This window comes from Schistocerca gregaria, chromosome 3, assembly GCF_023897955.1.
Source record: "Schistocerca gregaria isolate iqSchGreg1 chromosome 3, iqSchGreg1.2, whole genome shotgun sequence".
NCBI classification, from domain to species: Eukaryota; Metazoa; Arthropoda; class Insecta; order Orthoptera; family Acrididae; genus Schistocerca; species Schistocerca gregaria.
In genome coordinates, this window is record NC_064922.1 from 361,588,698 (window position 1) to 361,660,786 (window position 72,089).

Consider the following 72,089-nt stretch of genomic DNA (forward strand, 5'->3'; position numbering starts at 1 on the left):
TACAGACTGGCCGGCTCACACCAGTCCGCCGGGCGGATTCGTGCCGGGGATCAGGCGCTCCTTCCCACTCCGGAAAGTCGTGCGTTAGACCGTTCAGCTAACCGGGCGATCCAAATTTGACGTTAGTCAGGAGAATGAGAAAATTATGTGTCTCTCTTTGTAGATAAGTGGTTTGTACCAAAAAAAGGTTCAGATTGCTCTGAGCACAATGGGACTCAACATCTGTGGTCATCAGTCCGCTGGAACTTAGAAGTACTTAAACCTAACTAACCAGAGGACGTCACACACATCCATGCCCGAGGCAGGATTAGAACCTGCGACCGTAGTGGTCGCGCGGTTCCAGACTGAAGCACCTAGAGCCGCTCGGCCACACCGGCCGGCATACCCAAAAAACCGGAAGATATTCTTTTGCCACAGAATTATGACGTTAACCGCATCACTGCAAAAAACGATGAAGCATAGATACACTAATAATGAATCTATTAAAACGTCGCGTCCATCTATGCGTCTTTGAACATGTTAATATCCTAAACTACAAACAGATGTTCATGGGGTTTTCGCAGGTAATTTGAGCATAGTTTTGTGGCATCGAATAGGCCTTACTTAGTTGATCAAAATCGCATCACGAAAGAAAAATATATTCACCCATCCATGAAAAGGTACGGCCAAACTTTCAAGAAGCATTCCTCACACTCAAAGAAAGAAAAGATCTTATGTGACATGTGTCCGGAAACGCTTAATTTCCATGTTAGAGCTCATTTTAGTTTCGTCAGTATATACTGTACTTCTTCGATTCACTGCCATGATTTCATGAGGGATACTCTACGTGTGCTGCTAGAACATGTGCCTTTACAAGTACGACACTACATGTGGTTCATGCACGATGGAGCTCCTGCACAATTTCAGTTGAAGTGTTCGTACGCTTCTCAACAACAGATTCGGTGACCGATGGATTGGTAGAGGCGGACCAATTCCATGACCTCCACGCTCTCCTGACTTCAACCCTCTTGACTTTCATTTATGGGGGCATTTGAAAGCTCCTGTCTACGTAACCCCGGTACCAAATGTAGAGACTTTTCCTGCTCGCATTGTGGACGGCTGTGATACAATACGCCATTCTCCAGGGCTGCATCAGCGCATCAGCGATTCCATGCGGCGGAGGGTGGATGCATGTATCCTCGCTAACGGAGGACATTTTGAACATTTCCTGTAACAAAATGTTAGAAGTCACGTTGGTACGTTCTGTTGCTGTGTGTTTCCATTCGATGATTAATGTGATTCGAAGAGAAGCAATAAAATGAGCTCTAACATGGAAAGTAAGCGTTTCCGGACACATGTCCACATAACGTATTTTCTTTCTCTGTTTGTGAGGAATGTTTCCTGAAAGTTTGGCCGTACCTTTTTGTAACACCCTGTATATGAATACAATAGAGGGAAACATTCCACTTGGGAAAAATATATATGAAAAACAAACGAGAAAGCGTTGGTATGTTTGATAGACACAATAAACAACTCACAAACGCACACAAAAATTTCAAGCTGTCACAACCCAAGGTTGCTTCATCAGGAAAGAGGGAAAGACAGGGAGAGACGAAAGGATGTGGGTTTTAAGGGAGAGAGTAAGGAGTCATTCCAATCCCGGGAGCGGGAAGACTTACCTAATGCCGAAAAAAGGGCACAGACACACACACACACACACACACACATATCCATCCGCACATATACATATGTCTGCCTGTGTCTCTATATGTGCGGATGGATATGTGAGTGTTTGTGTACGAGTGTATAGCTGTTCTTTTTTCCCCATAAGGTAAGTCTTTTCGCTCCCAGTATTGGAATAACTCCTTACCTTCTCCCTTAAAAACCACATCCTTTTTTCTTTCCCTCTCCTTCCCTCTTTCCTGATGAAGCAACCTTGGGTTGCGAAAGCTTGAAATTTGTGTGTGTGTGTGTTTGTGTGTTGTTTTTTACGTCCATCTCGTTTGGTAAGTTACAACATTTTTGTGAGTGTGTATGTTCCACATCTCCTTATCTACTTCTAAACCACTGGACCGATGTCAACCAAACTTGGTATGCATATACCTTACTGACAAACTTGGGATAAACATCCACCTAGACACATAATTCAGCAGATATGACGTCATAAACAATGAGACGCGTGTAAAACAGGCGCACCGCTTAAGAAGTTTGAATTTATTACTTCTGTGATTTATTGATTCTGTGGTGCTAACTCCATTCGTAGAACATTTTGCAGCAATATCTACATAAGCTACTGAATGTACCTTCACAAATATCACTGTACGTTATGTAGTTCAGGAGATACAGCTTGATAAACACCGAGATGCTTGAAAAAATGCCACTCAATTCACGAAGTTTGAATACATTTCTTCTTCACTGCTAAGCCGAGTCAATTTAAGGATATCCCTGACACGTGGATGCGGTTTTGAAAGCTTTTAACTACGAGGCGCAAACGGCTGCACGCGAAAACAGTTGGTATTTATACAGCTCTGAAGATGCTTTGACACAGAGTCATTTACAAAATCGCTGCACCCAGCAGAACAGAAACTTATCAGGAGATTACAATACAACACAGTCAATGTTTTTCGTTTTTAATAGGAAAGTGTCAAATGGATACCCGGGTGATGCCGGGTTTGTCAGCTAGAACGTGGTGCAATAATGTACGTATGTATTTATGTCAAACGATCAACCTGAACATTACGGCCACCAACCTACGAACGATATACGCCCGTCCAGGCGATAGCAGCTTCATCTGCCGGGGAATGACTGCTAGTCAGACACACGCACGGTGCATGTAGTATCAGTGAGAGTGTTCGTGTGTAGAATGGGGAAGGCGCGCAATACATCTGAGTTTGACCGAGGACAGGTTGTGATGGCACGAGCATTTCGGAAACGAGTGTTCGACGAGTGCTATGGTGAGTGCCTTCAACATGTGACGAAACCAAAGGGTTTGGGCGGCCAACCCTCATAACACATGTCGGACGTCGTAGGCTGAGCAAACTTGTAAAACAGGACAGGCGGCAGCTGAGGCAGAATTAACATCAGACGCTCATAATGCGCAGAGTACAAGTGTGTCTAACACACAGTGCAGCGGACGCTCCTAATGATGGGCCTCCGCAGCCGACAACCCATGCATGTGTCAACGTTAACACCAGGACATCGGCAGCTAAGACTGAAATGAGACGTGACCATGGGCACTGGACGTTGGCGCAGAGGCATTGCAGTGCATGGCTTTCAGAATCGCGGTACCTTCTTCATTACGCGATGATGGGATGGCGCGAATCCACCGTCTTCCAGCGGAACAGCTCCTTGACACCTGTACTGCTGGGCAGAGACAAGCTGGCGTTGACTCTTTTATGCTCTGGGGAACGTTCACGTAGGCACCCATAGGCGCAGTGGAGCTCTCCTGACGCCAAGGAGAATCGTACACGTACAACCGTTCATGGCGATAATATTTCCCGACGGCAGTGATATTTGTCGGCATGTGCCATGTCGCAAGGCCAGGATTGTGATGGAGTGGTTCAAGGAACACAATTGAGAGTTCTCTGTTGGAAACAGGATTGGTGATATTTGTCGGCATGTGCCATGTCGCAAGGCCAGGATTGTGATGGAGTGGTTCAAGGAACACAATTGAGATTTCTCTGTTGGAAACAGGAGTGGTGATATTTGTCGGCATGTGCCATGTCGCAAGGCCAGGATTGTGATGGAGTGGTTCAAGGAACACAATTGAGAGTTCTCTGTTGGAAACAGGATTGGTGATATTTGTCGGCATGTGCCATGTCGCAAGGCCAGGATTGTGATGGAGTGGTTCAAGGAACACAATTGAGAGTTCTCTGTTGGAAACAGGAGTGGTCTTCGGACTCTGGATGGTATATATCAGTGTGCATTGTACAGGTGCTGAGATTAGATGAAAGAATTCCTCAGTCGCTTTTATTTTAGTGTTTTTGTGTTGTTCCAATGTTATAGTATGAATCGTTAATAATTTATAACGATTTGTATTTTGTCCAGTGCGTGTAGCGTCCAAAATAATAGTCACAATGGGGCATTATTGTAGACTTTAAAAATGTTTCAAATGGTAAATGTGTTTTCTGTATCAGACCATTCCGTCTTATAAGGACATAACTGTCTAAATGTACAATATCGGAATGTACGACATTTCTGTCACCTCAGATGCACCCCCCCCCCCCATTACAACCCGGCTGACTTACCGCTAACCGCTAGGATATCAATCCAGTTATGCATTAGAAGTCTTCATGAGGGGGGGTCAAATCCCGCCTACCTAGACTGGAACTTTCTTCTGACGGAGTAGCAATGTACCTCATCACACTCCCTCCGGCAATGCCGTAGTGAGGTATAATGTTACTACACAGTTTGGCACACTAGACAGTATTTTGTCGTAGCAGTTCGTCAGCAGTCACCGCAAATACGCTGTGAACTCACATACATAACCTGTGGTGGGAGACTTCCTACTCTGCGACATTTAGAGTGTTTGTCTGCAACCCTTGTAGTCTTCTTAACAGAAATCGATACTGTATTCTCAAAGTCTTCTAGTTAAATGCATTTGGTTAAATTGTAAAGTACTTAAAGGACCGAGATGGATCAATGGGAAAAAAATTACGTAACATACACACAATTTTAAGCTGTACACTATTTTCAGGTAATCGTCAGTTACAACAGAAAATAGTTCTCTTTTTTAAGGCACAAAATAATTGAAGTCATTAGCTGCCAGTGGGAACTGCATTCATATCAACGGAGGAAGTTAGAAATTTGTGCCGGACTGGGATTCGAACCTGGGTCTCCTGGTTACTAGGAAGATGATTTTTATAGCTGCTGTTTCATTGAATAAATAATTACACCACTAAACTGCGCTATGTTGGCAAATCCTGAGCATTCAAACTTCTGTGGACACCTAAAGACGCGTAATGTATGCAAGAGTCAAACCCATTACAATTGCGCCCAATCTGACAGTTGATATACTTTACCGTACCAGTCTACGTCACGCTTTATATGTGTCCCGACAACCAAAAGATCCCTGGAGGAAGGTGGTGACCGAGAAAGCCACTGCACTGGACCTCGTCGCGAGCCACAGCGTCAGTAATAATGAATGCAGACCAATGCTTTGATTAACGTAATGGAGTATTTCACTGATGAAGCGATGCCTGCTTTAGACGAAACTGCCGATACTCAGTGGATGATTTTCTTTATTTAACGAAGAATTTGTAGAAGGCGTAGATTTTTAGACATTCAGTTCCATATTTTATAATAAACTTAAAAAATTTCGACTCTAATTAACATCCAGTGTACTATCTTCAGCAACGTCCAGGGACGAAGAGACACAGTTCAAGATCCACGTGACGACATAATTATTGCATATTTTATTTCATGATTTTATATTATAGTTGAAGCTGTCATGGCACAGCTATAATTTTTCATAAATTTGAATTGATCTGTTCGAATGAAATTGTATGAAATTTAAGTTTTTCACTTCTTTCGATAAGCCAGACATTCGTACTCACATGGCTCAAGGAATGTATATCGCCTGATGTAACGCAACTATGACGACCTGTGGAGCGATCCTTGTCAATTCATATTAATGATGCTCATATAAGATCCACCCCTGGTTTCCTAAATCACGATCCTGCCGCGTCAGAAAAGAAAACTGCATGTGGAGTAGATCTTATAAAATTTATTTGGGCTGCAAAGCTGAGACGATATCTGGGAACATAACTGTAAATGGGGTTAATATTGTTTGGAAACCACAATAAAATATTTCTTATACCTTTTGTTTATCGCTTTTCCGATTCTTGCACAAAACTCCTTGTGTATGCGACGTCTCATTTTTATATCAGCAATTTAAGCACTCTTAATTAATGTTAGATCCACTTAATTTTTCATTTTCATACAATGGCCACTACAGACCAACAGCGTGCCCTTGTCACTAACGGCGAAACTCAACCCTTTCCAAAATGAAGTTATGGGTGCTGCATCATGATTGTTCAGGCCAAAGATTATGTAGCTTTGAATTTCTTTTGGATAAGCTAGGTCGTCGATTCTGTATCATATCCGTTCACTCAAATAACCAGAACTGGGTGATTTCGGAATAAAGAAAAAAAAACTCTACCTTCAGTCTTAGAACAGTGAAAAGACTTTCTCGAATACAAACGTTATAATATCATCAAAACCCACTATTAGCAACAGTGCTGGAGTGTTGGGTACAGCATCAGTGGCTGTCCAGAGAGATTCGGTTGCGTACTGTATGCGCGGTGCAGACATTACATACACGAGGGACCTCTAATAAGGGCAAGAGTGCAAAGTCGAGTCATGTTTAGTTACCCATGACAGACTAAAAACAAGTACACCCGGACAGAAATTTTAGTATCAGTTACACTGTTCTGCTTTCGTGTAATACCCGCCATTCTTCATTCCATCGCACAGGACATGCGCACTCAGACGTAACACACGTATGATCTCTACAAAGTATATAGGCTATGTCAACCTTGTAGTTTTCTTGGACCAATGTATCCTGTTACGTACCAGAATGCTATACTCTTCTGCTGTTTTGGTAGAAATCATTTTTCTGCTGCCGACTGGTAACTAAAGGGCAATGAGATAGTTTGAACATTCTTGCAAACATGATGATACTAAGTGGTTCACATATAGCTTATTTTTTGCTGTGATGAGAATCTCCAGATAGTGATAGGTGTTCTATCTTATTATCGAACGCTGAGTACGCTGTTGGAAGCGGCTGTCGTGTATTTTACCTTTGTGCTTGTGTGAAACAAATACATTCTTAGAATATGTACAGCGAGGGTATACGGGACAAAGAATCAACACAACCAAGACAGTTGCCGCAGTCTTCATTCTGCTAAGATAAAACGGTCAAGGAGGTTTATTGCTTAAATTCTCAAAAGGAGCTATTACTTTTGTGACCGGTTGATTAGGTGTACAAAGAAGTTTGTTTTAGACATCGGCTGAAGTTAATGATTTCTTCTTTCGTCTTATTCGATGAAACATTAGCTTAAGAACTTGTAAAAAAAGGAATACTAGGAGTCACTACTTCGTTAAAATAGTGTAGTTCATTTGACGTGAATACCAGCCACTTGTGAGACGCCGCAGAAGGCGCTTTAAAGAGGCAAGGCACGGATTACGTATCGCCTCATCGAAGGATCGGGTCGCACTGGAGAATGACACTGTGAGGACGACAGTCTAATGATATACTTAACTGAAATGTGAAGTGCTCCGCTGATAGTAAATTTACGCCGCTGCTACTTATTTCAAAGATCGTTCACTTATTATCGAAATTAAGGAAGACGCTCGGAAATGTGCCTTATACCCGATGTTATATAGACGTGTTATATGGACGTGGAGTTTCCATAGTGGAATAACTTCCGAAGATGGGCAACACAAATCAGAATTGTGGTTGTTAAAATATTTCGAGAGGGGATTAGGTACCAGATGGCGAGGTGTTCAATTCTTTCGAGGTACAAGGTGAAAACTGCGAAGAATATGCCATTTAAAAAATCTTGACTCGCAGGATCGATGGAGACGCAGATGTGACAATGATTTGAAATTTCAATATTATACTGAAAAATCCATTCTCTTCAGGCCGAAAGTATGTATGCTGTGCCAACAGCTTATTACGTCGGAAAATACTTTCAGTACATCAAGTGTGTCGCAAGTGGAATCTCTCTGTTAAGCCGATGTAATTCATAAAGTTTTATGCCGTCGTCAGGCGTATACGCCATAGAGCGTAATCAGCTGCATTAGTAATTTCTGTACATTGCATTTTGCACAAAACAAACTATTGCTTTAACATATTAACTCTAGTGGTGACAAGAAGATATTCAAGATGTTTGAAATGTCCTACACTCTTACAGAAAAGAACACTGGCCGAAAAAGAGCGGACTTGTGTTAAATACATACGGAAATTAAAACGTCGCCTATTTAATGACAGCCGTTGATAAAGATCTGCCTATACAAGTTCCACGCAGTTACTACGCATAACATTACATCCTTCAGTGGGCCTGCGGAAGGAATCGCATATTTGTCAGGGCACTCTTGCAATTGGTATAAAACATTGCAGAGTTTTTAAAAGGCCCCATAACTTTGAAATCCAAGAAGTAAGCAGATCTGCGTACAGAATCTGCTCGATCAATTCATCATTCTTCTTTTATGAGGTGCTTATAACGTTCGAGCTGAAACATGTTTTAATTTTCACACTCTTGGTAGTTTATCACAGTAATTCCAGTATTAGGATCAGTATCATCGAGATCAAAACTGACTCACCACTTACTGTACGATTGAGGTAAGTGTATCCATACTTGATGCTGACTCTGGGATGGTACACCACCATGCACAAAGAGCATTCATAGCAATTTTGAAACGGTAATGTTCGCATTTGTGTTTTTTGTTTTATTACTATTGTACAGTGGACACCTTTATTTGCTGATCACAGTTAGAGGGAAGCGGTGGGAGATGGGTTTCGGGAATATCAAGAGTCTCGCATGGTACGAAAATAGCTCGGAAATCCGTATCGCTGTCTCAAGCTCTCCAACAGCGATGGCTGCTTGTTAAGCAGAAATTCTTCATAAAGAGCACCTGATAATTGGAATGTAAAATGTAGATCTCTGTGACTATGATTATATAATGGCGGAGACGCTATCATAGTACTTTGCTTCCAAGTTCGATAGGGGATTCGTGGCTGCTCACATCCACTTAGAGTGGTAATTTATTAATCTACTCTATGTGAACCCATCTTCGTCCTTGAATAAAATGTGTGATGTGAACTGCGGATCGTTATCACCCTGTTTTAGAAGCATACGAAAGAACAGTGAACTGTCATGACCGTGTACTGGCCTACAAATTTGTTCAATGTGAAACTGACTACATAAGACCGATTTTAAAATTTTTCTTACACTTGCTTCCACGTCGCAGTTTACTCGTCACTCCACTCGATACGCACCATCAGGCGGTCTTTTTTTTTTTTTTTTTTTTTTTTTTTTACACGAGACTGTCTATTGGCACATTTAACTGAAAAATAGCAGGGTAACATATTAGCCATTGTAAAAAGAGAATTTTATTTGTAATTCTTTACATCACATGCAATAACTAATGTATTCTGATACCACTATTGCATCACTAAGCTACTAACAAAATATGTCATTTAAGAGACGATTGAAGCCACTAAGATCGACACCAGCACCATACCTTGAGGACTGTAGATGCACTCAACAGGAAATGGACAATGATCTCAACAAAGAAGTAGGCTGCAGAATAGAGGTCTGGATACAATTCCTATAAGAAAAGTTGCCCGTATATCACCAGCCCTTCTTTCCAGATATACACTTTTAGAACTTATGTCTTGTTTTCCCAATGTTATCCCTTTTAAAAATATGGAACACATCAATTTAAACCTACTGCAATCACTGTCTAATAGGTATTGGCAGCATGTAAAAGAAAAAGGATATTCTTCCGTCGTCAGACCACTGTTCAAGTACTACAGATTAATTTCAGACTACACACATACACAAACAAAAACACACACACAAACAGAAACACACAAAACTAAACGTTTATATTTCAATGGAATTTTGTTACAATAAGTCCATATTGTTGTTGTTGTTGTCTTCAGTCCTGAGACTGGTTTGATGCAGCTCTCCATGCTACTCTATCCTGTGCAAGCTGCTTCATCTCCCAGTACCTACTGCAACCTACATCCTTCTGAATCTGCTTAGTGTACTCATCTCTCGGTCTCCCTCTACGATTTTTACCCTCCACGCTGCCCTCCAATGCTAAATTTGTGATCCCTTGATGCCTCAAAACATGTCCTACCAACCGATCCCTTCTTCTAATCAAGTTGTGCCACAAACTTCTCTTCTCCCCAATCCTATTCAATACCTCCTCATTAGTTAGTGCTCTATCCACCTTATCTTCAGTATTCTTCTGTAGCAAATAAGTCCATGAGCAGCCTCTAATTGATTACATTCACAGCTGTCAAGAGCATCGCCATGGAATGGAAAGGTTTGCTTCAACTTTGACCAGCTCCTTAAGCAGACAATCTGGCCTGTTACTGTGTCTACATGAGAGAAAGAACATATGGACGACGCTCTGCAACTCCCTGCAGTCGCAGTGAGACTGCAATTTCATAGCGGCTGCTACGACTAGGCCCATACATTTCACGTCATACTCTCACCACGTAAACTTCCATTAGTCCTTTCCGATTATCTTGTTATGTGATTGTTTCTGACGTGTATTAATAGTTAAAGTTCTGCTAGCCAGCATGTGTGTGACTTTTACGCGGTATCTCCACATTCGTCTAGGAGAGTGCTGGTCTCGTTAGTAATGTCAACAAATGATTCCAAATCATATTTCGCGAAAACGTACTTCTGAAAAGTGGTATATATACTTAAAAAGCTAAAGATTAAGTAACCGCACAATCAAAAATTAGTATCTCATATGCTTTATGTCCACTTCACCTGAGCATTTATCGAAATAAAATTATCGATGGTAGGTGACAACTGGCGATAAGATAGAGACAGAGTTTGAAAAAATTTAAATAGGAAAAGTAATTTTTGATTTACCTATACATACATATACAGTGTAGCAGCGATTATTAGACTTTGAGGACCAAACAATAATTCATATTTAACACTGGAATTAGGTGAATAAATACAGAAATCATTAAGATACTTAATTTATAAAAATATACCTTTTGTTTACCTCTCGTTGAAGTATGGTAAGTTACGTATCGAACAAAGTAGGCAACCCTCCACAGTTCATATATAATCGAAAAGGTCTAACAAGTTTTTAAGTCTGAGAGCTCCTAACCGGCGACTAAGTGAAAATATTCTTGTCACTGACGTAACCCTCAGAGAATTCTCATGCGATTGTCTCACACTGAGTGAAACCGCCGAGACCCAGAGAGTGGATTAAAAACATTCATATAGTTCAAGTGGCAGCAGATATTAGTTTCATTGGGTTGTTTGATGTGATCGGAAAAACTGACTAATCCCAAAAAGTATTGACTGGTAGTCGATTCTTAAAACCAGTCGGTTGCGCCATCACTACGTGACTCTAGAATATCCGACACTTACCAGAACAGTAAGACGTCACAGGTTTCAGCTAATATATGGCTCTTATTGTGTCTGGGATATTTTGAATGGGAAAACGTGTAGAATCTTCCTGCAAAGAGTGATACCAATTCTCACTTAAACTCTGCCTTTTTGTTCGTGCTTGTAACTTCGGCTTTGCGTCTCACGGGAAAAAAGATCTTCGGTACATACTGATACATTTCATTTCGTAGATTACGAAAATATAGTAAAATATAGGAATTAACATTCCAGAAACGGGAGTTGCTATCGGTTTCACCAACAACAGCGCCATCTCGGTTAAGATGGATGATTCCATCACGTAGACACTGATAATTTATGTTTCCTCATTGTTTTCTTATATGAATGTCTTCTTATATGATTCACCAAGTGTTCGAAAGTCTAACTCCATCAAAAAGCTGGTTCCAGCAGATCCACATTCGTTATTCTTGATGGGTGCTTCAGTCAGCTGAAAGTATTCATCTTATTAATTTGACTACCTTAGTAAATAAGTTGAGTTGCGAATAACAGCTGATACAAACTAATTTGGGATTGTTCCTTCTAATAAGTACGTTAAATTCCTCATTAAAAATCATTTATCCACATTTAATATTACAGAAAGCAAATAATGTTTTACATTAAGAGTGTATCCTATCTCGGAAACCATTCTAAATAGGGTATATGTCCATACGGAATTGACTGCTTCAAATAATCATTCCTGTTATGTTCATGGATATTGATTGCTGTTCCTGGGACACCCTTTACACTGCCTAACGTACTAAGATTAATTGATCCAAGACCACTTCTCGATTAATAAAATTAGGATTCACAGAAAAAGTATTAACAAGTTGAAAGTGGGCATCGTAATATGCGTATAGTGAATTATAATACTGGGCATAATGTAGACTGCAGTTACAGAAACTGTCGAAACAAATGATTTACTCGAAACACCAACATAGAAACATTTATAAATACAATAATTAACGCCAGACGTTCTTACGAAGCAAAGGAGGTGTAGGATGCAATTAGCTAGTATTTCTGATGAAATGTCTAGCGTAATTAAGCGGTCTATAGAAACAGTTTTACGGCACGAGATTAATTATGTTTAACGCCCTCAGTAAGAGTAATTTACTGAGAACGACAGCATTTGGAATTGAGAGCTCGGTGGAAGGAATGGGCACTTAACACTGAGTTAGTCTAAAGTGATATATAGTGAAATTCATTTTACAGCCACCATGGAGCGAATATGGGTAACACACACTTATTTGATCAACTAGGATAGTTCCAAGTAAGATATGTTGTCGAACAAAGAGGACAATGGAATCACTGTAGTGAAGCAGACGCCGCCGCCTAGTGCAGAGTCGGTGGGATGAACTGGTAATGATAGCTCGTGTTAGCGTCAGAGTCCAGTAGCTGCTAAGTGAAGAGTCTGCTTCGTCTATGGAATTGCGTGTATCGGCACCACGTCTTTGTTGTCACCCATGTAGAAAATCGTCACGTGGTCAGAGCACGATCGAGTACTAGAAGCGCGACAGCGGATCCCTTTGTAGAACAGCGGTTTGTAAGCGAATCTGCCTGAGGTCTGGGGGGAGGGGTGTTTGGTGAAGACGGGAGATACGTTTTACTATGTTGCTTGATCACACTCACCTGCACACGTCCAGTTCACGTTTCCTTCTTCCTCTGCACTACGGAATTCGAATCTCTCTGGAAGTCTGCTATAACAAACAATTATAAGGTGCTAGATTATCGAATGATTCTGACAGATCGTTAACATATAGTTCAAATTTATTTCAGACGGCTGCACTGTTTACACACTAAATTATTTACACTCCTTGAGGTCACAATCACACACAGTCACACCAACAGATTTCTGTTTGTGGGCACGACAGTTAATCCAACTAGTCCGTACATGCTACACGGGGGTTATATGTAGAAATCAGCTCTTATCTCTCACTATACGATTCACCTTTATACAACTATTCCTTGAGGTGTACGTACGAAGGCACATCTCTAAACACATAAAACACAAAATTAAGGTCCTTTCGCCAGAATATTGTTTCCGCAACTCCGTCCCTGAACCAGGCAACCATGCAATCTTAACGACTACTGACCCAGCCCCGTTACTCCTAACGACAATCGTTACCAATTTGCTCGCCAAACAAAAGCGAAACAAAGTGCGTTGATACGACGGTCGATCGCACAGATGATACACTGGAGAGTAAAAATATTATGACCACCTATTTAAATGCATGTTGGTCCTCTTGTTTACGTAATTCAGCAGTGATTCTATATTCCACGGATTCGACAAGTACTTGGTAGGTTTCCAGGTGTTTGTGAGTGCTGATGTCTGTGCACTTCTCGTAATTTACGGGCGGTTGGTTTGTGGACACAGAGCTCGTGGCCGATAACTTCATGGCTGGGTTTCATCGGACCAATAAGACAGATTTGATGGCCAAGATATCAACGTGAGTTCACTATCACGCTCATAAAACCATTGTAGCATGATTCTGGCCTTGCGACACGGATAGTTGTCATGCTGGAAGATGCCACTGCTGTTGAGAAAGACATCACGCATAAGGGGTATCGGGTGGTCCCTAATAGAGTTCACGTAGTGCACACGTCTCATGGTGCTTTCGATTACTACCGCAGGTCCCACGGAAGCCGAAGTGAATGTCCCTCATAACATAACACTGCTCCCACCGGCCTGCGACCGTGGCCCGGAGCATGGTTCGAGCAACCGTTCGCCTGGATGATAGCTTGCTTACTTGGACACGACCATCGACCTGCTTTAACAGCAAACGGGATGCATCCGACGTACATCTGCTCGATACTATTTGATGCGAGACTCGTCCGACAAGGTAATATGTTTCCACACATTAACAGTCCAACCTCAGTGTTGACGGGCCCAGGCGAGGAGTAAAGCTTTGTGTCGTGCAGTCATCAAGAGTACACGAGTGGGCCTTCGGCTGCGGAAGCCCATATCGATTATGTGTAGTTGAATGGTTCACACGCTGACACATGTTGATGGTCCAAATCTGAAATCTGCAGTAATTTGCGGAAATGTAGCACTTCTGTCACGCTAAACGATTCTCTTCACTCGTCGTTGGCTCCGTTCTTGCATCATCTTTTTCCGGCTGCATTGATGTCGGACATTAGATGTTTTAACAGATTCCTGATATTCGCGGCGCTCTCGTGAAATGGTCATCGTTACCTCTCAGATGCTGCGTCCCGTTGCTCGTGAGCCGACTATAATATCATATTCAGACTCACTTAAATCTTGATTACCTGCCTTTGTAGCAGCAGTAAGCGATCTAATAACTGCGCCAGACACTTGTTGTACAGGCATTGTCTGCCTGTTAACATGTCTCTCTATTTGAATATGCATGCATATGCCAGATTCTTTGGCGCTTCAGTGTATATGGTCACGAGCCTAGGAGACACACTGCAGGCGATGTCGTGCTGTTAGCAAAGGCACTTGGGTCCGTCGTCTGTTGCCATAGGCCATTAATGCCAGATGTCGCTGAACTGTGTTAACGGATACGTTCGTCGTACATCCCATATATCTTCTTCAGGTATTTATCACAGTATTGCTTGTTTATTAGCAGTGACGCTGCTACTCTTGGACGTTAAATGGAGGACGTTGCCCACTGCATTATCCGTGGTGACAGTTAACTCCTAAAATTCGGCACCCTTTTCACACTGTTTAAATGAAAATACTGAATTACCGAACGATTTCCGAAATGAAGTGTCCCATGCATTTAGTTCCAACTATCACTACGCCTTCAATTGTCGCCGTACGGTCGTAAACACCTCGGAATCCTCTTCAGGAGAATCACCTGAGTACAATGCACTGTCCTTCAATACCTTGCGTGCCCAACAGTAAAGCAGTCTGTATACAAGCATATTGCTAGACCATGACTTCTGTCACCTCAGTGTACTTAGTGTGGAGTAGGAAATGTCACCTTGTCACGGTCCGAGTGGCTTTCCCCGTCGGAGGTTCGAATCCTCCCGCGGACATGGGTGTGTGTGTTGTTGTCCTCAGCGTGAGTTAGTTTAAGTAAGATTAAGTAGTGCGTAAGCTTAGGAACCGATGACCTCAGCAGTTTGCTCCCATAAGACCATGCCACAAATTTCCTATTTTAGGAATGTCATAGGAAATTTCCGAACGGCTGTTGGATGTTAATAGCAAACGTCTATGATGGATTTATGGCGAATAACTCACATGTGGAATAAATGAAAGTGGAATTTGCACAGCGATTTAGTTACAGACGATGTTGTACAAAAACACAGTCTGATGAAAAAAAGTGCAGAAACCGCCATGGAACTACCTTAGTATCATATAGAAAAATGCCACGTGTGGACGAGCATAGTCCTGCTGAAAAATGGAATCACAATACTTTTGCATTATATGTACCACATGAGGATTCAGGTTGCCCGTGACTTATAATTGTCCCTTCAGATTTTCGTCAGTCCCTGCCACCAATAATCCGAAGTCATACCCCACGGCTCCCCACGTTATAACGACGTGAGTAACACTGCTGCGTCTTTCGAAACCATTGGAAGCATTGGAATTCTCCCCACGTCATTGCCATATTGGCCGACAACGGTCATCCGGGATAGGGCAGAACCACGATACATCGCTAAACACAGTGTCACGTCATGCATTAGAAACACACGCTTCCCGATCACAGTACCATTAGAAACACTGCTGCTCGTATTTTGTTGTTAACGACCACCTACACATAGAATTGCCGGTCCAGCTCATTCTAGTCTCCGACCAGAATGGTGGGATGACACAGAATGTTGCATGCCGTCCATTACTATATCACAGATGGCAGTCACCGACGTGAAATGATTACTATGTTGTTGATGCGCAGTACAGCAGTCATCTCTCGTGGCGGTGAACTTGAAGCTTGACTCTCAATATCCCAGGCAGCCAAATGTAAGGCCTATGTCAAATCCGAATGCCCCATAGCTCTGGATATTGTGCTGTGTGACTCGACCAGCCAGCTAAATGGAGACCCAAAATGAGGCCTTTTTCAAAATCTGTCTGTTACTGCTAACGTAGTCTCACATGAGCATATAGTACGTCCGTGTGCTTCATAGGTATTCTCAAGACCTGATCTGTTCAATTCCCATATATACCTTACATGTCCTGGTAACAACGCTAAACACGAACAATACTAATCTACTCTGATGGCTGTTTCACACGTCACAAATAGTACTGTTGTTGTTTTTGTGATCTTCAGTCCTGAGACTGGTTTGATGCAGCTCTCCATGTTACTCTGTTTTGCGCAAGCTTCTTCATCTCCCAGTACCTACTGCAACCTACATCCTTCTGAATCTACTTAGTGTATTCATTTCTTGGTCTCCCTCTACGAATTTTACCCGCCACGCTACCCTCCAATACTAAATTGGTGATCCCTTGATGCCTCAGAACATGTCCTATCAACCGATCCCTTCTTCCGGTCAAGTTGTGCCACAAACTTCTCTTCTCCCCAACCATATTCAATACTTCCTCATTAGTTATGTGATCTACCCATTTAATCATCATCATTCTTCTGTAGCACCACATTTTGAAAGCTTCTATTCTCTTCTTGTCCAAACTATTAATCGTCCATTTTTCTCTTCCATACATGGCTACACTCCATACAAATACTTTCGGAACTGTCTTCATGACACTTAAATCTATACTCGATGTTAACAAATTTCTCTTCTTCAGAAACGCTTTCCTTGGTATTGTCAGTCGACATTTTATATCCTCTCTACTTCGACCATCATCAGTTATTTTGCTCCCCTAATAGCAAAACTCCTTTAGTACTTTAAGTGTCTCGTTTCCTAATCTAATTCCCTCAGCATCACCCGACTTAATTCGACTACATTCCATTATCCTCGTTTTGCTTTTGTTGATGTTCATCTTATATCCTCCTTTCAAGACACTGTCCATTCCATTCAACTGCTCCTCCAAGTCCTTTGCTGTCTCTGACAGATTTACAATGTCATCGGCAAACCTCAAAGTTTTTATTTCTTCTCCATGGATTTTAATACTTACTCCGAATTTTCTTTTTGTTTCCTTTACTGCTTGCTCAATATACAGATTGAATAACATCGGGGAGAGGCTACAACCCTGTCTTACTCCCTTCCCAACCACTGCTTCCCTTTCATGCCCCTCGACTCTGGTTTCTGTACATAGCTTTTCGCTCAATGTGTTTTACCCCTGCCACCTTTAGAATTTGAAAGAGAGTATTCCAGTAAACATTGTCAAAAGCTTTCTCTAAGTCTACAAATGCTAGAAACGTAGGTTTGCCTTTCCTTAATCTTTCTTCTGAGATAAGCCGTAAGGTCAGTATTGCCTCACGTTTCCCAGTATTTCTACGGAATCCAAACTGATCTTCCCCGAGGTCGGCTTCTACTAGTTTTTCCATTCGTCTGGATAGAATTCGTGTTAGTATTTTGCAGCTGTGGCTGAAATGGGAGATACGATACTGCGTGAAGAGTTTGACAGAGCACTGATAGACCTGAGTCGAAACAAGCCCCAATAGTATACAACATTCCATTGGAACTACTGACGGGATTGGGAGAGCCAGTCCTACCATCTGGTGAGCAAGATGTATGAAACGGGCGAAATACCCTCAGACTTCAAGACGAATATAATAATTCCAATCCCAATGAAACAAGTACTACCTCTAATCATTTGCATACCTGCCAATCGTGTCTATGTGTACAAAGCCACAGCCATACCCAGTCTACTGTTCCAAGTACTTTACTTTATCAAGTAGTGCAATTTAAGCTACTGAAAATAGTAATAAAAACGAAATCAAAACTGTCTGTAATTAAAACTCCAAGGGTTTTAAATAACAAAGGAACATAATGTGGTAGAGTCATCCGAGTTTTTTTGACACAAACACAGGAACTCGAAACTGAACGAAAGGAAAAGAAATCAAAGTTTGTTGAACACAAAAACTGGAAATCGAAACTGAACCAAAGAAATATAAACTACTGCCTCATGTAATGCACGTTAAGCACCAAATGATGGTCACTCAAAATGTATCCGTCAGAAGCCTCAAATAGCCCCCAGACAATATCCCAGCAGTCAACAACTTTTCTCACAGTCGGCCTGGATTTGGTTTAGAAAGGCCCTGAGAATATAAAAACTGACAACTTAAAACAGAGTATCATACCATATAATATACGAGGTATTGTGTTTACATCCACTGACCACTATGTACATGAATTAAGTTGATTATATTGAACTTATTGTCACCATAATCAGTGAGTATGGGCTAAAATTTAACTGATTTCGAAAATGTAATTAACTCATCAGTGCATGAATCCACTGATTTCACAGCTGAAGAAATTCTGTTTGGTGGGAAGTCTAAAACCAACTGGATTAAATTCTTGATTTTCTGCCTATTGCGGAGTGCAGCTTTGACAGAAATAAAGATTAAGAGAAAATGTTAGTAAAAGAACAGATGCTAGAGTTAGATGACATGTTGGAACTTTCAAAGTGGTAAAATTTAAAGTACCAGATTTTGTTTTATTAAAAACTGTTATCAAAAATCTCACTAAGAGATATTGTACACTTACCGCATACTTACCTATAAGTAGCTTAAACGTGCTAAATTCAAGTGATACAGTAAAACTGTGTAATGATCCTTTTAGAATGATAACAGAAGTGACTGAGTTCTGCATTGTTATTGGAACAGTTCGAGTTTTCAGGAATTAGTTAAAGTTAACTGACATATGTAAAAAATATTTAAAACTGACAAAAGATATATTAATATCTCTTACAAGTAGCAGGACATTAGATATAGAAGATGCTACTGAGAAATAAAACATTACAGTGAGAAATCATGTACCTAATTATTAGCAAATTATAAAAAACTTTTTACCTTGTGATATAGAAAACGATAATAGGATTTCAAGAAATTTTAAAGTAATTTATAGCAAAAACAGCAATTTCTTTCAAGAGTAATGAATGTATGTCCCGACATGCCAATTTCTTGTGTTACTGTTGTTTTGCTTTTTAAGATTTTCTGTTTCTTGTATGTCCCATTAGAATAAAGGAGACGTGCATAAGCTCTAAGTAAAATGTAAATTCATAATTTTTGTAATAAAAATTGTTAAAATCTAGATTTCCGAAGACAAACATTTTGTTTTACAACAACTCGCACACAGTCGTATGGCACAGCATTGCATATGGTAGTATGATTTGATTCATAACAGGATACATGACTGAAACGTAGATATGTTAAGTACAGGTACAATGTGCAACATATATACTATACAGGTATGATGAAAGTTTATCGATGCCTTTTTCGTATAATTGGAAGTTGTAGATGACTGAGCCAAGAAATTTCGTAATAAATCCTGAAGGTTATGTGCATATATCGCATGTTTTACTGTTACGAACAGAAACGGATGTTTCCATTACGAGGACAAACGACAGAAAAAAATTAACGCTTCGTGGAGAAATGTCCTTCTGTTACACAGAGACTCAAAGGCGCCAGTAGGAAAGGTTGGTGGTAAGTTATAAGCTTGTCCGACATCTGCGCATACACAGGAGGAGGGAGGAAGAGAAAGGAAAGGAAAGGCAAGGCAAGGAGTTACTGGCGCCGTGTGCATCGAGACTTTATGCAGAATGAGGGCGACGAGTGAAAATAAGTGCCGGACTGCAGCTCGAACTCTGGATCTCCTGCTTGCAAGGCAGTTACGTTAACTGCTGAGCCATCCGGACACAGAATCTGTCGCAACTGTGCGGACTATCTCGGCACGCCACACTCTCATCCCGTCTCCGGCCATCCTGATTTCGGTTTTCCGTGATTTTCATAAATCGCTACAGGCAAATGCCGGGATGGTTCCTTCGAAAGGGCACGGCCGACTTCCTTTCCCGTCCTTCCCTAATCCGATGAGCCCGATGACCTCGACGTCTGGTCTCCTTCCCCAAAACAACCAGCCACACTCCCAGCCAGATGCATCTGTGTCCAGGAGTGTAGTGATCAACACAACTGCCTAGGAAGTAGGAGATCTCGGGTTCGAGACCTGGTCTGGCATACATTTTCAGTCCCCGCCGTTGAAACCGCATAAAGTTCCGATGCAGCTAACATCGGTACATTGATAACTCTTTCATGTTCCTTTCCTCCCACACACCTTAGTCTTTAATTTGTAGTATATAAGCTGCAGATCCTGCGTCGTGTCTGTTCTGTCGGACCTGTCGGAAAGAACAGCTTCCACATATTCATATAAAAGTCTCTTCTCCATTTAACTGAAAATTTGTTCGTAGGTGAAAGAATATGATACTAAATTGCAGAATCAAGAAAAACCATTATACATTCTTTTGTCGTCTGAATGAAATTGCAATGTCCTAAGTGAAGATTCACATTATCGTTAGGTGTGCATTGATTTCAGTCTATTATTTAAATTATTTGAGGCTCAAAAATATTACTAAACAGACAGTGGTGAAGTTAAATAGAACGTACTGTTTCCATTAAGATTGACCTGGAGTCTTAAGCCAGCGAGTGAGGCGCTTAGCCGGTCGAAGTGGCCGAGCGGTTCTAGGCTCTACAGTCTGGAACCGAGCGGCCGCTACGGTCGCAGGTTCGAATCCTGCCTCGGGCATGGCTGTATGTGATGTCCTTAGGTTAGTTAGGTTTAAGTAGTTCTAAGTTCTAGGGGACTGATGACCTCAGAAGGTAAGTCCCATAGTACTCAGAGCCATTTAAACCATTTTCTTGAGGCGCTTATGATCCTCTTTCTACCCCTACTCGTTGCATCACTTTCTGAATCTCAGCACCATCATGCCAACTATAGGAGAACAAAATGAACAAAATCCAAAAGGGCAACTGCGTACAGAACAGAGAGTAAATGAAGCACGAACTAATTAAGATTTGCTGAATGACTAGAAATGTGCTAACCACAGGATCTAAATTCACTCCCATAGCGTCAGGGAAGACCTCACGACCACGTGAATATTTACCAGACAACTACGGCACCTACCGTTAGAAATCGTAGTGAAAAAGTCTGACGCTTAACGAAGGAAAACGAGAGTGTTATTCACTTTAAGTAGCCATTTATTTGCTACTAGTTTAGAGCCGCAGCCTCGCTCGCGCAAAATTTATGCTCTGCATAGAACTTTTTGTTTCACTTTAGTAGACTTCTTTCTTCTAAGCTTTCCACGCTAAGTAAGGCCATAGAAGAACGTACTTATAACTAACAGAGATTCTGGTAGCTGGAGCTGGGAGTCTTTGTAATTCTGCCTTTTTAATTCTTGTTGTGATATTTGCATTAAAACTTTCATCAGCTAACACATGTTTCTTTAGAAGCCAAATACAAAATGTCATTGATTTAGCTTCAACTATGTCTTAGTAAAGCGAAATATATTAAAGAAAAATATCATACCCTATTTTTCCCCCTTAGTTGATGAATTTCCATGAACAATGAATCTCGAACATCAATTTTCGTATATGTAGATTTAAAAATGCTTTAGTAGTTCCTTAAGAGCTATTTATTTCCAACCCAAACTTACACCCACTCTTTCACCCCGTTAGGGGTTAAAATTCAAAAAAATTTAGGAACGAAATACCATTTTTGTAGTTTTAGCTTCAAATTTCCTTTAATAGCGACATACTCTCAGAATACCTTTCGTCCTCTTTGGTGAAATTTAGAAAAATTTCTTTTTTAAGAACGCTACAGTATAAGGCAAACTCTCTCTCCTAATTTCAAGTTTCTATCCTTAGTTGTTTGGGACTGGGGGAGGGGGGGGGGTGAGATGACGAATCAGAGACTTCGACTGCGATCACCGCCTGGGGTGATGTAGTGTTGGTGAGAAGAGACAAGTGTTTGGCAAGAACGGAATTCATTTAAGGGTTGATAAATCCTATTTACATATTGCGAAATTACCTACGGCACTTCAATAACATTTCGGGATGGTTTCTTGGAAACGGTTGGGGCCAGTGGCTTGATCTCACTTTTCTCCAGGTCCACTGACCTTGGTACTAATATATCAGAATGCGGAAGGAGATATATTTGGACAAATTACGAGCGTTTCCGCATAGGTAAATAGGAGTGTAGGATATTCTTACGATTACGATGCAGATGTCTAGACTGTTTGATAATGTTTGAACAACACAACAAAAATATGAAATGACCAGAGTGGAGTTTATAGAAAATCCAGACATGTGACGTATGAGACCCACGTTTTTTTACAGTATCTCACCAACTTTTTGGATGCATTTTGGGATTTCATTTTTCTGTATATTTATTCTCCTAAGAGAATGTTTTAATGCAGCAGAAATATTGGTCGTACATATGACCGTGTTTATAGCACTCCTTCTTCAATGCTTGATATTTACCTGTAACTCATTGGTAAATAAATTAAATGAACAGTTTAGCTGCTCAGATTTCACTGCCTGACACACCATGATCACATATTACGCTATATAACTCGGTCGGCTGAGACGGCAGAAGGATGCATCAATCTCAGATTCTGCGTGTAATTAAACGTACTTTCAGGATATCAAGACAAAAGCAAGAGATGTTCTACGTGCGATCGGTTCGATTCGTGCAATAAATTCGTGCATCACTGAAAAGAGGCAGCCTTAGCGGGAACAGACACAGAAAAATATGGAAAAAACCACAGCTGGTATTGTCGCTTTGTGTGACTGTTATCGGCCGGTGAGCTCAAAGCAAGCGGATGTGATACGTGCGGCTGATTTAATCCGGAAAAAATTGACGGGCAACTAGTACAGCCTTTCGTATGCAATCTCCGTGACGGTCTGAGCGAGGATTCGTCTGTCAAATCTATCGACCACCAGCCATTGGAAACCGATAGCAAACAAACATGTTTTTCATCTTTAAAGGTACACAACTAGCTCTAGAGAAAGGTAAAGCACTGTTCTGCAGCGTGGGTGTCAGCTGAAGTTTTCCATGGGCAGGGGGGATCTTCCGTAAACTGCCAGGGTTGCAACAAATGAAAACTGTAACAACCAAACAAACGTAAGATATACAGCCATACTAGTGTCTCACTGCGACCATCCAAGTAATGATAACTACTGGCCTGTGAATTCTATAGTGAGTAGCAATTTCGGCAGGAAGGGGGAGGGGACATCTATTTTCTGAAGTGGTAAGATCCTGGAACGATCATTAATGCTACTTACTAGCTTTTCGCATTTCTAGCTTTCGTGAATTACTCGAGTGCTATACAGGAAGGCCCAAAAGTTAGCTAAAGTTTGAAAATTCCCTACTTCATGTGATAACGTATATAGAGAGGTAAAAATTAACACACATTGTGGCGGAACCGGTTTATAGTGACTTTAATTACTTAGAAATGATATTTCAGGTAGATCAAAAAAATGTAAAACCAGTTACCTATTGTCAGCGTAACAATTCCTTTGATCTCAAAAACGATTATTTCAGCAAATATTTGTCACTGTGTTAAAGAAGTCGCCTCTTAACGTTGTGTAGAAATGCTGTCTGTAAAGTCGTGTTAGAGGCACTAAATTGCAAATCATTTGTCAGATTTTACACAACTGCTACTTAATATGGAAGCACTTTTCTCTAGCAAAGGGAACATTTAGTTACAAAATACTACCCGCGCACAACTCTGACTATGTCTCCTATTAAAATATTTCATGTAAATCTTCGGAAGTAATTAGGCTTCATACATCAGCAAATAAGAAATTGATATTACTTAACGTGCTATGAGCATTGTTTTTAAAGATACAATCGGAGTTGAATTCTGTCCTTTAAAGTAGATTAGGGACCACCGGTGCACATTTATTTCTATTCACTTATATCTAACAACAATTCTCGATTCAAAACTGCCGCGGAGATATTTTTGCTAAGATGGCGGCAGACAGATGATACTCAAATTGTCTATTGTTATTCTCGACTCCTTTTACATCAAGTTAATGCATTTAGATAAAATTCTTTAAGCCTTTTATCTCTATTCTTCAGCATTTAAAATTATTTTCAATAGACATTACGTCATTTTTTTGTCCAACTACTAGTAAACTCCGCTGAAAGTTACTAGCGCTAATTGCTGCGCTCCTAATTTCGGAGCTGAAAATTAACACTTAGAAACATTTATTAGATTGGACTACAATTTAAATAAATAATAATCCAATTCTAGATAATGTCGACTCTATTTTTCAAATAATAATTAACAAAATAGTTACAGGATTTCTCTTTATAGACCTCATACGTCTAACGTTCGAACAGTTCATCGGTTAGCACAGGAAGAACAACTGAACCACAATTTTCACAGATAACAAAAAAAATGATTGTAATTGTCGTTGTCCACGAGTGTAGTTCTCTTACAATAGTTTTAATGCACACAGAAATTATATTATTACAGAGATAATGTAATAATTATCGTCATTTTTACAGGTTGCAGTCTTTTTTATAAGTAGTATCGATAATATTTATTGAAGTTTGTACACTTAGTTCATTTTAACATCTTGTGGCTAGAACATAGTGTCGTGGATATTACAACATGCTTGAAATGATATGAGGTTTTATTGGAACCAAAAACGAGAGCGAAAACTGGTGAACAGATGGCCCTGGACAGCAACAAAAATACCTTCTGGTATGTACGACTTATGTGCAGAAGGGCGCTCCACCTCATACCGCCATGCGTCTGAAAGATCTAGCACATCGTTTGATGAGGATCAATTGCTTAGTCGCGACGTCCGTCATGCCCGGTTTCCCAGCTTCCCAGGTTTCAGTCCGTGTGATTATTGGTTGTGGGCTTACCTGAAGTCGCAAGTCTACCACGATCGTCTGACAACATCCGACGGCAATTTCTCACCATACAGACAGATATGCAGTACAGTGATGTTCACAACATGGTCCATCGACTACAGGAATTCTTGAAGACTATCAGCCGGCATTTGTTATAAAGAGTATCGTCTTTGCTAAAAATTTATTGTGGCGCTTGTTACTGTTTTGTATTATACGTAGCGGCGTCTGTTGGTCATTTTGTGCACTTTTCTTTGGTTCAAATAAATCCTAAAGTCATTTAAAAGTGTATGTCAATTTTTAGCTCTCCACCTGTCTTACTCAACGAAGATTCGAATTTTAAAATGTTAACGGCCTCTTGGGTCACCGTCTGCGTTACAATACCTGCGCTCCTGACAAGCCACATAAAGTACTGACAGCAATAACTATAATGATAATTTCCTTTGAATAGAGTTACATAGTAATTTTGTAAAAAATGGCCGGTTATTCTTGCCGAAAAGTCATTTAAATAGTGTTCTTAATTTAAGAAACTAAGCAATAATAACAGAAAAATTATACATATAATTTCGACCGAAAGCAAAGGCTTGTGGCAATTCCAAGACTATCCCTTTCGACTAGTGACGATGACTGGTTAGTAAGGTAAAACAAAGTAAAAGATATATAGGTTACCTTGTCTGTCCTTTCCAAACTTCTTTTTGTTATCTTCTTTACTACTTATGTTTTTATTTCCTCAACACTCTCTTTTTTTTTGTTTAATAGTTTTTCAGTTTTGTTTTCCCTTGAATTTTCTATGTGATACTATTATTATTTCTACTTTTATTCACAGCAAACTAAATTTTGCTTCTAATATGGAAAAATGAATGTTATTACACAATGGAAACTGTAAAGCGTATACTCCGTTTTAAAATATGTGCCAGCAGGTCTTTACATGTAAGACAAATGAAATAAAATTGCATTTATCAAGAATGACAGTGTAGAGAAATAAAATAAACTACACTACTTTAATGAATAACTTTCCATTCAGTGGTGCATGGCCTCATACGTGTTACGTTAGCTGAATCTACCTTTCGAACAGAACTACAGACCATCAAACACATCGCTTCCAGTAATGCCAAAAGCTCTGTCGAGACTGGTAATATAGTACAAAAAAATAAAATGCCTAAAATTACACCGCATCTGTACGATAGTCAACAGGAACCTGTGAGAAGTTACAAACATTTGTGGATCACCCCACACACGGTCAAAATTTCAAATAACTTTGCTACAAGTTTGAAGTCTCGCAACCATAGACTTGCATTTCATAATACTAACAGATTATCATCATTTTTATCCAATAGTGGAGACAATCTGCAACCACATAAAATCACGTGCAAGTATTGTGGTGCTTGATGAGTAAGCTAGAACTGTGGCAATTGGTGTATCTGAGAGAAACTGGAGATTAAGAAAGAAAGATTCAAATTTTGGCTTTCATCTTTTTACTGAAAACCACTAATACGCTGTAGAATGTGGTGTCTTACATAAGGATGCCCCTGCTGGAAACACTACAAATCAACAAACATTATGACACCGATTGTCAGTTTAGTATTAAACTATTAAGCTCAACTTCCCATTTCACTACTGTTAAAATAAGTTTTGATTACAGATAATATATGGTTAAATGTAAATGCGAAATGTTTTTCATCAGTTGTTAAATGTAGTTTCACATAGACTTTGTCTACTTTTTCTTTAATGTAACTGTTTCCGTGTAAGCACTCGACATGTCATTATTTTCGTATCTTCCGTACCGTCTGTGTAAATTATATCTGTGTAACTCTCACATCATTTTTATATACTGGGTGATCAGAAAGTCAGCATAAATTTGAAAACTGAATAAATCACGGAATAATGTAGATAGAGAGGTACAAATTGACACACATGCTAGGAGTGACATGGGGTTTTATTAGAACCAGAAAGTTCAAAAAATTACGACAGATGGCGCTTCGTCTGACCAGAATAGCAATAATTAGCATAACAAAGTAAGACAATGCAAAGTTGATGTTCTTCACAGGAAATACTCAGTATGTCCACCATTATTCCTCAACAATAGCTGTAGTCGAGGAATAATGTTGTGAACAGCACTGTAAACCATGTCGGAGTTAGAGTGAAGCACTGGCGTCGGATGTTGTCTTTCAGCATCCCTAGATATGTCGGTCGATCACGATACACTTGCGACTTCAGGTAACCCCAAAGCCAATCATCGCACGGACTGAGGTCTGGGGACCTGGAAGGCCAAGCATGACGAAAGTGGCGGATGAGCACACGATCATTACCAAACGACGGTTGCAAGAGATCTTTCAAGCGTCTAGCAACATGGGGTGGAGCGCCATCCTGCATAAACATCGTGCGTACCAGCAGGTGCTTATCAGCCAGGCTGGGGATGATGCGATTCTCTAACACATCGGCGTACCTCTCATCCGTCACTGTAGCAGTTTTGGTGTCCAGCGTCATCTGTTGAATATATTGTGAACTTTTTTTTTGTTATGATAAAACCCCATGTCATTCCAAGCAGGTGTGTCAATTTTAACCTCTCTATCTACATTATTCCATGGTTTATTAAGTTTTCCAATTTATACTAACTTTTTGATCACCCGGTGTGTTTTCGACGTTGAGCTGTCATCTGAAGATGACCTAAGAAGCCTGGAGCCAGTTCGTGACTAAATATATATTAATTTTCAGTACATTAACATGTGCTTCCTACTTATTATTTTAGAGATATGCTTTCGCAAGTTCAACCGAATTGTTGTTCCCATTTGCATGCACAATATTTTGACAGCCGACCCATTAATCTGGTTCTGTGACGTCGTGTCAAAGTTTGTAGGTGGACACGACCCCCCTACGCCCGCTACACCCTTTGATACGTATTTGTTTTTCTCTCGCTCTCTTTGCATTATCCAATTCTGTTCAAGCAGTTGCTGCGTCAGCTCTCTAAACTTGGGCAGATATTTCTTGAGTACTGTTCTAGTAACTATGTGAGGTACACAGAGCAATTAAGAGAAATTTGTATGGTATGTATTATGGGGCTGTGTTCTTACCCAATGGACGGATAGAATGTCACCAACTGGGCCACAGGGAAGAGACCTCCACCTTTGGGGTATGAAAGCCACGATGTACAACATCTGTCGCTGCAGTTCAATAATCATCCAGATCTAAGTTCTCTCCTTTTCTTGCTATCAGATCTCTGTCAGACACTTACAGTACGCACGTTAACGCTCAGTCATTACCTTTTGTGAAAAACAAGGAATGATATCTACAGTAATGAGCTAAAAAATTATGACCACATGTTTAACAGTGTGATGGTCCACCATTGCACAGCAGATTGTTTTTAGGGTTTAGTGGCCCCTGAATTCTACGCACAGGTTTTGCATTACCGTAAACAGTTGGCGATGGTTTGTTAACAAGGAACTGGTATCTGATTGCACCCTAGCTTCGGTAAATCAGTTTCATATCAAGCGAATTTGGTGTCCAAGACGTCAGCATAAGTTCGCTGTCATGCTTCTCAATCCTCTAGGATGATTCTGTTCTAGTCAGATGTACAGTTATTCTGCTGGAAGATTCCGTCATCTTCCAGGAGCATATCAAGCATGAAGAGATGAAGGATGTGGCCACAGCTGTCAAGGAGTCTTCGATTACAACCACAGCTATCATGGAAAAGTTTATTAGTGTCCCTGACAGATTTCATTGCATGATGTACTTTTCAATCTGCTGTTCACCTAGATTACAGAATATCTTGACATAATCATCGATATAATGTTAAAAAGGTGATTCATACAATCAGGCGATGCAATTCCATTGATTTACGTTACAATCTCGATGATTATGTGCCTGGAGCATAGCTGATTATATTGGTGGCTCAACATGGGAACACGGTGTAGTGTGGAGCCCATTGTCCAACAACATGCACTGAATAGTGTTCTCTAAAACACTGCAGCATCGTTGTACTCCGTCAACTGATCTGCCACAGAGAGATTTCTATCCACATCCATAGAATGAGCAAACTTCCATCCCTCCACGTCCACTTGTCAAGCATGGATACCCAATGCCTTGTCACCTACTCAGGAGATTGAGATACTCCAATCATTTTCCATACATGCTCAGTATGTAGCATACAAACAGCCAAACAGCTCTTCTGTTACGGAGGTGCTCACTTCTAGGGACTGGACCATATGGCAAAGTCAATTATAGTAGTGGTTTGCTTCATTTGCAAATCGTATCATACCATAGAACTATTGTCCTTTTGCCTGTGCACCGATTATATATTTTCCTTTCCGTGTCACATGCCTACCACACCACGAAGCAGCATTCAGTCTCACAGAGAGCAATCAGTTGAGGACAATGACAGTACCTTCCAGCTAAATTACCTTAAAGCATTGTAACTGAAAACAGTAATTATGGATGCCTGCAAAACATGAGGTGACACCAAAATTCATATGATGATCCGAAGTTAGTAAAGTCAAATTTAATGATGCCAACACTGTAATTATAAGACTTAGATAAGCATTCAATTTTTATGAAGTTGTATTATACATAAAGAAAGAGTAAGAACTAGGAACGTAGAGAGTCTGTTAGCCTTACCAGTTTGCTAAGGGAATGGTACATTTCCATTTTGCTTACAGCCACGGTAGTGCCAAAAAGGGTACTAACAAAATTTTAGAATGCATCACATTCGATATGTTAATGAAGAGAGTAGGACAAAGAATTAAATCTTGTGACATTTGTGAAAAAGTAAAGGTGACTAATGCTATTAATGAAGGGTGAATGCAAACCATCAAAGCAGATAACATATTGAATGTTGTGACCTTGGATTTATGTGATCCTGTTCCAAAACCAATTTGTAATTTTACTTGAAGTTCAATAGTAGTAGAACTGTTCTCAAAATTCATTGCAAAAATCAACTAAAATCTAATAGGAGGGCTACGAATTACTTTAAAAATGGGGAAAAAAGTACAAGTGCATTATCTTACAGATGGTCATGTTCATAGCGATAGAAACATGGAACGAGTGCTAATCAAGTAAAAGTTACCCACATAACATCGTATCATACATCCAGTAGTCCTGCTGTAGATACATGTGGGATATAGGCAGGTTTGCAGTATGCTGTATATTGCCATGGTTATCAATGGTCTTGGGGCAAGTACATGAGAGAGTTATAGAAAGTCTTGATTACTGAAAATCAGAAAAGCAGAGGTTCCAGTCCTGAATAAATATTGGTAACCAAGAATCCTAAAAGTTTTGTAGAAGATTTAACAGTTTTCTCTGCATAAGGAGAGTACTATTGATGAGGAGAAGCATTTACTCGAGAATAAGACGAGTAAGCGAGTTAAAGCTAGGATTCGTAATTATGACGAAAATGTGAACTTCGCAAAATTTAAAATTACTGACTTCATTCTCATGAAGACTTACGAAAAGTCAAACAAAATGAACAACGTAATAAGGGAGTCTACATTTGTGTCTAATGGTCCATTTAATATGGTAACCATTCCACGTACCAACGTGCATTACTTGGTGTTTGCTTTTACACAGTCCAGCAGTACAAAACATTATGGATTTAAAAAGATGCAAACTAAGGGTTCAAGATTACAATCCACTTATTTCAGACTGACATACATAAATATGCTCCGAATAGTTAAGGAATTGTGTTATTGGAAGTGGTAAGGAAATTTTACTCCCTTATTGAAACCTGTTAACAAGGAATGTCGAGAATTTGTATGTAGTTCATAAATAACTTTCATCGTTTGATAATTTGAATAAATGATCAGGATGAGTTTTTCCACCGTTTACAGACTCTAGGGTTGATCAATGAGAGGATACGAAACAAAAATGGTACGGAAATGCTTGGTTTCCATGGTAGGGACTATTTATTAATACATTGTTACAGAGACTGCAGTAGAATATGCTCTGAACCATGCACCCACAGTAATAGTATGTGTTGAAAATGGTTTCCATGTACCTCAACGCAGGCGTTTACGCCGTGGCATGTTCCGTTTCCCACGTTCACATCGGCCAGGCTGCATGTGAAAAGTGTCAAAGCAGCGTGAATACGTTGCGACAATGTCTTCATATCTGGAATGGGCTTTGCATACACGATACTTCTGAGATGGCTCCATAGCCAAAAATCGCACAGATTGGGATCCCGTGAAGAAGCAGGCCATGTATCAGGACCACCTCGTTCGATCCATCGACCAGCAAAGACTCGATTGGGACGCGTCCGTACGTTAATGGTGAAGTGCGCTGGAGCACTATCATATAGCAGCCACATAACCCTTCAAATCATCAATGGCACATCTTCCAGCAGGGGAGATAATGTCGCCCGCAAGAAACGCCGATGTTCCGGCCTGTTAGGAGAATTGGAAGGAAGACTGGTCCCAGAATACGGCAGCTATTCATCCCAGTGCATACATTGCGGCTGCACCGATGCTGATGATGCGCTGTCACCATACCATGGAGGTTCTGAATACTATCCGATAGATGACTTTTATGAAAGTTGAAGATACCACTTTGCGTAAAGGTGGACTCACCTCTGAATAGGATGGCTTACACAGATCCTGGAATCATGATTGCCTGGTGAAGAAACCAGTGACAAAACTGTTCCTGATGTGGAAAGATAGTCGCCAGAAAGTTCTGCACGCGCTGTAAGTGATAACGGTTGTAACGAGTCATGGAGAACGTTCCACACGGACGTACGCCTTATTACACTGTACTGGTGGGCCAACTGCCTGGTGCTAACACGGTGGTCGCCTTCTTACAGTGTTAATCACGTTTGCCTCCAAGTCTGGTGTCCGAACATTTTGGGTGCGTCCTTCATTATTTCCTGCTTCCTGAAACGACCCTATCTCAGACAAACGGTGAAAGACCGTTGAAAATACCGTACCGAATGCCATAGTAGTTGTTGGCGGGAATAGGTCTCCTGATACAACCTTTTGCCCGGCACCCGTAGCTGTTTCACTTCCGTAAGTAAATACCATGGCGCAGGCCCTCGATTCGAATACCATTGTGTACAACGCTGTATCACATCCACTACAAAGTGTGTCAGCAAGAAAAGTTAACCGGACAAAACATTACGAATTACTACGACAGGTGAGGGCTCTACGGCATGAGTTATGAGGAAAAGCACGAACCTGTAGGAGGAAACCATGCATACTGTAAATTTGGCTGCATGGAACAGCACGTATCAGACCACAGTCTGTGTAACAAAGTAAGACTGAATAAATTGTCTCTGACATGGAAACCATGCATTTCCGGACGTAAATTCATTAGACCTTTTTGTTGCGTATCTTCTCATCGATCAATCCCTAGAGTTTGTACATAGTGGAAAAAATCGCCCTGTATATCCCATGTTAGACTGCTAGTTATGCAAAAATTACGTTGTGTAATGGAGCACTTCTTTGTAGCAATACTTGTAGAAAAATTCATAGAAATGTGGTGTCAACGTAATGTGACTCCTTTATTTACCATATGAATACTGTCAAAAACACAAAACTTTTTCCAGACATTTATGTAAAGGATTATCGATGTTAACCTACCTTTAAAGTGGCGAATCTTTGGAACCAACTAAATAAAGTTGTGTTAATATGCATTAAATAGTAATTTTATCAGGTTATGTATAATCTAAATATCATCGGATATTACAGTTAAATTTCTAGACAACATATTTTTCAAATTCCATTTTCGTAGATTTATTCATGCAAGATTTCTCTTTCTCACTTGTTTGGATGACATTTCAGTGCTGTTTGAAGGACAGGATGAAAACAGCTGCACACAGGGCAGACTCGGCAGCAGACATAGACACTCTATCTATATGGAAACGAAGTTTTTCGCGACGGCACTTATATATAAAACATTCTCAATATTCTTGCCGCGTCAGTTCTGGATAAAATCTCTAGCTGTCGACGATTACCTCCATCGCCATCGTAAGGAGCTGACTGTCTTCACTGCTGCTGCGGTAACCTCTTTATAGCCCGTGGACGGCTTCTGATTTCTCAGCTTATGACTTGTCGGCGATTACGTACGGCTGTCGCAGACGGCGTCACTGTGTGCGCCGGTGGCGCTACCGCTTCCGTTTGAACGTAAACCTTGGAAGGAACGTCTCTCTTGCTTCTCTGCATCAAGCGCTCGTTTCCATGCACAGCTGAGATGGTATCTATGTATGAAGATATGAATTTGGAAAAGTGGAAACATTATATCATATCAGATAATTGTTTTGTGGCTATCTAGTACACAAATACAAATTGTCACTGAAGTTTAGGGGTCATGGATTTCGAGATTTTTCTGGTCATTATAAAAGTTGGAATATTTGAGCCGTTGCTGTAGAATGACCAATCGCTTCTACAGGTACTGTGTGAATTTTGTTAATCCATATAGTCATGGACTTGAGCCTGCATAAATTTATTTTATACCCCAGTTCTCGACAGTATAGCAACTTCCACAACAAAGATCATCTTGGCAACTGAAAAATCCTTTACGTTGGACAGGTATCCTCGAAATACTTTTCAATAAAAAAGAAATGCCTTAGGAAAGTGAGGATAGTAAGCGAAAGACAACACATATCCAAACCATAATACCTATTGAAGTTTAGGAAATGATTTATTGTCCTCTTAGAACACTGGTGCACGGACTAGTCCATGCAGAATGCTTTGTTTGAAATGATTGTAGAGCTAGTAAATGTAGAAATCATGCCTGTATTGGGTAATAAAGTGTTGATTGTATTTAAGATTCAACAACAAGATTGTAGCTATATGTTATTAGTAATAGAAGAATTAAATCCCAAGACAAAGTCGAGTATATATTGACAGACATATCACCAGTTTATTGTAGACTGTGTTCAAAACAGTCGTGAAAAAAGTTTCAAAAGCATCACATTCAATAACTTAGTAAGCAGAGTAGCACAAAGAAATAAAGTTCGTGATATTTACCAAAAAAAGTAAGTAATGACACTAATGAGGAGCCAAAGCAAATTATCAAGCCAGATGACATAATGAGAGTAGTGAACTTGGATGAATGTGGTCCTTTACCAGAGACATCTGGTACTTTTAATTGCATTGTCGTAGTTTTCAAACTGCTCTCTAAGCTCATAAAGTTGTAATCCATGGAAAAATCAAATGTAAAATCGATATACAATAATATGTTTATCGATTACTTTAGAAATGGGGTAAAACATGATAGTGGTCTCACCTTGTGTTCAATGTGATGGGAAGGTGAAGTAAGTGATAATCAAGTACATGGTATCCACATTTCAGCAAAAGATACATCCAGGAGTCCTGCTGAAAGATGCACGAGGATACAGGGACGTTATGCTATACATATTGCCATGACAACCATTGGTTTTGGGGCAACTACATGACAGAATCTGAGGACACTACTCCTTGAACATGGAATGAGATCGCTATTGATGAGTAGATACATTTACATAAATACCAGATGAGCAAACAAACTTAACCTAGAATCCATGGAAATAATCATATTTAAAATCCCAAAATTTAATGTTGGTGACTTGGTTTTCATGAAGATTTAGGAAAAATGAAGCAAAACTAACCAAGAAATATACGACTTTAAATTTGTATGCAATGGTCTAATATAGTAGACACATCAGATACCAATGCATATTTCTTGGCATTTCTTGTTTTGGGAAAATGACTTACAGTAAGAATCATTATAGGTCCAAAAAGGTACAAACCCAAGGTTCAATATGTCAATCCACAGACATAAAAGAAGCCTTGAAAGAAAATATACAAATAAATTTAAAAAATTATATTTCATTTGTAATTCTTGTATTGTTTCAGTGTATGTGTGAAACTATCGTTTTATAATAATATGAGTTTCAAACATCAGAAAAGAACCTAAATAAAATAATATGTCAGAAATTCAAAGCAACTAGAAGACTGTGTTTTCAAACATAATGAGTTGTAGAAGTAAATAAAAATGGAATTTGTGAAAGTTCCATCGCAGAGCATTGGAGTGCCAAAAGATAACTGTAGTAAGAAAGAACTCATTAAAGAAACAAAAAGAGTGAAAAGGTATAAAAATTTAGTTAAAAGGAAAGACACTTTAGGACACAGGTCCTATATAGAAAGGTTAGTTAATAAAACATCCTAAAACTAATTTTATATGTCTGTGTGTACTTGTAAATATATATACAGGGTCAGTCGCTAACTATTGTCACCAAGAATAATTCCAAAAGTACGATAGGAGCTGAAACGTTTGTGGAACAAAAGTTGCATGGGACAACGGGAGTCCTGATATGACGTTGCTAGGTGGGGTGGCTTCAGAGATATGAAGGTCAGCTTTGTTATTTTAAATAGGATGCTATAGTTTGGTACTTATTTTCTGATAGCTGATGCCGAGACGAATCCATTGATGTGTAACAGTAAAGTCTTTGAAGGTCGGTGAAGCTCAAAAAGGTGGCATGGACGTCCATTTACAGAACGTATTCCAAGTGATAACCGTTCGTATCAATGCAGTACTGCAATCTTATTATCATGGATTGAGTGCTATTCCTTAACACTGCAGCACCTATTGAAGCACAAAGGCCTACCCTGACAATTCTCTCTCGTACATCGTGCAAACAATAAATACTTGCCAAATACGGCGTATCCATCTAATGTGCCATTTATATGTAAATACCATTCGTCGGTTTCGCAATACAACACTAACAGGAACGGTAAGACTAATATCATCGAACACAGCGAATGTGAATGATGTAATCCTTGGAAGAACAAGTCGATATGCTTCTCAGTAATGGAGAATGCCAACAAAATTCAGTGAGAGATAGAGACTTATACGCTGAAAGATATTCTCAACGTACTCATCCAACACGTCGTACATTTAAACATATATATGATAAACTGAAAACAACTGGATCTTCAACTCATCGGAAATATAACCGGCAAGGGAAAGTTACAAACGAGGAAACGGAAATTGGTACTCTTGCCGCTGTGGTTCAAGATCCTCGTGTTAGTTTGCGTAAAATTGCAAGGGAATCTGGCATGAGCCAGAGTAGTGTTGTTCATGTTATGAATCGCCATAAATATCACCCTTACCGTATCAGTCTTCATCAAGAATTAACCGGTACGTATTGTATGTGTAGTATTGAATTCTGTCGATGGGCTGAACTACATGTTCAGAGGGATGACGCATTTATTAATTTGGTTGTATTTACTGACGAGGCTACATTCATGAATCATGTAAATGTTAATTAGCATAACGTGCATTACTGGACAACTTAAAATCTATGTTGGCTGTGGCAAGTTGAACACCAGAAACCGTTGTCGGTGAATGTATGGTGAGGAATTCTGAAGGACAGAATTATAGGACCTTAGTTCATTGAAGGAAATCTTAACGGTAGGAAGTACACAACATTCCAGCACGAAACTTTAGGTTTGTTATTGGAAGAAATAACTTTAAGTACAAGAAACGGAATGGGGTATCAACATGATGGTACGATGGCACATTTTCAACTGATGGCTAGAAATGAGTTGCAGAGACAATTCCCAGATCGTTGGATTTGACGTGGAGGAGATGCGTCGTGGTCGGCTCGTTCGCCAGACCTGATGCCTCTTGTTTTCTTCTTGTGTGGATTTGTAACAGACATTCCCGAATGAGATTTTCACTGTGCAGCGGAGTGTGCGCTGATATCAAACTTCCTGGCAGATTAAAACTGTGTGCCGAACCGAGACTCGAACTCGGGACCTTCGCCTTTGACGGGCAAGTGCTCTACCGTCTGAGCTACCCAAGCACGACTCACGCCCCATCCACACAGCTTTACTTCTTCCAGTACTTCGTCTCCTACTTTCCAAACTTTGTAGAATCTCTTCTGCGAACCTTGCAGAACTAGCACTCCTGAAAGAAAGGATATTGTGGAGACATGGCTTTTCCACAGCCTGGTCAACGAACTGCCTAGTCAAGAGTCCCGAGTTCGAATCTCATTCCGGCACACACTTTTTTATCTGCCAGGAAGTTTCATATCAGCGCACACTCCGCCGCAGAGAGAAAATATTCTGGAAACATCCCTCAGGCTGTGGCTAAGCCATGTCTCCACAATATTCTTTCTTTCAGGAGTATTTGTAAAAGACATTGGTTATAGAGACGTTCCAACGACACCTGAAGATAGGAGAGAGAATTGACAGAGCATCTGCTTCGATAAGTGCCGATGTGGTAAGGAATGCCACTCAATCCATGATAATAAGATTGCAGCACTGCACTGATATCAATGGTAATCACTTCGGAGACCACATGTGAATGGACGTTCAAACCACCTTTGTGACTTTCATTGACCTTCAAAGACCTTACTTTTACATACCATTGGATTCGTCTCAATAGACGCTATCAGAAAATAAGTATCAAACTAAACCATCCCATTAAAAAATAAAGAGATCAGAGTTGACTTTCATATCTCTGAAGCCACCCCACGTAGCAACGTCATATTATGGCCCCCGTTGTCTCATGCAACTTTTGCTCCACCATCTTTTCAGCTCCTATCATACTACCGGAATTATTCTTATTGGCAATATTTAGTGACTCACCCTGTACATAAATTTGTTCAGAACGGTTAAGGGGCCGCTCTAGGTAGTAGTGCAGTCTTAGGCGCCTTGTCACGGTTCGCGCGGCCCCCCTTGTCGGAGATTCGAGTCCTCCCTCTGGCATGGGTATATTTGTGTGTTGTGTTAAGTTAGTTTAAGTTAGATTAAGTAGTGTGTAAGCTTAGGCACCGGTGACCTCAGCAGTTTGGTCCCATAGGACATATCACAAATTTCCAAATTTCCAATAGTTGAGGAATTCTGATACTGAAATCAAGCAAAGAACTTTAACTCAATAACTAAGAAAGAACACAAAATTACAGCATGTAACATGATGTGTTTAAACAAGCCTTATTGAAAACAATTGACAAGAACTCCCCAGAATTTGTATGCGTTATATAAAGGGTATGTGTGTATATCATCACTTGATAATCTTGATGAATCTATAACCAGTGTTGCACTGCTAAAGTCACAAATCTTTCATTATGCTAGGGTACATTTCGTTGAAGCTATACGTGTATGATGACTCAAAGAAATGTGCTTACATGTAACATAAGAGCTTCAATGAAGATATTAACATCTCAAAAAACGTAAGATCTTTTGCCAAATGTTTATGTAACGGATTAGTTGTTAATATACTGTCAATATTGTAAATCCTTAGAGCCGCCTAAATGAAGGCATGTCAATGTGGATTAAATAGTTGTTCTATCAAGATAACAGTGTATATTATTTAAAATTTTTGTAATATTCTTAGAGAACATATTTTCGAAATTAAATTTGCAGATATTTCATCATGCTTGGTGAGGACCCAAAATTGGATTTTCCTTTCCCACTTGTTTGGATAAGACTGCAGCATCACATGGCTGACAGAATGGAAAGAGTCACAGACACGGTAGCGCAGAGCGTTTAGACAGCCATGGTGTTACTATCGGAAAATGCGAATTTGAAAAAGGGCGAAAATAGTATCAAATCAGATACAAGGTGGTGTCGCTACAGGTTATACTTAAAGAAGTATTCACAGAAAATTGCACATGGCTAAAGAAGGTTTTTCTGGTCATAATAACTATTGGAATGTGTCAGCCATAGCTGCAGTATGAACAACGGGCTCTACAGGCGTCATGGTTAGCTTTGTTAATCCAAATAATCGTAGAAGTGAAGAACTGGTGAAATTCACTTGCCACCACAGGTTTTGATAGCACAGAAGCTTTCAAAGCATGATGGTGCAGATGGAATTTACAGTCATATACAACCACATGTTTATCAGAACATCCAGGGGGTGGACTTATTTTACATCCACCTTTTGAAAATATTGTAATCTAATCCGTTAATCTATATTTAAAACTTTGGAAAAATTGAAGTTTGTAGTGAATTCTTGTACTAGTCTCCATAAATGTGTTGAAATGTGCAGTTAAACATAACATAAAAATTTGTCTTAGTTTTTGGTATTACTCTCCATATCTAATGTCATATTGAGCATTTTCAGGCTCAGGACGTTATTTAGACGTCAGTATATCTTGAGAAGATTAAAATTCACATCCGGAACGGAAACTGCATTTTTAACATTTTTCTTGCGGTTGTCGCAAAGTACCCTTCCCTCTTGATAGTACACACTGTTGAAAATTCATGGTATTGTTAAGAGTGCACTAAAAGATATTTTCAAGCCCTGGAATATACTTATACAACAATTCCTCTTTAAAGAGTATGGCGTTAGTAGAAGTCGGTAAATTGAACGTCCTTTAGGACATGCGTAAAATATCCCATGTGTTCCCTACCAACATGCATTATAAAAAATGTGTTGTTATTTCGGGGGCTAACTTCGGTCATGATTTTAAGGCTATAGTGCTATATATTTTCAGTAGCTTCTAATGTTAGTTTATCTAAAGTCTTTTCTTATTCTCAATCATTGGTCATTATACTCATATAGATATCTTTAATGTTTTGTGCCAAATATACGATTCCAAATATCGTATCAGAATATTATCATATTATGTGAAGGTAATAAAATTTCTTAAGCCGTTCACTATCTCAAGAAGCCATAATTTCAAGATTACCAATGGCTGTGGTCGCCTTTTAAAAACATGGTGTTTAAAGTGCTACGAGGGTATGTAAGAACTATACAGCTTGGATTCATTTTGTTTTCAAGTAACTTAATTCCAATAAAATGTATTTAGCTTAATAGTCTGAAAGTAAAATTCAGAATAATTGAGTAAAATTTTACTTTTTTTCAGAATGGTGTCCGCTTTTAGTTACTTTAACCCCGCGGCGGACGCGAGGCGGCATACAGTGCCGGCAATTTTGTTTTCGTTCAATAATTACGTCAGCGCGCCGAGCACACATCAGATGTGCTAGATATGCTTCGATTGTTTAGTCACACGCCAAACTGCATTACTGCTCCGTCATTATAGCCACCATAACAGCTGTGACTCACCTGTGGAGTGGACGACTGCACCGAGACAGCAGTGCGTACCGCACTCGCCCGGTAATGTAAGTACACGTAGCCGTACCACTGTCGAATGTTTTGATGATTAGAAGCTTTGTTTTACAACTCTGTGGGTGAATGATGATTTAGTTATTAACATTGCGTTGGTATTAGAATTACACTCGTGGAAATTGAAATAAGAACACCGTGAATTCATTGTCCCAGGAAGGGGAAACTTTATATTGACACATTCCTGGGGTCAGATACATCACATGATCACACTGACAGAACCACAGGCACATAGACACAGGCAACAGAGCATGCACAATGTCGGCACAGTGTATATCCACCATTCGCAGCAATGCAGGCTGCTATTCTCCCATGGAGACGATCGTAGAGATGCTGGATGTAGTCCTATGGAACGGCTTGCCATGCCATTTCCACCTGGCGCCTCAGTAGGACCAGCGTTCGTGCTGGACGTGCAAACCGCGTGAGACGACGCTTCATCCAGTCCCAAACATGCTCAAAGGGGGACAGATCCGGAGATCTTGCTGGCTAGGGTAGTTGACTTACACCTTCTAGAGCACGTTGGGTGGCACGGGATACAAGCGGACGTGCATTGTCCTGTTGGAACAGCAAGTTCCCTTACCGGTCTAGGAATGGTAGAACGATGGGTTCGATGACGGTTTGGATGTACCGTGCACTATTCAGTGTCCCCTCGACGATCACCAGAGGTGTACGGCCAGTGTAGGAGATCGCTCCCCGCACCATGATGCCGGGTGTTGGCCCTGTGTGCCTCGGTCGTATGCAGTCCTGATTGTGGCGCTCACCTGCACGGCGCCAAACACGCATACGACCATCATTGGCACCAAGGCAGAAGCGACTCTCATCGCTGAAGACGACACGTCTCCATTCGTCCCTCCATTCACGCCTGTCGCGACACCACTGAAGGCGGGCTGCACGATGTTGGGGCGTGAGCGGAAGGCGGTCTAACGGTGTGCGGGGCCGTAGCCCAGCTTCATGCAGACGGTTGCGAATGGTCCTCGCCGATACCCCAGGAGCAACAGTGTCCCTAATTTGCTGGAAAGTGGCGGTGCGGTCCCCTACGGCACTGCGTAGGATCCTACGGTCTTGGCTTACATCTGTGCGTCGCTGCGGTCCGGTCCCAGGTCGACGGGCACGTGCACATTCCGCCGACCACTGGCGACAACATCGATGTACTGTGGAGACCTCACGCCCCACTTGTTGAGCAATTCGGCGGTACGTCCACCCGGCCTCCCGAATGCCCACTATACGCCCTCGCTCAAAGTCCGTCAACTGCACATACGGTTCACGTCCACGCTGTCGCGGCATGCTAGCAGTGTTAAACACTGCGATGGCGCTCCGTATGCCACGGCAAACTGGCTGACACTGACGGCGGCGGTGCACAAATGCTGCGCAGCTAGCGCCATTCGACGGCCAACACCGCGGTTCCTGGTGTGTCCGCTGTGCGGTGCGTGTAATCATTGCTTGTACAGCCCTATCGCAGTGTCCGGAGCAAGTATGGTGGTTTTGACACACCAGTGTCAATGTGTTCATTTGTCCATTTCCAGGAGTGTATTTTACTGTCTCCCAGGTCCGCGCAAATTAAAGGACTAACACCAGAACAAATTGAGCGTGTTCTTGTGCAATCATCTGACGAAGGAGATTACGCAGATTTCTCTGACAGCCATAATGAAGCAGATATAATTTAAACTGCAGATCATTCCAGCGAATCTCAGCAGTGATGCGTTGACGGGAATGAAGTGAAAGGAATGCCACATGATGACTGCCACTTTTATATGGGTAAGGACCAAGAAATTTTGTGGAGAAATAATCCGTTATCCCTACCAGGGAAACTAAAATGTAAGAATATAATCAAAGTCCTACCCGGCCCGAAACGCAATGGTAGAGAAGCTAAAGCTTAAATTCAATGTTTTCTCAAATAGTTTGATCCTGAGATAATTGATTATGTCGTTGCAAACACAAACAAGTACATAAATATCGAGATCATCTGTGAGTTACTCAAGAGCTAGAGATTGCAAAACTACTTGTGCTTCTGAAATAACGGCTCTTTTTGGAGCACTGTTTTTCATTGCTCTACAAAAAGTAGGACGCTGAAATTTATTAGAACTGTGGGCATAAAATGGAACAGGAATGATTTTTCTAAGGGCAGTATTTAGCTACAAGCACTTTGTGTTCTTGCTCTGGACACTCAGGTTTGACTACACTTCTGCAAGAAAAGAACGACTTGCAACTGATAAACTTGCTACCATCCGCAATTCCCACTCAGTATTTCTGAACATCTGCAGAAATAACTACAGTCCAGGGGAGTTCACAACCATAGACGAAGTGCTTGTCTCATTTAGCGGACGTTGTGGTTTTGTTGAGTACATGCCCAGGAATCCCGCTAAGTATGGATTGAAGTTGTATGCATTGTGCGATAGCAAGATATTTTATACTTGTAATTTTAAAGTATATTGCAGCATACAGAATCCTAGACCATATGTTGCACCTAACCAGCCAATGAATATTGTGAAGAGATTGGTTGAGCGAATCAAGGAACTCACAGGTATGTAACTACGGACAACTACTACAGTAGTTACCCCGTAACCCAGCATCTCTTAGAAAATGGGATAACGTTCAATGGAACATTGAAAAAGAACAAGAAGGAAATTCCTCCGGAATTTTTGCCCAACAGATCGCTAAAAACTGAAAAATGTTTTTTCGGATTTCAAGATGACTTCTGTCTTGTTTCGTGCCAAACAAAAACTAACAAGGCTGTGCTTTTCCTGTCGTCAGTGCATGAAACTGCTGAAATCGACACCGCTACAGGCAAGTCTTGTAAATTTGGACTACAGTGCAACAAAAGGTGGAGTCGATACTGTGGATAATGTGTGTACATCCTAGTCTACACAAAGGACCACAAGAAGATGACCCTTAGCATTGTTTTTTCGTTATCTGGATATTGCTGGGATAAATTCCCAGGTATTGCTTTTTTCAAACAAAGATTTCCAACAAAGATTCAGAAGAAGAACATACCTAACAAACCTGGCCTTGGCTCTAATGGACTGCCATTTGAAAGAAAGGGCTCAGCTCTCTATGTGAAACGTCCCCTTAGAAAAATTTATACATGACTGTGCTTAAACTGACTCACAATATTTTTAGCGCAACGCAATCTGACTTCCCAAAATTCCTACGAAAGAATGGCCCTGACTAACATTAACCTATACGTTTCACAAATCACTTACCTCACAAAAATCTTCGTTACTCAAGCTACTGCAATACAGCGAGCGCCACTACTGTCAGCTAAATAAAAGATTCAAACTACTGAAGGCACTAACTACTGATAGGCATAGTTAGCAAATGAAAGATTTTACTAGAGAACAAACAATGTATTTACCTTTATAGTCAAATTATATATATCAGTTCGTGACACTAATTCTTACAAATTTCAAAACTCCGCCATCTCTCTACCCACGTCCACCACTGCTGGCGGCTCACCTCCAACTGCGCAACGCTACGTGCTGTTAGCATCCAGCTGCCGCTGCCTGACACTACAATGGCAGACAACAATGCAAACTAGCCACAGACTGCGCACAGCACAGCCAGTGATTTTTCATACAGAGCGCTATGTGGCGTTACCAATAAGAAAACCTAAACAGCCTACTTCATAGCAAATACATCAGTGTTACAAAAATTATGACATAATTTTGAAACATCAACTTCACACATGAGCATTAGAACAAAACAGAATAAATAATGTGTAAATATCTTTACGAAGTAAATAACATGTTATTAACGCAAATTATATTTGAGCATAACAGTATTCCTCATCATAGTGAATGTAGCTTAGTGTTAGAAGAGAAAAAATTCTATGAAACAGCACACAGAGACAGGAAGAAAACAAATACACAAGGGTACACAAACACATAGCGGAATAATAGAAAGGGAAAGGACAGGGTTTGTTTTCAATGTAACATTTGGTATTGCAGTCCAACCCAAAATGTCATTTTGTAGATCTTTCGTCTTATCTCAACATTTGTTTCCATCAAAAATATCATATTCAAGCATGCTTTCTGTATTTTGTTCACATCTTCTTTCAAAAATAGTTTTCCTCCACTGTACACTACCTTTTTGGCCAAATCATTTTCTTGTAACTTCTCAATGCATTTCTTCCAATTCCTCATAGTTAGTTTCTTATTTAGTCTACCCACTCTTAAGCTAACTTAAACCTACTGAGCTCAGATGCTAAACTAAGGGACGAGGCAATGCAGCAGCACAAAACAATTAATACAAATAGCAAAGATAAAAAAATGGAAATTGGCAAAAACAGGTAGCAATATTACAACTAATATAAGGCAATGCGCAGCAAACAAGAAAAATAAATAAGTAATAAAACTGGCTTAACCTAGTAATACAAAGTGACATTCAGTAGCACTATGAATGGTAAACAGCCGCAGCAAATGCTATAACTTATACCTAAACATGACAAAGCTCAAGCAGAAAAAATAGTACACTAATGACAACAACGCAGATAAGGGAAATGTATATTCACATCTTAATGTCTATGTAATTAAAATGGTGCACCACTACTTATTCAATGAAATAAATTACCAAGTACTTGAAAAGAAAATTATGTATGCAGTTCCTGTGAAGGGCAATGTCTTTTTGTGCTCCCTCATTTTTTTGGAAGTATATAACGAAGTTGTTCTTTACTGGGTCTGTAGGCATAAAATATTTGTGTTACTACATCTATAAAATTTTACTTTAACCAATGCTGCAGGGCAGCTAGAAACTAGATATTAAACAAAATAGGCGAAGCAAGGCGTGAAACGTCGTTCGCTAGCCATATGACGTTTCATAGTGCAGTAAACAATCTTCCAACTAGCAAGACAATAGACATGGAATGTTTCTCATCATTTCATTTCAGTAAATAATCATATGTTTTCAAGTTTGAGCGTGTCGTATTTGCGACGCTTTCTACAAAGAAATGTCAATAACGAGCATAATGGCTTCTTTTTTATTTTATTTTTTTTACCTGTGCCTCTGAAAGGCACACACTAATGGCTTGTTTCGAGGTGGCTGTCGCCCAGCTGGGTGCCCACGACGCATTACGTGCAGGTGGTCACTTAACTGTCTTACCGAAATATTTACGACACCAGTTTCCGCTACAGTGGCAGTCTCATATAAAAAATATCACAGGTCAAGAATTTGCGATACACATCTGTAGAAACAAAATTCTATTAATATAACAGTGTCCAAAAAGTTTTCGTCGGCATTGTAATACATTCAAGCATTTACATACATTTCATAACTCTTAAAGTACGATTCTTGGTTTTCAACAACCTTTTTTACAAACCAGAGTCCCTAACCACTACTCATTATTCCTTACCTTATTCGTCGACACTTCTTCAATATAGCATAATCAAATAACTCATATAGCATCAGCTTATTGATCATAAACATACCGCAACAGCGTAATACACATAGTCATTGTAATAATATCATAACACCTCAGTCAACTCTCAAAATCGTCGTAGCTTCCTCGAATAATTTCAAAACATAAAAGAATTCTCTGCTAATGTCAAACGTGTCATCTACATCAAACGTACTTTAAAAATCGTGATCTCATACCAAATACATCATTCAAAGCTCTCATAGTATCACAATGGTTTTGAAAAAATATGAACATTTCACAAAGTACAGACAAAATAGAATTTAATAAGTGTGAAATTATCCAACTGTGTGATTGCGTAAACATGTGTCACTGACGTAATAAAAAAAATGTTTGTCTCTCAGTTAAATGAACAGATATCTGTGTAATTTATGTGTTAGAGAAATATGGTACCGATGTGTAAAGTTGTATAAGCAAATACCGTATTAGCTAGGGCTTCTTGTGCTTGCCAAACACATGATACACAAAGTAAGCGTGTACCCCCCTGAGGATTAATGCAATTGTATCCTCAGGTGTTGCAGATTACAGCAATGGAATGAAATGTATAACAAAAAACTTTCTTTTTAATTCAACAATATTGATAAATAAATGATTTAAGTACCAAATTAATCACTCAAATGCGTGCCCTGTAGCGCTAAATGTGCGTTTTGCTGTAAGATAATTCTGTGGAACTGTCGTAGTTATCGTCCTCTGTAAGCAAAGTTCTGCTGAAGTCAATGTACTTACCTCATCATAAACGAAGGTGAAATGCTTCCCATATAGATATGGTAGTTATTACGTACCTTACCATAATCTAGAAAGTACTATAATGTAACGTATTGTTGTGCTACGATAAAGGCTGTCTCATTGTAGCTATACCACAAAAGTTACTACTGAAACATGTTTTACTTTCCAGAATAATAGAGAAAAAATGTGCAGATATAAAACAGATACACCGCAAAAGCAACAATGTAAATCGTGTCACATATTAGTAGTGTCGTGATATAATCATGTAGCTATTAGAGAAACCAAATGCTAAGTCATCTTTAATCTCACCGAATGAACTTCAAATAAAGAATGTGTTTTCAAGTAAACCAAAATGTTGCATTAAAATCTCATTAAGAGTATATGTTCTAAGTATGTAAGCCTTATAGTCGTTATGTAATCGTGCAACTAACAATCAAGAATGTACACACACAATAACAGTGTGACGTCTGTTCACTATAACAATGCACTCGTAAATACTGTCTAAATAAGTTCTCTAAGTTCTAGACTGGATAGTTAACTTCAAAACATTGTTGCATTTTAACAGATTCTTAGTGTGACAAAGTATACTAGTGACGTGATGTGAACAGCTTTATGGAAAAGACAAAGTTAAAAAGCAGATTATCTTTCAATAAACGGTTTTACATGTGAAATGTAGTACAATCCTTTATTCTTCCTAGTGCTCAGAGTTAACTTGAACGCAATTATCATGCGGTATACGTCGGCAAAGAATACTGGAATTTTTCTCAAGGTTAGCGTCTATGTTATTTTTCTCTGAGCCAGCCGGCGCACGCCGCTGCCTGCGGTGCGGGTCATTGTCTGTCTCTTTGTTGGCGCGCGCCGTTATTGGGATTAGGAGACCTAACTTCCACAAATTCACCTTGTCGAGAGGGCCCTGCTCTGTTTGAATCCCGCCAGTTCTGCTTCAACTCAGGTCTGTAGTTACGATCGTATCGTGTGTCGTCATGTCGGTAGATTCCATAGTTTCTTTCTTGTCGGTCACGTGGTGGAGAATTTCTCCCTGAATCGTAACTGCGCGCTGGACCGTTGCGTCTTAAGTTATTCCGTCTCCCTTGATAATAATTATTTTGGTTTCCATATTGTCTCTTTCTCTGATTGTCTCTGTGATAGTCATTACCGCGGAGAGGTGATCTTTCCCTGTAATAATTACTACTCTGCCAACGGTTGTTATACGTGTGGTGTCTGTTTTGGTCACGATTTACGTTGTACGAATAGCCTTGTCGTGTATTATTTCTGTCATCGCGGAATTGTGACAGGTGTGACCTGTAATTGTTGTGCTCCTGTTTTCGCGTTCCGCGATTGTCAGTGTCAATTTCCAGTTCTTGTAACAGTCCCTGAAAAGCTTCAATGTCGTCTTTGCAACGCCCTGCCAAAATAATATTCCTTAAATGTTCAGGCAATTTCATTATGCAAATGCGGATGAGTTCTGAAGGGCTATATGGGTTTGAAAGACATTGGTTCTTATGTAACATATCTTCAAAATATTTGACAAGACTGGAAAATTCAGATTGTTCAAAGTGTTTCGTCATCATTATGCTATGTTTTACTCGGTCTTGTGTAGCTTGAGACCAATATGCTGAAAGGAAAGCATGATAAAATTCTCCTTCACTGTGACAATCGTGAATGATCGATCGCATTCTTACAGCTGGTTCATTCTCCAGGTAGCCACACATAAATTCTAATCTGTGTTCTAATGACCAGTTGGGAGGAAAACAATGAGAGAATTGATGAAGCCACGCTTGTGGATGAATGTCGTTGCCAGAATTCTTAAATGTTTTGAATTTACGTGTAGTAATGAACAGCTTATAGTCAAAATCATCATGTCGGCGAGTCGCATGTCGGTCATTGTTACGTCGTTTCGGCGGTTCCATCTCAAAATTCGATGTACCTTGCCAATTTCTTTCATAATTTCCTAAGTGTCCTGTGTTATTATTTTGTGGCAGTTCCGTATTTTTATGTCCCTCTTCCCGTATTGGAGTGCGAGTGTCCTCTGAAGTACGTATTTGTTGTATTACCTGTGTCAGCTGATCTTGTACTTCCCGGATTTCTATTTGGTGTTGCGTACTAATTTGATTCAGACTTTGTTTGAATTTCCTAATTTGTTCGCACTCTTCTGTGTCATTAAAGACTACCGGTTTCGTGTCATTCAGATTATCATCTACCTTCGTAGATAAATTAGTGAACTGATCCGAAAGTTCGACTACTTTCTCCGATAGTGAACACATTTCCTCAGTGAGTTTTTCTCAACCAAGTTTCAGAGTGTCCATTTGTGTTGAAATCGAATCTACTGTGTCCTTTCAGTTTTCCTGAGTTCTTGCAAGTTGCGTAACCGAATCGGTGGATGCAACTGAGTCCATTTTAGCTTGCAAGGTGTCGTGATTTTCACGAACAAGAGTTTGCAATTCTTTTATGGCTGCTTCGTGATTCTGTAATGAGTTTTCATGCCGCAAAAAAATAGGTTGAAAATGCTCACAAATTTGTGTTTTTACATCATTACAGATTTTTTGACATTTCGATTCACTGTTATGTAACTCAGTAGTTAAGTCTTCACGTGTTTGTTCAAGTGTGGTGTCTAACTTCCGAAGATTATGTTCCATTGTGTCCAACTGTTGCTGTGTTTGTCTCTGATTTTGTTCAATTGTGTCTAACTTTTGAAGATTATGTTCCATTGTGTCCAACTGTTGCTGTGTTTGTCTCTGATTTTGTTCCATTGTGTCTAACTTTTGAAGATTTTGTTCCATTGTGTCTAACTTTTGAAGCTTTTGTCCCATTTCTTGCATTAACTATAATAACAGTGCATTGGTGTCTGAAACATGTTCCTCGGTGCAATTCGGCAATGCATTTGAACCGGCAATATTCGCAGTTTGAGAAACAGAAAATGTGTCTTGACTTATTTGAGAAAACGGTGAGGACGCAAAACCTGAATCTACAGTATCTGCAAGAATGTGTCCTGTAATTTCGGAATCCTGAGGCGAGCTGTTGCCAACCGATCGATCGATAATGCTTCCCTGTTCACTAATTGTTTCACTGTCTAAACCATTGTTTGCAGCCCGCTCCATTTCCCTATGTACAATTACCAAATTACTACTTTGAACATTAGTTAATTCATTACACGGTGGCGCTAACACACTGCTTTCGTCTTCACTGTCATTTCTCAGTTTACTTTGGAGCCTAGTATTACGTTTTTCACACGCCATTATTGTCACAATATTTCACACGACAACACAGAAAAGCACAATTTGAAGAGCAAAAATAAGAGAACACATTAACGTAGCACTGAAAATAACATTTAGTTAATTGCAAGCGAAGCTGGGAAATACTTGGTGCAACTCTACATGCATGCCACAACTGTTGTACTGTACAACAATGAAAGACTACAACTACAAAGGAGATTCTCTCTACAATTACGCGCTAGCAATAAACAAAATCTACACTAACTACACAAACTACAAGAAAAAAATCAGAAGATTCCAGTGAGGTATCCTCGGCTAAGGGCCAACATGTGAAACGTCCCCTTAGAAAAATTGTACACGACTGTGCTTAAACTGAGACACAATATTTTTAGCGCAACGCAATCTGACTTCCCAAAATTCCTACGAAAGAATGGCCCTGACTAACATTAACCTATACGTTTCACAAATCACTTACCTCACAAAAATCTTCGTTACTCAAGCTACTGCAATACAGCGAGCGCCACTACTGCCAGCTAAATAAAAGATTCAAACTACTGAAGGCACTAACTACTGATAGGCATAGTTAGCAAATGAAAGATTTTAATAGAGAACAAACAATGTATTTACCTTTATAGTCACAATATATATATATATATCAGTTCGTGACACTAATTCTTACAAATTTCAAAACTCCGCCATCTCTCTTCCCACGTCTACCACTGCTGGCGGCTCACTTCCAACTGCGCAACGCTACGTGCTGTTAGCATCCAGCTGCCGCTGCCTGACACTACAATGGCAGACAACAATGCAAACTAGCCACAGACTGCGCACAGCACAGCCAGTGATTTTTCATACAGAGCGCTATGTGGCGTTACCAATAAGAAAACCTAAACTGCCTACTTACATAGTTATCAATAAGAAAACCCTAAACAGCCTACTTACAACCGCTACAGGCAAGTCTTGTAAATTTGGACTACAGTGCAACAAAAGGTGGAGTCAATACTGTGGATAATGTGTGTACATTCTAATCTACACAAAGGACCACAAGAAGATGACCCTTAGCATTGTTTTTTCGTTATCTGGATATTGCTGGGATAAATTCCCAGGTATTGCTTCTTTCCAAACAATCCACAGAAAAGATTCAGAAGAAGAACATACCTAACAAACCTGGCCTTGGCTCTAATGGACTGCCATTTGAAAGAAAGGGCTCAGCTCTCTACTCTACACGAGATATTCAAGGCTTTCTGTCACCCCATCAATCAATTCCTGCCAATCACGATGAGACTGTAAGAAGGTGTGGGAGGTGCCATCTTTGTGGTGGTAAAAAAGAATAAGACTACTGTCACTTGCAATAGCTGCAAAAGATTCGTTTGCAATCAACATTGCCACAATGTTGTTACTTGTAATGATTGCAGAGTTCTACGGAGGAAGTAAGTGTGTGATTCTTGATATGTATTTACTGACTGCCTTATTCTTTATTATTACTACAAAGTTTTTTTTAAGTATTACACGTTTTTGTAAAACTTGCTTTAACAGTGATAAACAATCGAATCATATCTGTGGTTATAATTTATTTAGAATTTGTCATTAAATTAGCGCTTAGGAAATATCCTGGAAACGTACGTCAGATATTCTGTAACAATTTTAATTTTCTCTTGTACCTTATATGTATGTATACAGATCATATAAAAAGTTTCTGTTAAGAATGATGTAATATACAATAAATAATTAATTCCACCAAAAAATAAAAAAAACAGCCTTTTTATGTATTTAAATGTAGGCAGTACTGAGTGCTGCACGCGATCGCTGACGCAACAATCTTAAGCGCGCCTGCCGCAGGGTTAATATTTATTTCAGGGCGATTGTCATATGGTGAGTTCATAGCAGTTCTCAACGATTCTTATAACAAAACCACTGCTGGTTACTTGTTTACAAACAAGAAACCTAAAGGTTAACTAAGCTAGACGGTGAATTGTTATATTTGTGTCTATTGTTGATTACAGATCGAACAACATATCCTGCTTACACTTTGTAAAGAAATAGTCAATCTCCTTAAAATTAGTATATTTCAGTTTGAGGTACATATGGTCAAAGGTAAACAAAATAGTAACTGATAATGTGCTTGTACAGTGTAAGATAACTTCCTTTACTTAGTTGAGTCAAACAGGTCTGCACAGAGCGCACAAAATGCCGTAGCCGCTGTAAGAGAGCGGAAGGGGGAAATGCTGTTTTAAGCTGTAGCGTACGCCCATATTTTTTGTAAACCTTGAGTTGGGCACCTTGACGCCCACACTTGTATAGTGACCATTCAAAAAGATCTGCTTTCGTTAGTATATAATAAGAATTCCGCCGAAAATTTTGCAATTTATTTTCGCCTGGCTTGTTAACCGTTTGTAACTTTCAGATCAGCATCATGAGTATCGAATTTGAGTAAAATCTAAACATTTCAAAATTTGATTCTTTTACCAAAATACGGCAACATTTATACTTTTTCACCTCACTAACACGTCATGCAGACACAATTGCCAGAGAATACTGAAACAGTAGATTATTAAGTTTGTTAAATGAGGAACTAAGGAGAAGTAAGGTCAGTAGCTTATGAAAAAGCACATACTTGGTACAAAATAAACACGTAATGCCTTCACGTACGTTGTCCAAGACCCATAGCATTTCTTGTTTTACCACCTATCGATGGCACTTAAAAATTACATTCTTCCACCGTAAAATTCTGTATTTATTGGCACAACACGGCAGATAATGAAGTTTTACATAACAACGACGTGGCAATATACTGTCCTCTTTGCGCTCTGTCACTTGCCAAAATCTCATTTCGATATATGAAACTCTTTGTGAAATATTCGGAATATTAAGGATATTTCACTCTGGCCTTGTCGCTGGCGCGGCGTGACCGAAAATGAGTCCGCTACATCAGATCAATTTTCACGAGCTAGGTGACAGATAGATACCTCTCCCAAAATCTAAGGAAAAATTCATTATGCTAGTTAAATTTCATACTCAACAGCATATTATCTAATATTCACCAAACGCAAAATCATAGCGACCTCTGCTTTTCATTTAACACTTTTCTGAGTTGCACCCAATGTTTTACTTTCATGGAAATATCACAGTAGCTATGACCATTATCAAAATGACGGGCAAATCATCATGAACCTGATATATAAAGCTAAAAGTAAAGCAAAAATGAAGTTTTTTTATCTAACAGTCTCCGTAAAATTATCTGAGAATGATTGTAGGGTCCGAAATATGGAAAACACTTATCGACCGCCCCTTCGAAATTGATGGATGAACTCGCCCAGGGGTTTGGACGAAAACCGGTCACTGTGCACCGGACGCCGTATCTTGCGTGAGCTACACAATTTTTATGCAGCTTTTGGGGAAGGCAGAAGTTTACATTACGCTGCACAGCCAAGATCATGCTCCGAGATCGCGCTATCGTCCTGACAAGGAACAAAGTTTGAGTGTAATGGCTAGAAAACCAAAACTGTGCTAGAAGTTCTGTTAAATGAGGTAGTTAAGCACGTTATTAAGTGAAAGGAATGGAAGGGCACTATGACTCTCTTACATACATCATAGTAAAACAAAGAGTGTAATCGATGTACTAGGTTCGATTAGTTTTTTCCATCAAGAAATGACAAACTGTTGACACGTGAGCGTTGGGTTATCAGTGGTTTGTTTTGACACAGCAGAATAAGAAATCTTTGTGGCAAATCTGTTAAGCAAAATACTTTAATAATCATAGACGTTCACTGAACGAATCACTGAAATTAAAATAATGTGATGTGTATTTCACAATTCCTATTCTGTGCTTCTAGAGCTTGTACAGGTGACGTAGCAGACAAAGAAGGAAGCCATGTCCGAAGAGGTACATTTAAGATGTGAAATAAGTATAATGATCGGATCAGTTTCAAATTTGCCGCTTTTCGGTTCCTTGTCAAAGCCTTATTCACTAATCCTGCTGTACAGACCCTAGAAACCTGTAACAGGAAGTGTTAAACATCCTGCATATATAACCAGTAAATACCGATGCAACCCAGTTTTCAGCGGTGCCACAATCATCTGGTTCGAATATGCGTAAAATGTCAGACAATCGAGTGCTTATACAGTGTCACTGTTATTCCTGAAAGAAAACTTCAGTCCTTATCAAGCTGAAACAGACATCACCGATCTTTCTGTAGTTCTATGATACGTAGTGTGCAGCCTCCTGTGAAATTTAGGAAACTGCTTCATAAGAAGTGTACAGCAGTATTAATATGATGAGCCCGACGTAAGATAAACAGGTAGAATGACGCAGCTTCCCACAATCAGGTTGTTACGTCTTTGGCTCATCTAGACCCCTGTAACATTTTTTTTTTTCATATGCAGTTTTAATGCATGGTGTGGTCCACTGCAAAAGCAGTAACCGATACGTGTCCCTCCCACTGCGTGAGCGAGTTCAAACAGTCTGCACAAGTCCCGCTTGTCAGTTCGAGTAGCAGTCAGAGAGGCAGCACACTGCTGCATTACGTAATTGTATGCGGTTCGATGTGTTTTCCGTTAGCTACGGCAAACACGAAATTGTGTAACCTGGTGCTCGTTGCATACAAAGTTAGTGTTAATAATCTAGATTACTGTAGCTTCCGATGCACTCTCTGAACACAGCACCAGAGTATTTGCCTTTCGTGTGACCACCCGTTATTTGCGAAATCGGTGAAGTGTTACTCTGTGCGCTATATGTACCATTAAAGATGTTATAACTTCGGCAATGAGATAGTTAAACAGGTCTAACTAAAGTAGATCGTATCGAACGATTGATACCAAAATACTGAAAGCACCGTCGGATGTACCTGATGATACGTTTCATGTAAACAGAGCGTGAAAGAGTAGTAACCGTTTCCGTTCATACTGTGATTGGCTATGCCTTTTTTTCATGCTAACGGGGAAGGTAAACGCAAATAAATTAAGAACTAGGACACAGTTGCCTCCTATCATTATTAGTATCATAAATATAGTTCTAAAGTTAAATTAATAACCAAATCTTTTGCTGTTGTTGATTCAGGCGCTAAGTATAGCATACTTCATCAGAATTTGGAAACATAACATTTCAAAAATAAAGAATGTACTTCAAGAACTAGAAATGAACATTAATTATTATAAATTTTTTATTTAGGAAGAACCACGACGAAAAAGGTAGGAATGTTGAGAGTGTAGGAAGCTTATATGAACTAAAAGATAGTTTTATATTAGGGGCTAAATACATAGCAGAGACTTACTCTTAGATGTTCAGAAAATGATAAACGAATTGTTTCGTAGGTGGTTAGAATAAGAGAGAAGAAATTATAATCAGTGAGTCAGCAGACGAAGATGATTCTGGTTTCAGTGATGGTAAAAGTATCAGAGGTCCTGTAGCGATTCTTTACTTAGTAAAGGGGTAAGACTAAAAAAAAATTCATAATACTTATAGATAAAACTGCATATTTTGATGCGGAGGCTTCTATTCTCAAATTTGAATGATGCGTTTCGCCTGTGGTAGGCATCTTCAGAGTGTAGGAAACTGGTCACGGGGCACGCCTTCCACATAAACGATTACACGATGTGAACATGTCGGCAGGAAGTACAGTACATACTGACGAAACTAATATGAGCTCTAAGATGGAAATTCAGCGTTTCAGGACTCATGTCCACATAACATATTTTCTTTATTTGTGCGTGAGGAATGTTTCCTGAAAGTTTGGCCGTACCTTTATGTAACACCCTGTACGCTAGTTATGCAAAACAAGGGACGTTCGCCAGAAACTCTTTGAATAAAGCCCCTAGCTACTTCACATGTAATACTCTATTGTATTGGCTCTTACAATTCTTTCATTTAATTTTATCTAATTTAAAATGAGAATTCGTCATTTTACATGAAATATGGGAGATGTTAATGGGCAGTTCGAACAAATTGTACTTTGAGAAAAAGCCACATATGTAGCGAAGGGTTACATAGCCCCCCCAACAATGACTATTTTAAGCTAGATCTCATCTTTTCAGTTAACCACGAGATATGCTAACATTATGGCTATTCAAATTTTGTTTTAGAGGGTTAGGGTTCGTCGTTAGCTATGTTTGACTTAGGATTTTAGTTTCGTTTTATTGAGCAGGGTTTTGGATCTTTGCTTGGGCCATTACTTTTTTCCTTCTTTCCTCTTTATAACTCAGTGACGTTATATATATATATATATATATATATATATATATATATATATATATGTGTGTGTGTGTGTGTGTGTGTGTGTGTGTGTGTGTGCTGGGGAGGGCGATGTGACATGATTACAAAAACTGGACAATTTTTGTTTTTGAGATGATCCTTATATGCTAGATTCTTCATTAAGGACTAACTTACGTGTTTCGAAGTAGTATCTAATTCTTAGGTACAACATAAATATTCACTCTATGTCTGTTACTAAACAGAGCAGTTTATATTAGTTACACATTCCGATCGATGTACAGTCCTAAATATTTCATTAACAGTCTTAGGATTTGAATGTAGTCTTATTCATTGTTTTGCCTGTCGAGGTCTTCGATATTCATTAATTTCGTCGTCCCTGTTGCCACTGCACAGAGTGTTGGTTTTCGTTCTGCAGGCCATCTGTGTGGTAACAACATATGGGTAATCTACATCATTTTTTGTCGTACCTGCTCTTCAGAGGTTAAGCAACACGACTCTTTCTTTGTTTGACCAATGTGGCCTCTTCTTGTAGCTTGCAACATGATTATATATATGCTGTGTCGCCTCTTCAATGGCTAAGCAGCACAACGTTTGCATTATCTGACTCATGTTGCCTCCTCTCATTGCTCGCAACGTGACTGTGTATGTTTTGTCGCCTATTCAGTGGTTAAGCAGCACAACGTTTTCATCATTTGACTTATTTTGCCTCTTCTTTTAGTTTGCAACATGCCCATCGAACGATCGATCCTCTTGCCACCACATGGCAGAGCTCCTTGGTTGACTACGCCCTACCACGTGTGAATTTAGATTTTTCGTTCTCTTCAATTTCCATTTGCCAATTCTTCGTCAGTAGTGTTAAGATTCGTAATGCGTTCTTCGGATTGCCTATAGCTGCCGATCTTCTTCGGTAGGGTCGTCTTCTTCTTCACATTCTTCATCTAATTTATACCGATGCTGCTTCTAGATCTCTGTGATGTTCTTAACTGAACTGACGATCGAATTTGCGATTGACAGCAATGGACAGCTCGCTTCTTGTATTAAGTCTTCCAGTGATGAACTTCAGGTGATTGGTTTTTGTTTTCTCGTCCTCGTTCCGCCTATAGGTTGGAAGGCGAGCGAACTCCCGACGTCGACGCCCTCCGCCTACACTATGGAACGTTTAGTAGCTCGTAATTACCGTTTCTGGAGCCGTGCAGCCAAAAGATGACTCGCCCCATCAGATTACAGTAGCAATCCCTTGGGTTTCGGCCTCAGCGACGGGCAAAGATGTCCCCAGAATTGCTCCAGAATGACGAAAATAGAACATAAATAACACATATAGACATGACCTATGAAGCAGTATCATTAAATTTTATCCACAGTTGTCAGTCTTCTTGTTCACTAATGTATGTAGTCTTGCTGCCTTTCTAATAGTTCATAGCATTCATTTTCCACCTAATGTCAGATACAAAGTGTTTTGCACATATAATATTCTAATGCTTCACTGTTATTCTGAATGTTCAGATGACTTTCATTTCCGTAGGTTATGCCGAGATTCTGTCCTATTCAGTTCCAGGCGCAACTCAACTGAAATAATTGACACTTCACTGGGCAACCAGCACCGCGACAATTTTATATGCAAGTAAATTCTATAACTCAGTGTGTTTGTTCTTAATGTTAGACCCCTGTTCACTAAGAGTTACATGTGAGGCTCTCAAACAATTACAGAATCAAATCGCTTTGTCATTAATTACTATTATTAAACAAACAATACTTTTAAATCCACTCAGATCAGAACGTTATTAAAACAATACATCGTAATACTACTCAACTATAAAAATATTTGGTGAAGCTTGTCATTCCATGTTCCGTTAAATGTGACAAAAAGATTTATCCATTACATTTCTTCAAATCTCTGTGAGGTAACAAACCGTCGGTTTGCCCCCATTATCTTCATATGCTAACAAATAGCTTCCTTCATACGGAATGCGAATAATCCGGTAATGTCTGGCATAAACATGTTGATGTTTCTTCTTGAAACTCTTAAGAGCCAATGACTCAGGTTGCTTTCTTAATGAGACATTATCGCCTATGTACATGTCACAGTTATACCCAATTTATGATCGAATTTAGCCTTCCTCAGTCGCGCAGCATACTTTAGTGACACACGCACGTCGTCCAACGACTTCCTCTCTTTGTTTTGCTCAGATAAGATCGGCAAATCCACTCTTTAGATTCGGGCATGTTATATTTTATCTCCGCTGGATTACACCTGATGGATGAGTACGGCATGTTATTGTGAACCTCTTCAAAGGCCGACACGTACTCTATCCACTTATATTGTTGTGTTGCAGCGCAATTGCGAATAGATCTGTTAAATCCTCAAAATATACGTTCATTTGGCAACGCTCCTGCATGATATCGTGATATGATGTCAAGATACCCTTTCTGTCTAATTTTAACATAAACTGCTTGCAATCCTTGCTGATATAATATGATGCGTTATCTAACAGAATAGCACTCGGCTCACCAACCTTAGGTATGTTGTCTTCAATTAGGTGGTTCAACATAGGCGTAACATTAGTAGACCTTATTGGGTACCTTTCAATGTCTTTTGAAAACAAGGCACAAAAGGATATTACGTATTTAAATATAGCTCTTGCAGTCGGAAGAGATGCGATCACATCACAAGATACTATCGCTAAAGGTTCTGATGAAACTATTGTGAGTAGTACAAACGTACTGATATAATTAATAGGTATTACCTTTTGACATAGCGTGCATACCTAAAGAATATTTTATATTTTCCGTTTCATTTAAGGAAAACAATGATATTGGCTGAACTTACCATTACACTCAGTAGCACTAAAAGTCCACAGGAGTAATTTGTGTACCATATGCATTTGGAGATGTATGCTTCAGGTATATACACTTTCCAACTTCCTTTATTGATTTTCTTATATTGTCTTCGTCATTTACTCCTTGTGGTAATCGAGTTAGTACATCGGTTACTACATTATCCTTCCCTTTAATGTATCTAATATCTATATGATATTCTTGCAATAGCATTTACAGCTCATTAGTCTTGCATGTAACAGTTTACAGGTCATTAAAATTGCGGTATCCCTATGGTGGCAATATGTAATGGTCGGCCTGCCGTATACAAAATACCTGGATTTACGCAGGACCCATAAAATTGCTAAAATTTCCCACTAAGTGGTTGTTTAAGCTATTTCACAGTCAGATAAGGTGCGGTTACCGAATGAATGGATACTGATATCTTCCAAACTGTTGAGTACTTTTCGTTAAAACAGCATCACAACGATCCCTGTAGACGATTCGTTGTATCCGATGCAAAACTTTTTTCCCATATCCATATGACTCAATAAGTCCGAATTAACTAATATTTCTTTTTCATCGAAAACTGTGCTGTACTCAGCAGTCGATTGCCAGGTTATGTTCTTTCTTGGCAAATTTAACTAAGCATCATTGTTTAATAAAAGATTTGGTAGAAATTTTCAAAGAACGACATGAGACCCCTAAATGATTTTAACTGTCTCTTATTACTTGGATATTGGAAGCTTCTAATTGTGTTCGACTTTTTCATGTTTGGTACTATTCCCTCAGGTGAAACCATATGCTCCAAAAATTTTAATTTATCCCTTCCGGACATAGATTTCGTCAAGTTCACTCTGATGCCATATTCTTCAAATTTAGAGAGTAATATTTTTTAATAAATCAACATGCTCTTCCCAGGTGGAAGCTGCAGTTCATAAATCACCAACGTAAGCAGTCACCTTTTGTAAGAAATTTGGTCCTAGTACAATATCCAAAGGCATTATAAAAACACCACCATTTATGTTCAATCCAATGGTAGTACCATAAAGTGGCAACTCTACCTACAATGATAAAGGCTGTGAATTGCCTTGAGTCTTTAGATAACTTGATCTGCCAATATGAAGAGCATGAACCGATACAGGTTATATAGTTAGCACCTAAAAGCCTTGCACTACTTCTTCAAGATTTTTTGGTCTTATTTGTACTGGCTTAATAATTTTATTTATATCCCTTGCATCCAATCAATATGAGGTGCCCCATTTAATATTTTTCTAATATTCTTTGTGAACCTGTTTTTCTTGGCCCACAGAGTGGACTAAGAGGCTTCACAAAAAGTCTGATGTGGGTTGACACACATCTCTTCAACATAATCTTTTATCACACCAGGTTTGTGATCGAAGACTTCCAAAAATTCCTTTAACAAGCTAGCTAATACATTTCTCTGTATTTCAGTCAAGTATTGACATTGGACTACTTTATTCTGGATAACGTTTTCAATGTCTGATTTGTTGCCTGTTGGTAAACCACGTAGTCCACGATTGTCATTTAAATACAATTTATTGGTACCTAAATTATTGATCTTTATTCTATGGCAGAATCTGCATTGCAATTCCAATTTCCTCACCAGGTTCAAAACAAGAAGTAGCCCATCACTGGCTAGGGTGCATATTCCTTTTATGGGGTCAGTAACTGCATTTTTGTCACTCAGAAAGTCCCAACCCCAGATGCACGGATAACACAATCTAGGAGCTAACAAGAAGGTGTTTAATCGTCTTTCTCTTTTGCAGCCACTTCTACCCGTACCTGACACTTCATGGGAATGGAATGAGCACTCAACGTACCTGACAGTGTACAGTTTGATACTAGCAATAGAGGTAATTTTTGCTTACTATTCGATTGTTTACACAAAAAAGCACTCATCACACTGAAAGTCGCTACAGTACCGAGCAGGATATTTAAAGGTTCGTTATTTATTAGACTTCGACAATTGCCTTTACCATTTCAGTAGGTTTTATTCTATGCCCACTCAGATTTTTCAGTAATTCTTCCCGAATGTCCATTCCACCATTGTATCTTAGCACTCTTACTTCTAATGATATTTCACCTTCCTCTATACGACCAGCCACTTCTGGAAGGCGTAAAAAGGCTGGCTCTAGTTTGTTGATTCAGTTATCCTGTGGTCATTGTGTTTCTCTACAACTACTACTCATACTTCATGATTCGGAGCTGTCCATTCATGGTCTTGATTACACAGACTATTTTCGGTTTTGCTTAACATTTGAGAGATGGAATGTGTAGCCCTGACGTTTCTGATACGTCTGCAGACTCTGTCTTTGGAACGGGCGATTGGAACCCCATTGGGCTTGTTTCATGTTATTTTCGCTTCCATGTGAAATTGGATCAAACTCTATTACCGTCATTTGGTCTCTATATTATAATGCCTGTTGTAATTATTGTGCATAGCACCGTTCTTATTATTACTGATGATTAAGTGAACTGGACCTTCTATTTCCTGGATGATGGCCATTAAACTAACTGCGATTATTTGTATTACCTTCATTATATTGCGATTATCCGCTGAGATTGTTTTTATTGCAACAATAACTGTGGTATACACTGTATGGATTCGTATTAAATATCTGATTTCCGAACTGCCTAGCGTCCTCTTGGATTACATCTAAAGAGTCTGTTACTGGCAGGAATTGATCTAAGTTGTCACCTTGTACTTTAATTACTTTCTCTCGCTGATGAGTTGGTAATTTTCTTTTCGGAATTCTTAAGACCCCAATATGGTTGTTAGGTCCATCCCAATATCGGATCTTATTTATATACCTGTCGATATACTTTCAAAGTGTTCTTTCTCGCATTGTAAAATTCTGGACTGTAAATCTCGTTTCTATGTCTATTTTGTTTACTTTTCGACCCATATTTCGCAATAAATAGTTATTCAAACTCATAGCATGAAGTACAAGTCTCACATACGTCAGATGCATGCCCATAGCAAGAATTCACCACTGGTTTTCGACTCGACGTTATAAATTGATTTTTATCCTGTTCATTCCAAGATTTAGGGAACACATCTCATTCACTCTTTATGAAAGCCATAGCGTAGACAGAATTTTTTTCTGTTGACAACGTATGGAACTGCCTGGCATTAAATATACTATTTTCGACTTTTGCCGACCAAGCTGCACTTCGACTGTCAAAATGTCGATTCCCGTAATCTCAATCTTTGCTACAGTTAAGTGATCTCTCCGCGTATCCGTTCCACCTCCCTTTCTTTACCTTTGGATTGATCAGTTAACGTTAATTGGACAATTTATCCAGCGATTTTAGCTCGTTTGACTCGCATTCCATACGCAGTAACTGATTGTTAACTTTACCAAGAGGAAATTTCTGTATCTGCCTTTTCTTTAACATTCTTAAACTCGGCTTTAAATTATTTAACGATTCGATATTTCTGCGTATAGATGATTCCGGCTTTATCGGTTCATTAACTAACTCTAGAGCACCCTTCACTTGAGATCGTACCTCCTCTGATTTGGTCTCTATCCACTCGGACATTTCTCCCTCAGTCAGTATACTCTTGGATTGGAAATTGTAGGTTTCTTTAATTTGATCGATAGATCATCTGTCCGATACGGTAGACTCCTCTTTACCTATCTCGATCACATCCTTCTCTAAAGTATGTACTGTAGGGTGTCATGTTTCCTGCTTGCTGACTTTAAGTCCAGTTTCTCGAGTTCCTTAGTCAACCTGTAGTCCCTCTCCTTATTTGAGTCTCTAACGATTTAATCGCATGTTTGATTTCTTCCATAAAACCGCGGTCTTCCTGATCCCGTTCTTTCCTGTATTTCTGTTCTTGTACCTATCGTTCCGATTAGTTCGTAATTTTTACTCTTTAAATTCTCGATCCTTTCGATCCTGTTCTGGATTAGTCTGTAATATGACCTCTTTAAATTCTCGATCCTAATGAACCTGGTGTCGATTGGTCTTTATTATCTTCTTCTTGGATTCAATTAAAAAGTAAAGAAAACACAAACCCGCCCCTTCCGCCCCCTCTTCATTTGTATCTTTACCCATTCTGCTAGGTCGTATAGGGGAATAATTATTGGGTAACAACATTTCGGTATTGTTAGTTTCAGTCGTTTCCGTCGACAACGAGTATATTCCGGCCGTATTCGATAATTCTAATTGTCTTGCCCTATTCATCTGCTCAAGAAATAGGTTTTCTATCCCGTTATCAACCATCTCTGTTACTTTCTCCCTAGTCATATCTTTATTCACATCCTCTACATTACATCTAAACCCCCAAGACTTCATTGATATGGTCAAATATTACAAATTACAACGAATCAACACTAACACAACTTCAGATTCACAACATACAAATACTTTCTAAGCTACGGGATCAATTCAACAAAGCGACAAACTAGCTGTAGTCATCCACCAGCTGTTACAATATACAATATTTAATTGAAGCACAGTGAGCTATGACTCAAACTTTAAACATCGATTATTATGTGAAGATCGTAGTGTCAGTTAGTTCGATACTTACTGGGTATTGTGTGTTTTTATAACTCCTCAATATGTGCTTCCCTCAGGGACAAATTCAGTCACTTTCAGTTCGGTGTAGTTCTTCCTACCTGTCACTCCGGGCGTAGTTTCTCCAAGAGAGTGAACGTGTAACACGAACAAGTTTGCACGAATGGCTATTTCGTTCGTATACAGTCACTAAATAATTCACAAACTCACGTATATAGACTGTACATTGTTGAAACCAACGTTGCCGCGCCATTTATGACACATCTTATTGCTGCCTACTGGCACTTCCACTTACGGTGAAAGCGTAATGTCCTTTTTCTATGCCCAGTCAGTATTGTTCACCACATCGAGATACGTGAAAGCGAGGCAACACACCACTGTCTGTATTTGCACTCAGTATTTGTTGATTATGGCTACCCGTTGCACTAATTCCAGTTAGACTCTTTCGTTAATAAGCTTAGATACAAATTATTACTATCGGATAGCTGCATTGTTTAGCGGTTACAGTCAAATATGCTCGTTAATAGTCCGATTCGCGTTTCAGAATGAACTGATACTTTTATTTACGTAGCACATGTACTCCAAATTAAATCCTTCAAAAACCACAGAGTTCATTTAACACAGCACGATGTTACGACCGTTGAAAAGTATTCTCTTTAATATTAATGTGGGATAAAGGATTACTATGATTATCGTCCAATATACAGCGTTCACTACTCGTGATACTCTGTCCGAAATCATAAAACACAATAGTTTTTATTGACACAGTATCTTGGACATGATTCACTAGTATGAATGGTCACGCTTTAGCCCAATAATACATGTTCGAACAGGGTGTATAATCGAAAGTCAAGTTTAGACCTGATGTTTGAATAGTAGCTTTGGCAACAACTGAAGTTCTTAAATTGGAGCAAATGAATTATCGATTGAGACGTTTGGTGGCTGTTAGCGTTGTCTCAGTTCTGTCAGTATTCGTACTTCTGACAATAAATTAAGCGAACAGAAATTTTAATTATCCCGGCTCTTTCAGCAGTGGCACATAAACTTAAGAGAGACTAATACTCAGGACTCAAACGCTAAAAGCCCGGACACTAAATTCTCGAATGCAAATACCCCCACATGCTAAAGACTACCAGACGCTAGAGACACGCAGACGGTAAAGATGTTAAGAGTACGTGCGTTGGGTTTATATAGCAGTTGTAAAACAACAGGAACTTTCTTTAGAAACTCACTGAATAAGGTTCTTTGCTACTTTGCATATAACACTCTATTCCATTGGATCTTACAATCCATTTACATAATTTTCTGTTGTTTAAAACGGATATCCGTGATTTGAAATGAAATATGGGAATTAATCATGATCAGTTCGAATAAATTTTAGTTTGAAAAAATGCCAGGTACGTAACGAGGGGTTATCTCATGCATGCTTCTACATCGTTGCATTGCTCGTCTAGCTATTCGTGCTTTGCCACTTTGTGGTCTTTGCCAGTCTCATTCTATAGACGCCTTTATTACATTTTTGCGTACGTAATTTGCTGCATTTTTATGCTTGGTTCTTTTGTCTTCTGCCCGTTTCATAATTTGCTGCCTTCACCATTTCATCTCTCACGGCTACCCATTTGTCCTCTATTGTATTCATTACACCTGCTTCAGTCAAATGTCAACTGAAGGGCCCCTTGAAAACCTGTTGTTGTTTCCGCTTATCCATGTCTCATCTCCTTAATTTCCTACATTTCAGCTGTTTCTTCACTTCTTACCTACAGTTCGTAACCTGTAAGTCATGGTAAAAGCCCATATATGCTCTTGGTAACGTTTTGCATTTTAAAATGTGTAATACCATTATATGATCCATTTCCAACCTTCCGGTATCACAAGATATCTTCGAACTATAAAAATTTCCTTATCATTTGTAAAACAGGTATTAGCAATGATTAAATCGTGCTCCATGGTCAATTCTTTCCTCTCCCATTTCCTCCTATTATTCCTTCTTGTCCTCCCTTACGAACGAACACCAATCTGTCCACCACAACGACATTTTCATCTCAATTAAGTACGAGTATTTGAATATTTTCGTTTATTCTGTAAATAGCTGACAAACCCGGCAATATATGGTATTCATTTTGCGAATTTTCTGTTACAAACGAAAACAAAATGTTAACTGTGTTTTCACTGTAATACTGAAAAAATGTCATTTCCTTGTATTGGAGAAAACGCCTTTGAAATTATGCTGGGCGCTGCTGCTTTGCGTGGCTACAACGCGATTTTGTAGGCGACCATACAGGAACGCCTCTACATAGCTCTATAGACGGCTATTGTTTTCGCCTACAGCCGTTTGCGCTTTTGCTGTTGAAAGCTCCCAAAAGCGTTGTCGGGTCTCAGGGATTTCCTTAAGTTGTAATTATTATTATTATGTTATTTGTGGGTACTTACACTTGATCTGTCACACGGTGAGTTACAAATGTCATGCTAACGCAATGTTAAATGATGCATGTATATAAAATGAAGCTTATTTTGTTCCATAGTGTTTTAACGAAGTTTCAGCTAAGTAGCAGCTTTTTAGAACTGTATACATAAAACTAATTAGGGAATGTAAATGCTTAATATTAACAAGTTATATATTAAGAAGATAGGGACGTAAGAAAGAGTTTAGATTTGTAGGATGCCACCACTGATGCTTTCCAGGTAGGAGGACGTGAGGAAAGCATTGGGTCTTTCGCTCCTAGGAGTTACTGTCTGACCTACTACAACTACCCGCCTTTCGAGAACATGAGCCCCTGCAATACTTGGAGCCTGTCGCTATCAAGCGGTGTGGTTCTAGGTCTACGCTAGGTTCTAATTCTCGTGTTACAAAAAGGTACGGCCAAATTTTCGGGAAACGTTCCTCACACACAAAGAAAGAAAATATGTTATGAGGACATGTATCCGGAAACGCTTACTTTCCATGTTAGAGCTCATTTTATTACTTCTCTTCAAATCACATTAATCATGGAATGGAACCTCACAGCAAAAGAACGTACCAGCGTGACTTCAAACACTTTGTTAGAGGAAATGTTCAAAATGTCCTCCGTTAGTGAGGATATATGCATCCACCCTCCGTCGTATGAAATCCTTGATGCGCTGATGCAACCTTGGAGAATGGCGTATTGTATCACAGCCATCCACAATACGAGCACGAAAAGTCTCTACATTTGGTACCGGTGTTGCGTAGACAAGAGCTTTCAAATGCCCCCATAAATGAAATTCAGGAGGAGAGCGTAGAGGCCAAGGAATTGGTCCGCCTCTGCCAATCCATCGGTCACCGAATCTGTTGTTGAGAAGCGCACGAATACTTGGATTGAAATGTGCAGGAGGTTCATCGTGCATAAACCACATGTTCTGTAGTACTTGTAAAGGCACATGTTCTAGTAGCACAGGTAGAGTATACCGTATTAAATCATGATAACGTGCTCCATTGAGCGTAGGTGTAAGAACACGGGGCCAAGTCAAGACATAACCAGCAATGCCTGCCCAAACGTTCACAGAAAATCTGTTTTGATGACGTGATAGCAGAACTGCGGATTCTCGTCAGCCCACACATGTTGATTGTGAAAATTTACAATTTGATCACGTTGGAATGAAGCCTCATCCGTAAAGAGAACATTTGCACAGAAATGAATATTGACACATTGTTGGATGAACCATTCGCAGAAGTGTACCCATGGAGGCCAATCAGCTGCTGATAGTGCCTGCACACGCTGTACATGGTACGGTAACAACTGGTTCTCCCGTAGCACTCTCCATACGGTGACGTGGTGAACGTTACCATGTACAGCAGCAACTACTCTGACGCTGACATTAGGGTTATTGTCCACTGCACGAAGAATTGCCTCGTCCATTGCAGGTGTCCTCGTCGTTCTAGGTCGCGAGTCATAGGCTGCAACGTTCCGTGCTCCCTAAGACGCCGATCAATTGCTTCGAACGTCTTCCTGTCGTTACACCTTCGTTCTGGAAATCTGTCTCGATACAAACGTACCGCGCCACGGCTATTGCCCCGTGCTAATCCATACATCAAATGGGCATCTGCCTGTAAGGTGTCAGGCAAATCCAACACCTTCCATGAAAATCCTGACATAATAAGCAAATCTACTAGTATGTCACATAGCTCCGAATAAATCGTGACATTAAATTAACCAAAGTAATACAAGTAACGAGTGAGCAAATGGAAAGCCACAGACTAACACAAGAATGCCTAAATACATGTCGTACCTTCCCACCGCGAGGCAGACGCAGTTCCGAGGGGAGAAACGAGAACAGAAGCCGAGAGCAGAACCGTGTTAAGCTAGAAGGCCCTACGATAAGGGAGGGGATGGACACCCACGCCGCCAGCCTACCTGTACGACTACACAACCCGCACGTTTTAGCGTGAGGCTTTTTCGCGTCTCTGTTACGTCAAGGACCACCCCCCCCCCCCAGCCCTCCAGAAAAACAGTATAGATCTTACGATAACACAAAAAGGGCCAAAACCACTCGCAAGTTTTAGCGTGAGACTTTTTCGTGTCTCAGGTACGTCAAGGACCACCCCCCAGCCCATGTTAAAAGATAGAGCCCTCCAGAAGAACAGTATAGATCTTCGATAACGCTAAAAGGACGACACCACCCGCACGTTTTAGCGTGAGACTTTTTAGCGTCTCTGTTACGTTGCAAACTTTAAAAACATTGCCCCACCACGAAAAGTATAACGTTTCTCATTGGATAGACAGAATTTTTGTCGGCGGAGCTTAAGGTTAACATTGAGACCCTGATTGGTCAGATGAAAACACAGCCAGATAGTTTTTATTAAACCAACTTCGGTAAATTGTAGTTAGGAGAGATGGTTCCGAGACGGCGAGCTGGATGGCTGCTGCGCCAGCCGCTGCCGCCCTGACGCTGCCTAAACACCGACAAGGTAATGAACGCACGCGATGCCGCATTTTTGAGAGCATACGGCTTCACTCAGAACTGCAGAAGTCTCATCTGTTACACCCCCTTTTTGCGTAATACTAGTGTCGATCGGTAATTAAAACTCATGGTGTTCACATTTGCCACTTGAAGTAAAGATCTGAAACGCGATGATTTTTCTTTTATATAGTTATTGAGAAGCCACATCAGCCACTGTAATGTACTACAAGTTAGATAAGTAATTAAAGATAATTGAGGGTCACTGTAGACCATTTTGATGGTTTTCTCTTTTGTGAAACTTAACTTAAACCTAGATTATAGATGTGATATGGCATAGGTTATCCTTCGATCCATTGTAGAACTTGGAAACCCATTCAGGGAATATTCGTTCACATTCTTGTTGAACGCAGTTGGTTTTTACCATACTGTATTAAAACATGTCCTTTTATCAATAGTGCAATTTATAAACGATGTTTTGTGAGTAGAATAAAATTTCCAATGGTAAACTTAACTGCTTTTTCGACGTTATTTTACCAGCTAACTAAAAATAGGAAAGCCTTGAACCCCTTCCTCTAAATTTAGTTAGTATTAAGATTCTTTTACAGGGAGTGCAGTGGAGCTGACGCTGAGATAATTAAGTATTTGGTTATATCATCGCTAGTGTCACTGAACCCTTCTGAATTCTACATGTCATGTGTGGTCTGGCGTCTCCTTACCAGCAACAGGTCCAAGGTTCAAACTAGTTAATTCCCTAAAAAACACGCTCAGAGCGTCGTTGTGCGAAAATGGTAGGGAGACACGGTATAGTACAAACAGACACCACCATGAATGTTTAGATGCCAATTCCGCTTTTGTAAACATTGCACAGACTGCAAAACCACGTTCGTGATGAACACTAACTAGTTGATGCTACGTACTGATGTACTTGATGCTAGTACTGTAGAGCGATGAGTCGCATCATAACACAAGCACCGAAGTCAACATTACCTTCCTTCAATTCGGCCAACTGGCGGTGAATCGAGAAAGTACAGTACATATTGACGAAACTAAAATGAGCTCTAACATGGAAATTAAACGCTTCCGGACACATGTACACATAACATCTTTTCTTTATTTGTGTGTGAGGAGTGTTTCCTGAAAGTTTGTCCGTACCTTTTTGTAACACCCTGTATACTGCAGCAGTGGCTGCCCCCTATTTTCACTTTTACCTTATAATCTACTATTAGTGAGATAATCACCAGCAGCATTAAATTATAATTTTGTTTTCAATTTTATAAGTCTAAGTTCTACCATTGTGTATATCTATGATTGTGCTGTGTTTTACATAATGGTCAATATTGTTCCATGTCTAAGAATATAGGCCTTTTTGCAGTTGCCCTAAGCCGTTGCCCATTACTTCCCTCTTGTTCACATTAATTCTGCCTTAGGTATTTAATACACTGATGGCCTATCTAATACGATGCTGTCGTCCGGACCGCTGACTGAGAACTGGTGCGGGCAGCTGCAGGGGCGTAGCAAAACTCTAGGAGGCGAGGCTCAGTCAGGGTTTATCATCTGCCGGTGCGACATGCTACGCCTGCACTCTACTGTGGACTCGTTGGGTGGTGCCAACCTTGCTTTGGCTCCCCACCCTTTGGACGACACCACACTCTCGAAGTCTGTATGTCCTACCCTGCGATATCTTTACTGCGCCTCGTCAGTTCATTTTCAGCTAGTGTGCTACCCCGCGATACTTTATTTCTATCACATAAGTCCCGATCACTATCCACAGGACCTCAGTTAATGTAGTTCGGAAAACACCTGATCGCTGCCGATTACAGTTGTGGCTCAGTGATGTACAAGTCACAGGATGCTAGACCCTAGTTTCAGTGACAGTCGATACAGCTAGAGATATATAAACCGCCGAGGAGATAAAGCGTCGTTGCTTACTGCCTTCGAATAAAATGTTGGCGTCTACTCAAAGAGCTCCAGGGTGAGCTGTTTTCATTGTACGACAGCGAGACTTGGTAGATATTCCAATAGGTTTGCGGTGGAAGAAACAGTTTCTATTTTGGCCACAAGGTGGTAATCTGGCGTTGTGGATGCAAGAAGACAGGCAGAAATGTTTCCGCATGTAACGAATTAGGGGTAAGGTGAGAGGTAGAGGTCAAACAAGTGAGAAAGGCATGACGGTGATTTTATTGTTAACCGCCGCTTAAAATTTTTTTTCAATATAAGCTCTAGAGACGTCGACAAATGCTGCATTCGTAAAACGACATAATCAATTGTTGCTCGCAGCAGTTCCAGTGGGATCGTAGCAACGTGGTCTTGTACACTGACCTTCAGATTAGGTAGAGAATGAAATTCTGCACCTGCATTCTTTTAGGTATTCCTAGATCCAAAAGTTACATGGATTGAAATCAAGTGATATAGCAGGCCATGCCTCTGGAAAGCAACTGGAGATAACACGTTCGTTGAAGGTTGCAATAAGGAGATGTTTCACTGGGCGAGCGACACCCTCTTGCATAACACTGGGATTTCCATACAGTTGCGGTCTTCCAAAGCAGGAATCATATGCTGTACCGGACGTCTCGATAACATGCAGACGTCACGGTACACCCTCTAGGTGTATTCTGTTCAAAGAAGAACAGTCCGCAAATAAAGGTGCTTGTGAGCCCACAGCACACAGTTACATGTGGCGAGCGCAATCGAGAGTCAAGCACAAAACGCAGTTTAGCATTACCCCAAATTCGACAGTTCTGTCACTGCTCCCTGTTGTGTAAAATGTGCCTCGTCACACCATAGAATGTTGCCCGGCCACATGTCGTCAACTTTGATCTGTGCCATGAGCTGAAGAGCAGATTCATAATATTACTGGTGATGATTAAGATTCAGTTCTTGTATTGTCTCGATCTTACACAGGTATCAGTCTAAAACAGACTGCAGAACTTTCTATTTTGTCGGCTATCGAATTAGACGATTCTCGTGACACTGCCATACTACTAACCCTACTGAGGGCACGTGCTGTCTGGTAAGCTGCAGCAACAGCATTCTCAGAACAATGTCATCGGGCATAGAACGCCTCCCTCTTCCATATGTCACACCAAGCTCACATACGTTTTCTAATTTCATTATCACCTTTAAACCATTTAATGGCATCGGGCCTCTCCTCAGGTCTTTGCGGTACTCTCTCACCGCGGTACTATAGCTGCTGCTATTCACGTAAGACAGATACACTAACAGTGTACGGTCCCTCTATTCAGTAGCCATACCGTTGGCTAATTTTTTTTTCGTCATCAGTCTTCTGATTGGTTTAATGCGGCCCGCCACAAATTCCTTTCCCGTGCTAAGCTGTTCATCTCAGAGTAGCACTTGCAACCTACGTCCTCAATTATTTGTTCGATGTATTCCAATCTCTGGCTTCCTCTACAGTTGTTGCCCTCTACAGCTCCCTCTAGTACCATGGAAATCATTCCCTCATGTCTTAATAGACGTCCGATCATCCCCTCCCTTCTCCATATCAGTGTTTTCCATATATTCCTTTCCTCATTCCTACACCTTACCAGTCCACGTAATTTTCAATATTCGTCAGTAGCACCACATGTCAAATGCATCGATTCTCTTCTGTTCCGATTCTCCCAGAGAACATGTTTCACTACCATACAATGTTGTACTCCAGGTGTAAATTCTCAGAAATTTCTTCTTAAAATTAAGGCTGAGATTTGATATTAGTAGATTTCTCTTGGCCAGTAATGCCCTTTTTGCCATAGCTAGTCTGCTTTTGATGTTCTCCTTGCTCCGTCCGTCATTGGTTATTCTACTGCCCGGGTAGCAGAATTCCTTAACTTCATCTACTCCGTGACCATAAATCCTGATGTAAAGATTCTCGCTGTTCTGATTTTTATTACTTCTCATTACCTTCGTCCTCCTTCGATTTACTCTGATTTAGTAGTGTGTACTCATTATACTGTTCATGTAATTTTTCTTCACTTTCACTCATGATAGCAATGTCACCAGCGAATCGTATCATTGATATCCATTCACTTTGAATTTTATTTTCATCATTGCTTCCTCGGTGTACAGATTGAACAGTAGGGGCGAAAGGCTACATCCTCGTCTTACACCCTTTTTAATACAAGCACTTCGTTCTTGGTAGTTCACTCTCATTATTCCCTCTTGGCTGTGGAGCCTATTGTATATGAACCGTCTCTTCTTATAGCGTATCCCTACTTTTTTCAGAATTTCGAACATCTTGCACCATTTTACACCGTCTAAAGCTATTTCCAAGACGAGAAATCCTATGGACATGTCTTGATTTTTATTTAGTCTTGCTTCCATTATAAACGGCAACGTCAGAATTGCTTCTCTCGTGCCTTTACTTTTCCTAAAGGCAAACTGAT